Here is a 72,089-nt window from a genome sequence, read left to right on the forward strand (position 1 = left end):
GTTGTGTTCGTATTACTTCGAATAGTTTTGACGTGTGTTTTCCAACCATCATATGAACAGACAATCAGGGCAAATCATAGCATACAATACATTTAAGCAAGTATTTTTGTCGCGAAATTATTACACACATTACCCAAAGACACTTAATATATGAATCCAAACATTTATTTATATAGGTAAAGCAAAGAGTGGAAATTACCTATCGAAAGAATAAATGAACAGCACGATCATAATGAAAAGCATGCCTCGTAATATAACAGACTTCTTTCGCGTAAGAAATAGAAACTCGGTTGGTCAGAGCAACTAGTCTGTACGAATTAGGTTGTTAGTTGGAGCCTAATACGAGTAAGAGTTTTTTTACTATTTTTTTCTCTTTTTTATGTGAGGAAAAATCAAATTGTAACATCGCGATATCAAATGTATTTGGTTAGGTAACTTTGTCTTAGCTAAACTTTAAATATCAGTAACCGTCGAAATTATTTTACTAACCCATTAGTTACTGAACATTTCAAACACCAGTCGCATAACATGAAGGTTAACCTCACGCCGGCAGCAGCCCTTAGTTATGCGTCCATACTTTCAAGGTCGGACCTTGGGCGGGGCAACCCGGGCGACTGCCCGGGGCGCCAGAGTCAGAGGGACGCCAAAACGAGCCTCAAAAAATTAATTTTATAATGTGTTTCCTACTGACTTTTTTGGTTTATATTCTTGTAAAGTAGCGGCAATTACATAATCTTTTTCCATTTCACCATGGAAGAAGAGTTTCATAGCACTAAGGGGACTGTATCGACAAATGGAGAGATGGCATGTAGAATAAAGAGTGGAGGGGGAGTAAGTATTGTTTGTTTCTTTGCTTGAGTTTAGCGTTTTATGCCTTAATGGCCAAAGGAGATGTGGATACTGATTATAGTGAAATCCGAACCACGTTTATCGTTCAACAGTAACCCACCGGAAATTGGACCCGGGACCACAGAAGGCAGGCGTGCTAGCCACTAGACCAAGCTGGTGGCGGGGGGGCGGTGTTCGTATTGTTTATATATATGGACGGCAGGCCATATTGTTTGTGAAGTTTTCTTAGGTAATGAATGTCTTTTTGAAAAATGGGTTTAAATATTAAAAACACTAGGATAAAATGTAAAATATAGGCTAATACTAGGGGGGAGGGCGCCATAAAGTCACTTTGCCCAGGTGAAAATTTGGCCTGGTCCGTCCCTGCGTATTTTCTATATATTTTTTGACTTTGCAGCTTGTGCGGTCCAGTAGTATTCATAAAACCAGTTTGGGGCCACTTCCTCAAACCAGGCATTTTTATATATGAAATCCTCCAGCATAGAATCACATCGAAAATTACAAACCCGTCACTGACCATAGTACTTAAACAAAGTTACCCCAAACCCACCGCTGACCATAGTACTTAAACAAAGTTGAGCGCAAAGTATATTGAGTATTGTACCTTGTGCACTTGCTTTTATCACATTTAGAATCAAATCGTGGAAATCAATGTAATTATAACAAAGAATGAACTAAGTATTTTGAATATTTTATATTTAATAAATCATGAAAAAGTGTGTAATTTGTGGAGAATTAAAACAATACCAACAGTTCTCTAGAAATGGTAATACAAGACGAGATGAATGTAAAGCATGCCGGAATAAAATAAGCAAACAAAATGATGAAACAGAAAAAATAGGTGCGTTTGCTTATCATGTTGTAAATCCTGAACAATTATCTGAAAAAGAATTTATAGACTTACAAAACGAGCTGAATTATATCAAACTAATGTTTTTAGAATTTTACATCGACTATAGGAATGGAAAAGTTCAACTTGATGAAAGAGCAAAATATCATCTTAATAAAATACATGAACTGTGGAATAATGCATTACCCTATAAGAATTTAGACTACTACTTCAGTTTTAAAAACCATCATATCTTCATCAATCATATTAAAAATAACAAGTGGATTGATTATATAAATGCATTTTTAAAATGGAGGGTAAGGATGATGCCTTATTCAGATTGGAAGTAAAGCTAAATAAACATCTGTTTTATGACATTTAAAATCATAAAAACTTACATCTAAAACTTATAACTTATAGTGTTGTCTTTGATTGAAAAAATACTTTTTGTTTGATTAAAATCGGCCTACTAATAGCTGAGTAATAAGAAGATGAACTTAAAGTGTATATGAGTATTGAATAAACGCACAGCCACAGTATATATATATTTTTTCATTCATCCAACTCACTGATACATGCACACACAATCCAGTTTGCTTGGTAAGAATAAAAAAATAAGTTGTATTAAAGCGAAGGCTATCTACTTCCATTGTATATGAGGAAGATTTTTGCATGCAAGCTGCGTACGTGACTTCCATCTGAACATATGTAAAGGAGAACTTGTTTCTTTTTAAGTCACAAGTTGCATTCCCTCAAGCAGTATATGGAAGTCTAGTAATAACAACACCAAAACTGTCACGTTATCTAGCTAAACTAAGAAGTTTAAAACTTTTTCGATTGTGAAGAGAAGAAATTGTAGCTATATAACGTGACAATGTAACGTGATGATTTTTACCTTCACGTGACAAACAGGGTTGGAAACTAATTATTTTTATCATGTTTTTCCAGAATTGTTAAAATTACGAATTAAGCTCTGAAACTTACAAATGAACTAGTACTAAATAAGGTAAACATGATAATTTTTTGGAAACGATAATCAACCCTAACATCAATGGCGGCTCATGAGGGAAAATATCTTCAGATCTTTATAACTTTGTTGTTTATTAACCGATTTTCAAAATTCAAACGACAATCGATAAACAAAAAAAAATTGCTATTTTTTGATTGTATTGTGGATTGCATACTTCTAAGGATACTATTCCGAATTTGTTATATCTCCGTTGTTTATTAACCGATTTTCAAAATTCAAACGGCAATCAATAGACAAATTAATTTCCTATCTATTGAATGTCTTATAAATTGCATAACTCTAAGGATATAATTACAAAAAACTCAAATAAATCCCTTATTTATATATGTATCTTTAAAATTCAAATGACATTATGTTCTGTATATCCAAAGGTCTTAGTTTTTTATAGTATCAGACTATAAAAACACTTTTACACTTAAAATTACAAGTTCGGATATTGATAATGAAATCAAAAACACTTATACACTTAAAACATACTTAAAATTACAAATTCGGATACTGATAATGGAATCTTCTGCTAACCTCGTTCTCAATAGGAAACAATGACTTCTTAAACTCTGTCCACTGATCATAATTCAAGCTGAATAGACAGCCGTTAATATCAAAAACTACTTGAACTTCGGTCTGCACATTTTTCACAATTACATTGAAATTATTAGTAAGTATAAATTTCTTTTGAGGATCCATTCTATTCACTCCATTTTTTACTTCTGACAACATATTTTTGATCATTTTTTGGATTCACAAAACCAATCATCATTTGAAATTTACATACAGAACTCAACAGTTGGATAATTATCTTTTAAACCAGTGTATTTGATTTTTATTCCATCTTTAACGATCTCATCAATCATTTTATCTGTTAAGTGTTTTGTAAATCTAGGTGGAAGAAATACCTTAAACTCTTCACATTCAACTAAAATGCTCTTTCCAAACTTAGTTTTAATCTTTTCCATTTTCACAATCTTATATTCTGTATTTAATTCTAATTCTCTTAATCCAATAACCTGTTTTTGTTCAAGACTTCCAAGTTTATTTAAAAGTTCAATATGACTCGCCATCGTATTTATTATATTAAAACTTTTTAAAAATCAGTTTCTAATAGCCTCGAATTTCGTTAAGTATGTCATTGATTCTGTTAACAATATCTCTTACATTTTCATCTGTTAATTCACCATTCATGAGCTTAATTACATTAAGCTCATCTTTAAACAGCCGAATTCGATTCACCATATTTTTATAATATTCTTTCTTTGAAGCTATATTAAACCGTGTTGATAGGCCAGTGATAACAGCAGAAGCCGAAGCAAATGCAGTTGTAATAATTGAATACACTGTAACAGGAATAAATACATTGATGAACCCTGTAGAAGCTGATAATAGAATTGATAACGTAATAAGAGTAATATAAACACATTTTATTCTCTTAAACTTCCTTTTGTTTTTCATTAATAACTTCTCAAGATTTAATATAGTATCTTCAATTAACACAATTAAATTCTCACGTGGAATGTTATCTGGAATAGTCATTTTATTAAATAAGTTTTTATGATATTATCATAAAAACACTTACAAACTAAACAAATCTAATAAACATATAATTGATTTATATCTTCTCAATTATTTTTTCTTTCTCAACATCATACTCTAAATTTTTCTTACCAATCATAAAAACATAGCAAATTGTTTTATCTGGTACATCGCTTTCAAAATTAACCGTCAGTTTTAAATTAGTTCTATCACTTACAGTTACTGATTTATGCTTGCTTGTGTTAATTACGAACATTGGTCTATTTTCTAAAAACTCTTTAGGATAATAAAACATCTCAGTATTTCCAATTGTAGCTCGCTTACATACCGTATACATTTCATAAACTTTCAAATACTTATGTTTTGCAAAATCTAAGTTTAAAGATTCTAATGGGAAAGATTCATTTCTAGAATTACGAAAATGGATATTCTGAACTTTACAATGATCAAAATAGCTTGAATCTCTTTATTGATTATCATTTCTATCAGTTTGGAAAAAGGCAATCACAAAATTAGGCATATCAAATTCACTTGAGTTAAATTGTGTGGTTAAATCGAATTCTAAATACTTCCCACTAACAGTCTTCTGCAAACATTGATACGTGTTGAATGAAATAGGAATCTTACCTTCTTTTAACATATTAGATCTTAACAAGGTGGCATAGTTAGGTTCATAATTAACAATAGGCATTCTTAACTCCATATTTGTAATCTTAATTTTACCTGGATGCAGTTGATCATTCTCATATGTTCCATCCTGCTTTTTTGTTTTCCAAATAGCAAATGCATTATCATCAGAACCACTTCTTTTAAATGTATATTTCAAACCTCCTTTCCACATAATATCTTTAAAATCTGAACAAAATCCTGGCAAAAGTCTTAACAAAAACACTATTTCTTCATCTGTTCTTGCCCACGTAATTCCTTCCCATCCACATTCATCATAGTGATTAGCCTCTGGTTTTGAAATCGTACATGTGTTTACAGCTGTTGAAGTTAAACCAGGATAATCTATAATATCTAATATCTGTCCATGCTTACTAACTTGAATTTGAGAAAACAAATGTGGGAAGAAATTATTAATAAGTCTAATATTTTGACCAGTAGTATATTCTCCATCACCATCTCTACCTCTAATTTCAAAAGTTACATAAATATCAGCATAATAAGGATGTATGAAGCCATCACCCACGTCAATATCAAATTCAATAGACCAGTTTGGCTTATTTAAATTCTCGATTGTTTTTTGATTAGGTTTAAAGGATTGTAATTCATATGATTCTATCTTATCCATATTTATTATAAAAAATATTTATAATCGTTTTATGAATTAAGCCCATAAATTAAACCCATAAAACTTAAATATAACTTCTCCAAATATCCTTATTCCTATTCAACTGACTAATAATTTCTAAAAAACTATACCCATCTGTAAACATTTTTAACACTGTAATGCATAAATGTCCACAAATTACCTCGTTAAAATGTTGTATACGGCTGCTATTGTATTCTATATTATGACCAAGATATTTTACGAGTGTTTTTGGTGGATTACCTCCAAATGAATCAAACACATACTTTCTATTTCCTTTTTTCCAATAACAAATCCAATGCGTTCCTATATTTTTAGACGTATCAAAATTAACAATACCACACTCATTCTTCCTTGGTTGTTTAGGCAATTCATCACTCATAAATACACCTCTAAAGTTTTTTATCTGAAGTTTTTTAACAAGTTGTATTAGGTCTAAATTACTTAAAGGTTTAATTTCTTCTTTTTCTTTACTGTTTTGGAGTTTACGTTTTTTGAAAGCTTACCACCTTGTTTTTCTTCCATTGCTAAGTTATGTCGCTTTTGTTCTTCTAATTCCATTTTATTCTTTTTTGCATCATCTACAGTCTTAGCAATAGCAGCCGCACCTCCAGCAACAGAACCTAGAGCACCTATTAAAGCTAAAATCGTTGGAATAGTAAATATAAAACCACCATAATGAACTTTATTATCATTTGCTTTCATTTCTTTGTTTATTTTCTTAAGTTGTGGTATAGAAAGAGATAGAGACATACATTGTCCTTTACTTAGTTTTGCTTCCTTTTGTTTGAGTTGTTTGTTAGTTAAAATGTGATCTATATTTAATTGTTTAAGTTCCTGATTAGGAATCGTAAATGTAAAACCTTTTAACTGCATATTTATTATATAATTAAAAGCTTTTTATGAAAAATTTCCATAAAAAGTACATATAAACCTAAATCTAAAAAATACCTATAAACCTAAATCAAATCTTACTTTCATTACTTATAAACCTAAACCAAATCTTACTTTTGTATTCATCACTAAAGCAGTTCCAGGTAGTTTTTCAGTTATTAAATTAGCATCTTTAGCAAAAACTCTTTCCCAAGCTTTATTTTCTAATTCCTTATCTGCAATATGTCTTGATTCTGTATCTTTATTATCCCTATAGTATATATCATGTTCTTTACAAGCCTCATCTAATGGGTTAATACCTTCATCACCTCTTTCTAACCTTTCTTGAAGCTTCGTAAAAGGTCCGCAAAATTCATAACCTGGTATATGTAACTCTGGAATTCCTTTCATGTTTAAAATCTTATTCATTAGTCCTTTCCCATACTTTTCACTATTCCAAAATTTTGGTGGCAGCGTATTCAATATCTTTATCAAATAACCTATACCTTTTGGATCATTAGGTATAAATTGTATGAGTTTAGAATTAATCATATCCATAATACCTACTTTCTCATTATAAAAGTTATCATTTCCAGATTTTTCTTCCCCATCAATAACAATCAAGCGATCAATCAGTTTTCTCACATCATCCATCCATATGTATTCTTTTGATAATTCGTTATATACCTTTATTCCTTCTCCAGATTTCGGTGTCTTTTTTGAAGGTGTTGTTGGTTTTATATATTCATCCCAAATAGGTTTGATAATTTCTTTATATTTTTTACCTTTACTAGATTTTTGTTTTCTTGTACTTGGATCATTATTATGAAATGCAACACTAGAATCAATTACTATTTGTTTATATTTTTCTAGATCATCATCATTATAATTAGTTGGATTATGTTTTGTCAATAATTCCCATAAACCTTCTGTTCCTGTATAATGTCAATTATTAATAACTAAATCATCACCATGAATTTTAACTTCCGCATTTCCTATCATATGTATAATTTTCCCATCTTCATCATATGGTTGTATTCCAAAACTTTTATCATCTCTAGTTGCATAATATCTTGAGGCAATCTTACCAAAATGAGTTGTTGCTAAAGATTCTATTCCTTCTACTTTATATTTAATTTGCTTTTTCATGTGTTTTATTTCTTCTGTTATAGGCGTATCACTTTCATTTATAGAACTATCATACATAGGCGGTGTTTCTAATAAGCTTGAATCCACTCTAGCACTTTTATACACAACTGGAACTAACTCTTGAATTAGATTTTTTTCTTCTGCTACTTTTGATATATCTTGCCCTAAATCTTTAATTGCATCAATAACAGGTTGATCTTGTTCTTTAAATTTTTCATACTTACTTCGATTACTTTGTTTAATTTCCTTAAATCTTTTAACAAGTTCTTCTTTTAACTTAATATACTTCTTAGCTTTATTAACATCCATTTATTATATAAAGAAAAAAATAAAAACATAACATAACATAACATAACATAACATAACATATACGTTCACCTGCGTTCATATACGTTTTGTTTACACTTTTAGAAATTCTTTAATTTTATTTCTATATTTACCATTATTCACCTTCCTAGTCATATCTATTGTTAAGAAACCATGTTCTTCACTCCAACACTTGCTACATAATGATTGTAATTTTTCAAACGACATATCAGATGCAACAAATTCATCATATATATGTTTTAAATTTACATTGTCCTGTCTAAATATAAAAAGAAAGTTTAAGTTGTCCCTAATTAATTGTTTTGGTACTTTAGAATATGTTTGTCCAAGATAGAAACAGTTCAAACCCTTATAACGACCTCGAGTAAAATATTATCTAACGTGATTTTGTTCTTCTAATATGAAATCATCAAATACTACCACAGAATAGTCCTCACATTCATCTAATGGAATAATCTCTTCATTGTTTCCTTTTATTATTGCTACTGTGTCTTTAATATTACGTTCTATATCTCGAAAAAGTTGAATTAAGTGTTGGTATTTAGGTTGATTTAAACTTTTAGAATATATATATACATTTGCATAATTTAACCATTTAGGTGCTAACAAGAAATTATCAATCATTAACGTCGTTTTACCACAACCACTAGGCCCAACTATTAAACATCTTATATCATCAGGTAACAACTCACCATTCCTCTTTCTCTTCGCCGTTTCTTCTGTTAACCTTACTTTAATATCCCAATTATCCATATTAGTTATTTATTATATAATAAATGAAGGTATTTAATTTAAATGGTTATTCATCTGTATTAAACATGTCATTGCATTACCCATTTGAAAACGATTTAGAAGTAGCAGTTGCAGGATTTTACACAACATACTTAACTCCAAACATTACAGAAAAAAATAATAAATTAACGTTTTGCACTGAAGAACCTTAAGTTACAAGACAAGCCATAGTTCAACCTGGTCAATATAGTTTAAAAGAATTAGAAGAATATATTAAATCAAACCTTCCATTCTACACTGATGAATTCAAAGATACTTTTGAAATTACGGAAGACAGGAAGAGAAATAGAGTTAAAATATTTAGTGAGGTTTGTGATATAACCTTAGATACCATTAATACTGTATTAGGTTTTAGTGAGAAAAAGTTAACTAATTACATAGAACATGTTGGAGATAAGCCACCAAAGTTTCATCCGTTTGATACTATAAATATTCACTGTGATTTAGCAGAAGGTATGATTTTAAAACACAATGACACAACACACAACGAAACAGATTTAATCGCAACATTTAGAACAAATGCAGAGTTTAGAGAACCAATTATATATGAACCTAATGAAAAGATATTTTTCCCAATACATCACAATAAATTTATTAATTTGAAAGTTTCAATTAAAGATGAGAATGGTGATTTGATTGATTTTGGTGGAGCTCGTATAACTGTTTTACTTGCTGTTAAATAATTTGAATTGTTATATAATAAATATGGACATCTTTGGTAATACTAAAAGGAGGACTACAAACCTCAATCATGTAAGTGAAGATTTTACATCAAATATGACATGGGTTGATTTCAAAAACAAAAGACTTGTTAATGTAAGTGATGCAATTGACCAACAAGATGTAGTAACTTTACAACAGCTAGATTTAATAAATAGTAATGTTAATAGTCAATTGGAAGGTGATAGAAACAAATTTGAAGATGTATTAAAAACATTACAAGACACATATATAAAGAAAGAAGATTTTCAAAAGGTTAGGATGGATACTACTAAATTGATTATGCAGAAGGAAACTATACTCTTAATATGTCGATTGAGAGCTAAAAATGTTAAGGAACCAATCTTTAGAATATTTAATCTCTCTAATGGTTACAAATTTCTATATAATGGGAAAATAATGCACATGGAATTAAGTTTGGATAAATACTTTCTAGAGATATATTTAGGTGATACTTTGATTGAAAATTTACCTGTAAACATTAAAAAGGGTGATATAATTACGTTTCAAGCAAATAAGAATTCAGCTATGGAAGAAGGGCAACCATTGCAAGTTATTATGTATATAGAAAGAGAACTTAAATGATTTTCTATACAATAAATAGGATGTATTGTGTTAAGTGTAAGAAATCAACGGATACAGAGAAAGATACCATTAGAATAGAACAGACAAAGAATGGGAGATATGTTAAGAAAGGTATATGTGTTGTATGTGGCACTATTAAATCCCAATTCATTAAAAACCCCGATTGACTATATGAAGGTGAAGGTATTAGAGAAGACATTATAGAAGAAATTCATAAACCATCTAGAAAAAATTATCCTAGGTTAAGTGTTATTGTTAAAGGTATAGATGATTTATGGCAAGCAGATCTTGTGGAAATGGATAGTGGTGTGTTAAAAGGTATTTCCAAAATCAATAAAGGTTATAAGTATTTGCTAACGATTATAGATGTGTTTTCAAAATATGCGTTTGCTGTTCCTGTTAAAGATAAGAGTGGTAAGAATGTTACAGAAGCATTTGAATCAGTGTTAAAAGTAAGAAAACCTAATAATTTACAAACAGATCAAGGGAAAGAGTTTTACAATAAAGAATTTGAAGATTTGATGGGAAAAAACAATATCAATCATTACTCAACATATAGTGGTAAAAAAGCTTCTGTTGTTGAAATGTTTAACAAAACACTTAAACAAAATATGTGGAAAAAATTTACTGTTCAAGGTAATTATAAATGGTTAAAAATATTGCAAGGTTTGGTTGATGAATATAATAACAAAGTACATAGAACAATTGGCATGAAACCTGTAGAAGTGAATAAGAAAAATGAGCATGTGATATTGAAAAAAGTATATAAGAAAGAATATAAGTCTGTTAAGTTAAAGTATAAGATTGGTGATCATGTTCGTATAAGTAAGTCGAAAGGGTTATTTGAGAAAGGATATACACCTAATTGGTCAACAGAAGTATTTGTTATTAGTGAAGTTATTCCATCTAATCCACCTACATATAGAATTAAAGATTTAGAAGAAGAGGATGTACAAGGTAGATTTTACGAACCAGAACTATTAAAGACGAAACATAAGGATGAATACTTGGTGGAGAAAGTGTTGAGAAAGAAAGGTGACAAAGTATATGTTAAATGGCTAGGTTTTGATGAATCACATAATGGTTGGATAGATAAAAGTAATGTTGTAGTGTAAATATATAATGTCTTTTATGGTTATTATTACATAAAAGGTTAGTATGAATAGTGAATCATTCCACTTGTAAATGATGATTGTTTTAGTTGTAAGGGAGACTCAATCAACCTTCTAAATAAAGTAAAAGAAAAAGTATGATTATCATGTGGATGGAGATATTTATAAAGGTAAGGGTTATGTAAATATAACTTTTATGATCAATAATCATAAAAGTTTAACATTAATCTACACTAACCTAATTCTTCATAAAAACGTGCTATCAATATCTAGAATAAACCGGGTTATCAATTGCTATTATTATATATAACCGTTCTACACAAAGGACAAGTGTTATTATTTCCTAACCAGGTAACCATACACTCAACACAGAACACATGTTTGCATGCTGTTTTACACAATTGAGTTTTTGTTTCTTTGAATATTGGACATTCTTCTGAGTTTTCTATTAAGCGTAAACCTGATGAAAGTAACATTAGTTTGTTTCTAAGGCTATCGCTAACATGTCTATTTAATCTTAAGAATTCAACTATATTGATCTTGTCTTTGATTCTCATTATAAAGCTTTCAGAAAAACTCCTATTCCAACAAGTATATACTATCTCACTTAAATCTAAACCTTTGCTTTCAAACTCGAGAATGAATTTTTTGCTTTTATCATCTAAACTAACATTTGGCCAATAAACTTTATTCTGGTATTTTCTCACATGTGTTTCATCTAGTTTCGGTGTAATAGCTCGCCAATTGATAAGAGAATTAAATTCGCTCAAGAAGGCTGTTTGTTCTTTTCTTTCAATATGACACTTTTTAGAAACTACATCCCAACAGAGTTTATCTTTAAAGGTTCTTAGGAATGCAAGTGTGAGCAAATTTGAATGATAAGAGATTATATCCCATTGTAAGTATTCTCTGAATTGTGTACAAAAATTAATAGCCTGTTTCTCTGTATACTTTGTCCAGTTATTTATTTCAGTGAATGCAAGCCAATCAATCTCTTCTTTAAACTCATTAAGAAAATCTTCCGTCATTTGTCGAGCATATTCATCAGTGTAGTAATACCATCTTATATGTTGTCTTACATGTTCTTTATGTTTTAATACGAATTCTGGTTTTAGATGAGAATATCGCCCATACGTTGAATCAAACTTTGGCTCACACAATTCATCCCAGAAAATCATATCGCCATACTTACTAATAATGCATTCGTGTTTAGGCAGATCTTTTCTTCTTGATAATCTAACCCAATCAATATGTTCTTTGTGATTTTCAATAAAAGAAAGTGATAGATTATGTTTAAATGTAACTGAATACCAATTTATCTTGTTTCTGAAAGTATGTAGAAAGTTATCGGATAAATCCTTTATTTCTGAAATTTGTCTCCATTCTTCGACATTTCGATTATTAAGCACATCTATAACTATATTTTTACAAAGTGGATTTTCAAAGTAGTTTATGATATGTTCAGGATTTAATTTTTGAACCATGTCTTTTATAAGTTCAGTTAGTTGTTGTGAATTTGTGGTAGTTGTTCTGTGTTCGTTGATTAAGGTTATTAGTTCTGCTTTTGTAAGCTTTGAATAACCTCGTATACCCTTTTCTTTACATAAGTTTTTCAATTCAGCAACAGTATGTTTAATTAAACTCATAATTACTCTATCGTATATATATAAATTTTAAAAAATAATGATCATTTTTGCTAATTTTCTATATAATAAATATGAAGACATATTTTGATTTATTACATGATAGACTTAAATTAATTCATCATGATCTTAAACTCATAACAGCACTACTAGAGAAGCAAATACTGTTAAAGGAAAAAGAATTATCAATAATACAACAAAAAACATCTGATTTGGATAGTGATGATGAATATAAATATGATAGTGATGATTATGACGATGATGAATAAGTTTACAAGAATGATGTAATTTTAATATGTGTATATGTAACTTTGATGGGTTATTCCCATAAAAGTCGTGTTCTAATACAACGCGTAATATGTAGACAATGGCAGGAGTGTACAAAGTTAAGCGTTGTATTAGGATATATGGAAGTAAAATAATACAAAAAATGACTAGTAATAATTTGGCGAAGATAAAAAATTGAGTAATAGTAAGATTTTCTATATAAAACGTTAGAGTAATTATGAATTTAATTAAACATACTGTTGTTGAATTAAAAAAAACTTATGTAAAGAAAAGGGAATCAAAAGATATTCCGGATTAAGAAAAGCAGAACTAATAAACCTTCTTAAACAATATGATGATGAACAGATTGGAAATATATTCCCATTTAAAGAAGAAGTATTTGAAAGACCGAAACCGAAAAGACCTGAGCTAAAAGTTGAATTGAAAGAAACATCATTGAAATATAGATTACAGACATTTAGAATAGAAAACATTGATGGATATAAAGATCCTTTGAAATTCTTAAATGCAAGTAGTAGGATTGTTAAAAATAAAATCAAGGAGAGTTTTAAACTTTTCAATGCGCTTAAAGTTAATATGTCATTTATTTGTAAATTTAAAAAAGAAAATACGATACAAGAACATAATTTTAAAACTTGAAATGAAATAATACTCGAATTTACAGATTTAGATGACTTTTGTAAAAAAGCTTCATACAAACTCATAAGAGAAATGGAAGAGTTTCAAAGTAAAGGATCTGGATGGATGTTATATTCTATAGACTTTTTAGAATTAAGAATTAATAAGTATGTATCAATGAGAGGTTCCTCTTACATAGAACTTCCATACATGATTAAGAAGAGAAGAGCATGTGTTAATATAAAGAATAATGATCAAAAGTGCTTCCTATATTCAGTCGTATCTGCATTATATCCAGTTAAACATGGACAACATGGAGACAGGGTATCTACATATAAAAAACATGAAGATAAGTTTAGAGATGTTTTTAAAGATATCCCATTTCCTGTACAAATCACTGATATAGCCAAGTTTGAAAAAATAACTGATATTTCCATTAGTGTATTTAGTTTTGATAATAACTATTCAATTTTTCCACTTCGAATCGCACAAGAAAAGAAAGAAAAACATATTCATCTGTTATATCTTAAAAGTGAAAAGAAAACTCATTATTGTTGGATTAAAGACTTGTGGAAGCTTGTAGGCAATCAAATAACTAAAGATGGTCATAAAAGATTCCTATGTGAAACATGTTTAGCTAAGCATTTTAAATCAGAAGAGTTATTAAAAGAGCATGAAAAATACTGTGGATTATATTCAGCTGCAAAAATCGTTTTACCAAAAGAATGGAATAAGGTACTTGAATTTATTAATTATAAACGATCTTTGAGAATTCCATTTACAATTATTGCTGACTTTGAATCACTATTAAAGGAAATTATTACATGCCAACCTGATCCAGAAAGATCTTATTCAAACGCATATCAAGAACATAAACCAAATAGTTTTACATACTATGTCAAAAGCACTTTAGATTCTTATAAAAGTAAACCAGTATAATATATAGGAGATAATGTATCAGATGTATTTGTAGAAAAATTAAAAGAAGAAGCTATTAAAATTGCAAAGATTTATGATACTTATAAACCTATGAATCACCTTACAGAAGAAGAAAGAAATACATATGAATCATCTGAAAAATGTCATATTTGTGAAAGAACTTTTGAAGAACTTCCACGTTTATTAGAAAAGAAAATAGAGAGGTTAAATATTTTAACTAGTTATTTATAAAGAAAATCGAAGAAGGTTATAAACATTTAGAAGAGGAATTGTATATGAAAATAGATGATGATGATGATATTGATGATATAGATGACATATTAATAGATATAAAAGAGCAAAAGGAGGATATAGAAGTTATACTTGATGAATGTACTAAAGAATTGAAAAAGACTATAAACAATATAAAATCATGTATAACCAAAGTTGCTGATCATGATCATTTAACTGGAAAATTTAAAGGAGCTGCTCATTCTTATTGTAACATAAAATATACAAACCCAAGATTTATTCCTGTGTTCATTCATAACTTATCTGGATACGATACACATCTATTTATAAAAAGTTTAGGAGGCGGAGAATTAGAAGAAAAGATAACTATAATACCTAACACAGAAGAAAAGTATATTACATTCTCAAAAACTATAGAATACAAGAATAAAGAAAATAAAGAACGATCAATCCAATTAAGATTTGTAGATTCGTTTAGATTTTTATCAAGAAGTCTAGCTGAATTAGCAAAAAATTTAAAACCAGAACAATTTAGAGAAACATTAAAATTCTTTCCTAAAAATGTAATTGATTTAGTAAAAAGAAAAGGTATCTATCCATATGATTATGCTGATTCACCTGAAAAACTAGATGAACCTGTTCCACTATCTAGAGACAAGTTTAAGAATAGATTAACAGGAGAAGATATAAGTGACGAGGATTATAACCATCATCTATTAATCTGTAAAATATTCAATTTAAAAACCTTAAGAGAATATACTCAATTCTACAACAAAACAGATGTACTTCAATTAACAGACATTATTGAAAACTTCAGAGATACAGCTCTTAATACATATAAATTAGATCCTGCATGGTATTTCACAAGTCCAGGCTTCTTCTGGGATGCAATGTTAAAGATGACACAACAAAAATTAGAATTGTTAACTGATTATGATAAACTGCTCTTTATAGAAAAAGGTATAAGAGGTGGAATTTCTCAATGTTCAAATAGATATGCAGTAGCTAATAATAAGTATCTAGAAAATTATAATCCTAAAGAGAAAAGTTCTTACATAATGTACATGGATGCAAATAACGAATATGGATGGGCTATGAATCATCATATGCTTTATGGAGAATTCAAATGGAAAAAGATTATTAATGGTGTAAATGATAAATACTGGATAAATAAAATATTAGAGACAGACGATGAGTCTAATACTGGATATATACTAGAAGTCGATTTATAGTATCCAAAAGAACTTCATAATAAACATTCAGATTTGCCATTAGCTCCTGAAAATTATATAATCAACAAGAAACTTCCAAAATTATTAACAACACTTTACGATAAAGAAAACTATATATTGCATTATCAAAATTTAAAATTCTATGTGTCACAAGGTCTCAAAATTAAAAAGATACATCAAATATTAGAATTTAAACAATCAGGCTGGTTAAAGAAATATATAGAATTAAATACGGAACTTAGATCGCATGCAAGGAATGATTTTGAAAAAGACTTCTATAAACTAGCGAATAATGCAGTATTTGGAAAGACTATGGAAAACATAAGAAAGAGAGTAGATATAAGACTAGCACATAATGTAGAATTAGCAGAGAAACTAATAGCTAAACCTACTTTTAAAGATAGAACTATATTTTCTGAAGATCTAGCTGCTATTCATATGTATAAGACGAAAATTACTTTTAACAAGCCTATGTATGTTGGGATGTCTGTTCTGGATATATCTAAAATTTGTCTATATGATTTCTATTAAAATGTGTTGAAGAATAAATATGGAGATAAAGTCAAACTATTGATGAGTGACACAGACTCGGTTATAGCACATATAGAAACAGAAGATGTATATGAGGATATGAAAGCTATGTATGAGCATCTAGATACATCTGATTACAAAGATAATAACAAATATGGGATAAAACAAGTTAACAAGAAAGTACTAGGAAAATTCAAAGATGAACTGAAAGGTGAAATCATAGGAAAAGTTGTAGGTCTCAAATCAAAGATGTATTCAATACAAGCACCTCAAATAGACCTCGAAGATAAAGACTTTAAAAGTAAATTTGATAAAGACAAATGTTGTAAAAAGGCAAAAGGAATAAAATCGAATATTGTTAAATCAGAAATAACTTTCAAAGATTACGAAGATTGTGTCTTAAAAGATTATGAATTATATAAAATGCAAAATACTATTAGGAGTAAAAGACATAATGTATATTCAGTAGAAGAAAACAAGCTAGCATTAAGCTCTTACGATGATAAAAGATACATATTAGAAGATGGGATACATACTCTAGCTTGGGGTCATTATTCGATAGATTTAAGGAAAGAAGATTTACTAACAAAGTTAAAAGAACTAATGGATAGCTATATCAAAGGGAGACAAGAAAAAGAAAACCGAAGAATAGAAAGTTTAAGAAATGTTTAGATATAAGTTTTAGATGTAAGTTTAGGTGTAAAATTCTTTTATGGTTATATATCATAAAAGTAAATTGAAGATGTATGGGGGGAAGATGTAATTCTATGCTGGAGGATTTCATATATAAAAAAGCCTGGTTTGAGGAAGTGGCCTCAAACTGGTTTTATGAATACTACTCGGTCCCCACGCCACAGGGTTGTGGGGGCGCTATTTACGCCAATGTTTCGAACGTAATTCAATAACAGTTTCAGAAATTCTACCATCAGCGTGGAAACGGGAATATATATTTTTCTAATAGTCCCATAGAACTTTCACCCATAAAACCAGATGCAATATTTGAGAATGGGCTCTGGCTAAGTATAAGGAGGATCTGATATTTCCTAAGTAAGTTCCTTTAAGAAAGTTTGATATTTCTTTAACGGTGTTGTAAATAAACATACTCATCGTTATTAGCCCGTCACCAAACTATCCTGGACAAATCCCTCTAGAGCAACGATCGGCAAAAGTTTATTCTGGCTAATCTATAAGCGACTCAAGGGTGAAACACTTGTTAACGAAAGCAATGCTGTGCATACACTGCCATGCTTCTGACAAAATATAAAGTGTTTTATAATCTTTAGACACTTTTCCTATTCTTTCTGTCACCCTTGGTTGTGTAGGGCGCCTTCGAACAAATAAAGAAGCGGTAATATTACAGCCAAAGGGCGCTATAAATATATTACGTATTTCTTTTGTTAACTAATCATAACCGCCTAGAGTCATCTTCGGTAGAATAAAAAAATGCTACGTGATATTCCACTCACGGAGGAAAGGATGCTCTAAATATATTTCTTCTTCATTTTGTCTGCCCTGCTTGTCAGAAATTAAATACTTTCTTTTGGGAGGGTGCTGAAAATAGAGGGGCAAAATACAACGTCGTGCCCCTCCTACAGTTTAAATTTTGTTACGTGGTTGCTAAAATTATTACTAAAGAAAGCACTTTAAACTAAGATGTCTAGGGTTACTACATTATGTAAGGGTGGCATATTCAGGAATAATAATAATAATAATAATAATAATAATAATAATAATAATAATAATAATAATAATAATAATAATAATAATAATAATAATTATTATTATTATTATTATTATTATTATTATTATTATTATTATTATTATTATTATTATTATTATTATTATTATTATTATTATTATATGAATATCTTTGGAGAGACGAAATAATGTGACACGAATCATTACATGTAGAGCTTTAAGATGAGTGGTCAAAGGGGAGGAAAAAAAAGGATTTTTCTCTCTGACTCTCTAACGTAAAGATTATGTGCTGAAGGTAAGAAGTGTCATCAATCTAAAATTGGTTGCTTTTACGTAGAATATCAGCTACTTCAGTTCTCCTCCTTCGGGCTACTTACCTCATGGGGTACATTCAAAATAATTTCAATTCAAGACAAATACACTCTAAAACTTTTCCGTAATAAAATATCTACGGAAAATTAAACATTTAATAGGGAAATCTGGTATCAAAGTGTCCAAAAAAGTAGATAGAAGACTATTTAATGATAAACATTGTGAAATTTTATAAAAATCTCCAAATTAGAATTAGCGTTTACTGGGAAACATTCATTATGCACCAGCGAGCATATTGTGAGCAGTGAGCACAGGGAAAATAATTACGAAACTCTTTACAAACAAAATTAGGGACACTAATGCAAGTGCGACATTTTTTTCTTTTTTTGGTATCGTCATGAGTTTTACACATATGTTACAATTTGATTCTTTCCCACATAAAAAATAAATAAAATAACCACAGTAATAAAAATGACAGTTGCACCTCTGTGGGGGTTCGAACCAGCATTCTTCGGCATACAGAGTCGTTACTTTAAATAACTGAGCTACTTGTTTTCTTACGCAAACTGAACATGTTCTACGGTAAAGATGAGTTTTCATTACGATCGTGCTACCAATTCGTCCTTTTCCGTAGGCAATTTCAACTATTTGCTCTATCTAAACGCTAATACTTAGTATAGATTCATATATTTGGAGTTTGCAGATAATGCACGTAATAAGACATATTAGAAATGTTTCGTTAAAAGTTTCGTTTGTAGATTTAATCCACATTTCTCTCAATGACATAGATGTCGCTGCTTCGTGTTGAATTACAAAATTCCCTCGCGTTCTTGAAAATTTCCCACTTTAGCAGAGTTGGTAACGAGTTTGTTATTAACGTTTCCTGCTGGGAAAACCTTCCAAAATTTCGAACATATAAAGAAAACGGAGATATTTTGAAAAAACTTCAAAATAAAGAGACGCGTCATTTATTTTGCTCATAGTAGTACATATAGCTTTGATTTTTATTTTAGGAGGCCATATTGGATTCAAGATGTCGATTTTTTCATACTTCATTGCGTGATCACATATTGATAATCAATATTTGTATCACATTTTACAACGGTACGTTGTATATTTGTGGGCCATAAGGTATTCTAAATATTTACTAGGCTGGCTGATTCTACTATTAGAAGAAGAGAAAGAAAAAGAAATAGTGTATAGTTATAATGTTAATATATAAACATATTTAATGTTTTAAATAATGAGATTTTGGAACGTCGTTGTCAGGACAACCAAAAATAAATAGAGCTATTCAGATTTAAAGAGGTAGACATATTGAAGAATAGGTGTGTAAACGTAATGTACACTTCTCAGTTTTGATTATTAAAATAAGTGTGAAAACAGAAAAATAAAGATGTTTTAGTGGCTCAATACTAAGAACAAAGAACCAGGAATCGTTATAAATTGGTGCCGGAACACCGAAAGTGAGAAACGAACTGCGTCGTTTAGAAGATATAGAAAAACGAGCACCATTGAGCCACACATCAATTTCACTATTTGAAGAAGTGGAAAAGTAGTACCCAGGAATATAATGAGTACGACGAATAGTGAAGCGACTGATACCCAAATTATCCAGACCGATTCTCCAGAGAACTTAATGGATGTTTTAAGACAGATTTCACAACAAATTAAGGACCAAGCTCAGGAGTTGGAAAAAAAATGAGTCTACAAGTACAGAAGATAGACCAAAAGATGGAACATCTTGATGAAAAACTGGAGCAACTGCAGCAACGCAACGACGGCAAATGGGACCAGATACAGGAACAATTAAATCAGGTGAACCAACAAATTGCTGCCAAATTTGGACGTTAGGATGACGATAGGGAAAAGATAGTACAGAGATGCACTGAAGTTCAGGACTCTGCAGATATTATAGAGACTGTGGTAAATGAACACGCCAATCAAATTAAGCAGTTGCCGGATGAAGTAAATTTCAGTAAAGAAAAGTGTATTCTCGAGAGTGCAATGCGAAATGGTGGGCACATTACATTAGTGAAATGTACGGAGTTTTCACAAAAGCATACTGCCGTATTGGTTGGATCGGATTATCCCGACTTCTGTCTTCGTTGGAATGTTTTTCACTGCTTTGCTGATACTGTGTGTAATGAAGATTCTGGTATGTATCAGTGTGCGAAAAGTTATCATTATCTTTATCTAGAGAATGCTATTGACTGTCTGTGTTCCCCGTATATTCAACATATTAATCCTGTGGTTCATGTAGCAGGAGGTAAGTTGATTCCAATATTCGTGAAATGCAGAAAGAAAACGTGTGTTCATATTAGTGTTTGTGTTGATTGGTCGATTGAATTGAATCTGTTGAATTGTTCATTCAACGAAAAGATCAAAATGATGTTAGTAAACAATCCGATGATGTTTTCACAGAACGTGATGCAGTGCATTGACTTTAATAGTCTAAGCATGATATTGCAATGTTTTGAAAATCCATCAATAGTGCAATACAGTGATGAATTGCACTATTGCAATCAGCAATGCTTGAATCAAACTAACCTTCGAAACCAAGTTCGGAGTGTCCATGTGAGACTAAGGTGTGATCCCAATGTAAAAGGTGATGTTAAATCCATATGTACCGGTAATGTAACCGAGCCTAACTACAAAAGAAACAGAAACCATGGCAGGACAGACTACCGTGGATGTCATGTAAAGGACAAATACAGATCCATTAGGAGGCACGATATATCACCTCCAGTGAAACGAAGAAGAACTGAACCTAATTTGGCTGATAATACAACTCAATCTAATCACAGCAGAAATAATACAATTTTTCAGAAACGCTGCGCAGATGGCAGGAGTTACGATAATAAAAGTAAGAAACTAAGAACCGTAGAAGTAAAGAACACGGAAAACCGTATTCCGATTTACGATTTTTAATGTAACTTATATGAAGCCGTTGGACATGTAACTTAAAGTTACGGCGTCTGAGAAGACCGTACTCAATTGATTTTGCTTTAAATATCATTATGATTTCGTTTGTTATTCGTACCTTATTTGAGTTCTGTGATGTTAAGAAGACGTTAATTATTATCTTATGTTCTGATTATTATCGATATAGCAATCTTAATCTATATTTTGTTTAACTATATCTTATATCCGATCATTTTACGTTCAAAGGACAACTATATGAATATCACTTACATCTTTTTCAAAACCTTCTTCATGATGCCTAAGTAAATAATTATTAACTTGTAAGAAGCATTTAATGGACCCAAAAAATGACTTAAAAATCAAATAACTTGCAAATTAAATTTCGAATGTACCTTATCGTTGTAGAAACGTATAAATAAATGAAGATGATGATAAAGTTTAAAATAAACGTGATAATAAATATGATAATAATATTGTTATAAAATTAAATATGATATATATGTATAATTATATGAATTGTAATTTTCAAATATACGAGGTGCATTAAAAAACTCGAATGATTAACATGTAAAAGTAAAGGGTCCAGAATTCTTTTTCTTTTTATTGAGTAAATGAATAAAAAGAAAAGTCCGTCGAGCGCCATAATATACAACGGTACGTTGTATATTTGTGGGCCATAAGATATTCTAAATATTTACTAGGCTGGCTGATTCTACTATTAGAAGAAGAGAAAGAAAAAGAAATAGTGTATAGTTATAATGTTAATATATAAAGATATTCAAATGTTTTAAATAATGAGATTTTGGAACGTCGTTGTCAGGACAACCAAAAGTAAATAGAGCTGTTCAGATTTAAAGAGGTAGACATATTGAAGAAGAAGTGTGTAAACGTAATGTACACTTCTCAGTTTTGATTATTAAAATAAGTATGAAAATAGAAAAATAAAGATGTTTTAGTGGCTCAATACTAAGAACAAAGAATCAGGAATCTTTATAAATTGGTGCCGGAACAACGGGAATAATAAGGTATCGTTGTAATTTGGTGTTTCTATCCCCAGCGACTGTCAAATATATTCTCATCCGCCATATTGGATTCAAGATGGCGACTTCTTGAACATTTTTATTATTCTTTTAATGCACGTTTGATAAAAGGGTTTTATACCAAATTTCGTATTTTTAGGTTCAGTAGTTCGGGCTGTGCATATAACTGTGCTTATATTTTAGGAGTCATAGTGGATTCAGGATGGAGAACTTTCCCAAATTTATTTTCTTTTTGTAACCTCCTCGTGATGGTCATTATTTATACCACATTTGGTGTCTCTAGCCTCAGCGTCTAGGCTCTGTATTTTTATGACAAATGCTTCCGGCCACCATATTGGATCCAAGACTGGGAGGTGATAGGGGAGGTCATTCAAAGCAAAAATGTTTATATGAACATATAGGGTTTCGAAGATAGAGGTGGAGATAACTTTTTGCATATTGCACTTGCCCATTTTTGTTTCAAACATTATAGCACACCCTGTAGTTGGTCTTACATTGCATATTATAGCTTGTTTTAAAGCTAATGAAACAGGCTTTTAGGAGGTCTGCAATTTGTGTCAATACTGCATACAATAGGGAAGTAACGGAGGGATTTTTTTAAAATTCTCTTTTGTAACACAATTTTTCACTGTTCTTGAGTAGAAACTCTGTCAGTAGAGAAACTGTTTCTGATTTGGGGAAAACTATACACAGGTGTCAAGTTGTTATCTTCTTTAGAAGCCACAAACACTTCTTACTAATCGGTTTATTTGTTAAATAATGATTTCCACTGGAAACAAACAATTTTGCTTGTTTAATAATAATAATTATTATTATTTCTTCTCTTATTTTAATTGTTGCTGTTATTATTGTCACCATTTTTATTGTAACTTGTGTTCCTGAAATGTAGATCTTTCGTATGTTTGGGAATAGTATTGTATTTCCAGTTTTGTAGAAAAACGGCTTATTAACCAACTCTGTATGTTCCACATCTCCTCCTAGACGGTTGAACCGATTTTGACCAAACTTGGCACCGATTTAAACGAAACTTGGCCCACATATAGCTTATAGTCTGTCGAATAATAATGTTGGAGTAGAACACCCCTAGCGGGTCCAGGGGCGGAGGTGGAGGGAGTGAAATATAAATAATGGTATAAATGGTTTTAATGAAATATCTTAAGAACGACTACACCGATTTGAACGAAACTTGGCATACGTATAGCTTATAGTCTGGCGAATAATAATGTTGGAGTAGCACATCCCTAGCGCGTCCAGGGGCGGAGATGGAAAGGGTGAAATATATATATAAATAATGGCATAAATGGTTTTAATAAAATATCTTAAGAACGACTACACCAATTTGAACGAAACTTGGTACACGCATAGCTTATAGACTGGCAGATAATAATATTGGAGTAGAACATCCCTCGCGCGTCCAGGAGCGGAGGTGGAGGGGTTGAAATATAAATAATGGCATAAATGCTGTTAATGAAATATCTTAAGAACGACTAAACCGATTTGAACGAAACTTGGCATACAATATACATATACCTTATACTGTAGTCTGGTGGATAATAATGTTGGAGTGGAACATCCCTAGCGCGTCCAGAGGCGGAGGTGGAGGGGCTCAAATGTAAAATTTGTCGAAAACGACCTATATTAGTGTCGTTTATATAGGTTTTGAGGTCACTTAGATCAATGTTAAAACTCCAAACGCCGTAGTAGTAGTAGTTGCTGTTGTTGTTGGGTGAGTAGTAAGTAGTAGTAGTAGTAGGTAGTAGTAGTAGTATTTGCAGGTAGGTGTAGTAGTAGTATTAGTAGTAGTAGTAGGTGTAGTAATAGTAGTAGTAGTAGTAGTACTAAGTTGTAGTGTTAGTAGCAGTAGGTAGTTTCAGTAGTAGTAGTGGTAATATTAGTATTAGTAGTAGTAGGTAGTTGTAGTAGTGGGTAGTAGTGGTAGCAGTAGTAGTAGTAGTAGGTAATTGTAGTAGTAGTGGTGGTAGTAGTAGTAGTAGATAGTTGTAGTAGTAGTGTGGTAGTATTAATATTATTATTATTATTAGTAGTAGTAGTAGTAGTAATAGTAGTAGTAGTAGTATAATGTAGTAGAAATAGGTAATAGTATTCTTTAAAAAAACAGATCTCCCCGTACGAAGTCGGGCGTTAAGGCTAGTAACCTTTAAAAAATAAGAAAATACTGGGATAAACTGCATGTAACGTAAGGCCAACTACTGAGTGGGCTATAATGTTTCAAATGAAAATCGGCAAGTGCACCACGGAAAACGTTACCCCCACCCATATCTCCGAAACGAAAGGGAATAGACCCTATGTTTACATAAGCATTTTTGCTTAGCATGACCTTCCCGATCCCCCCTCCCCATCACATCCCAAAATCTTTGCATTTCCTCACCGGACACCGTGTATACATTATAATATACTTATTGGAAATATCAGTATAATATTTCGAAAAAGGGTGATGTTCGTATCAGAAGTGATATTCGAAAAATCTGCATAGAAATTTTCTAGAATTTCTGGCATGAGGATCTCTAATAGTGGATTATCATCTGTTCTCACTTTGTGTGGGATAGGATACATAAAAAAGACTGTTTATGTTGTTCCACTGCGAACTACCGTGGATGAAATGGGGAATCAGTATTTTGCATATCGATAATACTCGGGAAGAAGGAAAAGACTAGATCCACAGATTCTACTTTATAGCGTCTCACCGTGCCCCCTACACTATCTATCTTCTTGCGTAAACCGAATTTGAAAATTGTTCTTCGTTCCAAAGATATTTTGATTTGTCAAATTAAATGTACATAAAAACCCTGTATATAAAAAGTGTATACCTTTTTTTAACTTTATGAAAGTAATTTTTAATGCTGAAATTGTATTCAAACCGCATTCTATGTGGTTATTACTTTTAACAAACATTAAGAAAACACCAATAGCTCAATACCCGCGAACTTGTACCTTTTCATACACACGCACAAATATATTCATTTTCACAAAATTTATATTTGGATCGAAATATTATTGGTAAGAAAGAACAAAGCAACTTTATGGAGCCTGCGGTGCTACTTTCCGGGGTATTTATCATCTCCCGAACCTGGAAACGAAACGAAACTTTTCTGGTGGAAATTCACGCAATGCTGCTCATTCAGTGCTAAACGAACTTATTGCTACGTGCTTTGAATGCACCAAATCGGCCCATTGGAATGTGTCCAGGCTTGTCGTCGTCCAACCTTGTCGTCAGCGACTCAAAATTAGACGTGTCCAGGTTTGTCGGGGTCGACCCCGACAAATCTGGACATCATTAGGAATGTGTCCAGGCTTGTCGTCGTCCAACCTTGTCGTCAGCGACTCAAAATTAGACGTGTCCAGGTTTGTCGGGGTCGACCCCGACAAACCTGGACATCATTAGGAATGTGTCCAGGCTTGTCGGGATCGATCACGACAAGCTTGGACATCTCAGGAATTCGTTCGAGTCTGGTGCAAGAGGATAAATTGAGAAGTGTCCAAGCTTGTCGTTGTCCAAGCTTGTCGTCGTCCAACCTTGTCGTTGTCCAACCTTGTCGGGAGCGACCAAAATTAAGTGTCCAGGCTTGTCGTCGTCCAACCTTGTCTGCGTCCTATTTCATTATGCTATGGGAAAGTTTTGGTTTACTTTTCTACAAAAGCGGTGCTGTTTTTCTGATAATATTGGAGATAAATACCTGCTCGTTATGTCTAGTATTGGTTCATATCAAAGAAAATTAAATCGAGGAATTTGAATGGAGATTAATTATTTATTACAAATAAATATTCTAATTATGAGGTGGGTTAAAGACTATCTCAGGACGCTATTCCGCCCCTATATGCATCCAAATCTCCTGCCTGCCTTTACCCAATAACTAATGGAGAAGGAAAAATTCAAGCTAACTTCCAATTTTCCTAATTTCATTAATTATTCAATATCTCTCTAATTTAGAAGGGACCTGTGGAAATACGGTTTACAGGAAACAATTAATCCTGGCCCGTACTCCTTACATTTCAGAGATTAAACCTTGACTCACAGGACACAGTCTGGCCTACTCTGATTCTGATACTCCAAATTAAGTCTACAATAAAGAATCTATCTAAATTATATATGTAGGATAGGTTGGTCTTTGAATAGCTTGTCAGCTTCACTCCTCGGTTCTGACTAAAGATCCTTGCACTCAAGGAATGAGGAATTTGGTCAACACTAACTTTTACACTTTCCTGCTTGAAAGTTGTAGTGAGAAATCTCTAATCACTCACTGCACCTAACTGTGCTAATAAATACACAGGGGATCGAAGCCAAACACCTTAGCATCCAAATAAAAAGTTGCTCCACCACTAGGACGGAACCAATTCCTAATACTATTCGAGCTTCACTCACCTCCCTTATAGAATCCATAGGATGCTTATATATTTCCATTTTGATGATGCAATAAATGTCCCAAGTAGCCTCTATTATAAGGCTTATGATCAAATTTCTAAGAGACAAACTCAATTCTTAATTCCCTAGCATGGTTTAAGCTGTCTTATGGCCAAAACTCAATTGCTTTAGGGGACATCTGTATTGTAGTAGATGTCTAACTTGACTACATACGGAGGGGCGCGGTGGCTCAGTGGTAGAGCGTTCACCTCCGGTGCTTGGGGTCCCTGGTTCGATCCCAGCTCGCGCCGTGTGGACTTTGTGGTGGACAAACACCGTGCTCGTGGGTTTTCCCGGGGTTCTCCCGTTTCCTCCCACTTTCTTCATTCCACCATTTCACTCATCTCCCATTATCACCGTCTCCTTTAGCCTCACCGGCATATCCGTGGGACAATAAACTTAAAGATTTCATTTCATTTTTGACTACATACAGTAACTAACTAGATGGGATTCTCTGCAAACTGTACTACTCATTTCCAGTTAAGCGAACTGGCTGGCCTAGATCCCTTACTCAAAGACTCCTACAACGCACAGCGACGAAATATGAGGGAGGCTGCCTTTCTATGTTTTCGCCTCCTGAACAAAGCTAGAAAAAAAAACATTTAAAAATTTTTACCGCCATCTACTCGGATGGAAAATTTAAAGCAAGGGAAACTGAACACAATGGAATTTTCCGCTGGCCTCAATCGACCGGCATCTAAAAGGCAAAAATCTAGCATGTAAATGTCAACGATATCGGCTACCTAACTGTAAAAAACAATATGATTAAATCTTAAATAGGGAATAATTCTCTATATATATATATATATATATATATATATATATATATATATATATATATATATATATATCCTTTCGGCATTGTCAAGGCTCTATATTTGTATTTTACAATTATTATTGCAACCGGGTGTTTCTGGCTGCCGTATGCGATCGTCCGATCATCACCCTTGTTCTTCCTGCTCACAGTCAGTCGAAGACCTAAAAACGTACTCTGGTCACAAACAGTTTATGGTTGTGAACTCGGAAACCCTGGTACTTCTGCTTTACAAGGTAAAAAGTGGGAGAAAAAAGCAAATGTAGAATGTAAAGAGGGTGCAACAGTGACTGATACTTGTGAGAAACATATTCATTTGTAGTTCGTGCACATTCCGCCTTTAGCGCTAGTGTGGAGCAACGTATATTGTAACGGTATAATTCTTGTATTCAGCTTGTAGCTCTTGCGTTGTAAGTGACGACCGAAACTATGTTGTCAGCACTGACTGCGATAAGAGAGTATTGTGCTGCTTTTGCGTTTCTTTTTTCTCCTTTGTCATTTCTGAGACGCCTAACCTGTTGTTTTTGCTTGTTACAAAGCGCTGAATCTGTTCCTGCGGAGCGAAGTGTTTAAGAAGTTGACTATATATTCTTATTTACGATAGAAATATGATAAGTACTTTGAATTATAATACAATTTTAAATTGGTTAACTGTTGAAGAAAATACGAAAATAAAGCTGTACTTGCAAATGTACATTAGTCGAGGACGTAGCTACTGACAGTGTTGATTACAGGTTTTCTCGTGGAAGTATTTCATTACACTAGAGTAGTCTTAGTGCTATATCTATCCAAGCTTCGCAGGCAGGGGGTCTTTCCCAGACAATGGGTAGAGAACTTAGATCTATAGAAATATACTATTGTTTAAATGACATATGATGACAGGTAATGGGTGAGGTACTATTGTATGTATAGGAGTTACACAAAAGAGAATAATGAAATATGTCAAAGTTAAAAAGATAAATGATTAGTAAAAAAAATAATAGAAAAGAAAAAAGCATTGGAAATTTATTGAACAATGGTAGATTGTTATAAAGAATAATAGAAGTATACAATACATTGTAAGAAGAATTTTGAATAAAAGAAAAAGAATAATAAAAGTGAAACATCGCATCTGTATGCTTTAAAGAATAATAATTTAGTTGCTGAACAATACTAGATTGTTATAAAGAAAAGAAAGGAATAATACCAGATGTTGATGTCGTGGGAAGTTGAAGAGAATATTGCACAATAGACGAATTGTTTATGAAAACATTTGTTAGCCGGCGGCGGATGCTGGAAACGCGCACACGGCGCGGGAATGCACGGGGCGCGAACGGAAAATATTAACGTGCGCGGCCGCGAGCGCATGACGTCATTTGAATTTTTTATTTAAATATTGGTTTTAAAAAATAGACATGTATAGTTTTGTTAGCGATGGAGAACCGTCAGTTTGTAGAAAACGTTGATGTGAAACATAAGTTAGACGTTGAGAATGAAAGTTGTTGTAAAAATATAAAAGAATATCCAGATTCCCCGATTCTACAATTAATGAAAATGAATTAAAAAGATATGAAAATGATAATATAAAAGTTTATACATGTGATAGTGAAGAGGGATCAGATAATGAAGTGTACGAATTTTTGTAGAATAACTCTGATTTTGAGGCGGAATCAGATGACGAAGTGGTATCAAATGTGGGTACGCCGCCATGTTCACCTGCTTTATCGGAATTAAGTTGGAACTGTGAATGTGGTGTTAACTATGTTGATGTGAACTGTGTTAGAGAATGCATTGTGAAATGGAATCCAAATGATTATTTGATATGTTATGCATGTTATTCTCATGATACATGTGAATGGTTTCATGAGTGATTTTATTGTAATGAAGACATTTTAGACATTCGTGTTTGGTCTGTGTTGGTGAATCCTCGTGTACAGAAAAAATTGTTTGAGATTTATACAGAAAAACATACAGTTATTACACCATTAACAAGAGATTATTTTAATATTACATTTGGTGAACTATCAGCGGATGTGAATGTGCGAAAAGAACTTCTAAGTATTTTTCTTGAAAATGACAGATCGAACGAGTATAGTGAAGTGTGTTAAGAAAAAGAAAACGTACTGTACATAATGTGTTTCGAAAATAATTTTTGTGTATCATATAGTGAAGAACATATTAGTGAAGTTTGTGTTTTAAAAACTATAAGTGCATACTTACGTTTTAATAATATTTGTTGTGAACAATGTTTGCTACATCTTGAACATCAATGTTTATTTCTTCATGATATTGGAACTTTTCCTGTGGAACATTTATCCAACGACATAACTTTTATTGATTTGTTTGAAGTGTTTGAAGAACATCATAGTGAAATTTCAAGTATAAACTTTATACGCAAAGCGCGTGATTGTTTAAAGAACACTGAATTTGTTGGACAAATTATACCGTTTTTCTTAGAACGTAAACATTAAATTTCAGCATGTGTTAATGAATACATTATTGACTTACAAGTTTTAAGATTTCAAATCATGTATTTATTATACCCGAATTTTGTTTAACTGCATGTGATGATACAGTAAATTTGCACTGTTTAATAAAATCACCAGTAGAACACAATGTACTTCCGTTAGGTTGTCAAAAACCAATAGAATGGTTAACATTAAACTTACATGGATTAACTTGGAATGATAAATGCGGTTATACTGTATCACACATACGTAACCTTATATATCAACTTTGTAAACAAGATGCAACCTTTTTGTGTAAAGGTGCAGAAAAAAACACTTTGGATTAAAAATATTTTTGCACTAGTTAATGTTATTGATTTGGAAAGTAAACAGTGTCCACCATTAAACACATTGCATGCAAACGTATTTAATGATTATTGTACATTTCATGAACAAAATATTAAACTTGACAAAAAATCAGGTTGTACATTTCGTAATGCACAACAATTATGTTATTGGTGGGGCATTTTGCAAAGTTGTAAAAAAGAATATGATATGTTCTTGTAAATAAAAATACAAGATTTTAAATTGTAAATAAAAAGTTTATTAAACTAATCTAGTTGGTTTTCTTTTTCATTATATTGGTTACGTGATTGAATACAATTTTATCATTTTGTTTATGGTTATTTTTTCTGAATAAATTTAAACATTCTTGAAAGCTTTTCTTTCGTACAATATGATGCAAAAAGTATAACAGAAATTGTCCACACAAGATATAATTATCATCCTTATATGCGGAACTATTTGTAAAATATATTTTACAATTTTTATTTTAAAAAGTTTTTATTTCTTTTGGAAATGGTAATGCTAGGCTATCGAAGTAATAGCCTATTTGATTTTCATCAATGAATACACACACCCAATGTGTGCCACCTGAAGATGAATTGCTTAAATTTATAAGTCCAGCCGGTGGTTGCACAGTTTTTGGTATTTTATCAATAGGATAAATGCCATGCACATTTGCACCAGTAAGTTTATCACGAAGTAACACTTTTACTATATCATCTCTGTACATAACTTTTGTTTTTTTAAATTCACTTCACTTCACTTCACTTTACATCACTTTATACGCGTATATGTTGGAAGACCTAGTGGAGTGTATGGAATATTCTCATAAAACGAAATAACATGTTTAAAATATTAATGACAGATTTTTTTATAACTTTTCCAATAACGATGAAGGGTGCTAACGCATGGAAAATACTTTTGACAAACTTCATAGTATGATACCTTGCAACTCTGAATAATCAAGCGTAATTGTATTTAATGTAATTGATAAGCTTAGAAGTGAACAGTTATACCTCTTTTATTAAAATGATACTTTTAAAAAGTATTATCAGTATATATATTTCTATCTTTATCAATTTGAATTAAAGAATCAAACTGCGCATATACAATACATGTTATAGGTTCAGTTAAATTTTCAGAAAAGGAGACTTTAACATTCACAGGTGCATCACGCACAAGGTCCTATGTAAAATCATCTAATGTTGCTGTAGGTGATAGAATACATGCATAAAGAGTATAGCCGTGTGGATATTCTTCAGGATTAATAGTATGTGGATCATCTTTATAATATAAACCAGAACCGGAAAACAAAGAATGGTAACTTAGAAGGTACAAATTGTTTTTAAAATCGGGAGTGAGGGGACTAGGAGGAAAAGATTTTGGTCCAACTTGTAACTGCAGTTTGTTAACGTTAAAGTGTTGAAAATGAAATCGATTTAGTTCAGATTTTCCTTCAAATGCCGAATTGGAAACAAATCCGATAACAACGCCTTTAGGTACGTTACCCAAGAAAATATTATCAAGATTGTATGAATTAACGTTTGCAGGAATAGTATACGATATTGTTTGTACTCTTGTAAGGGAATATTTTGTTGTTTCATGATTCATATTAGTATTGATTTCCATTGCCAAATGAGGTGCCACATCGATGCGACGTATATGCAGAATAACATCTTCAAGTTTTACTTTATAAGAAGATTTTGCAATAAACAAAAAGCATCTTTACTACGATGTAATTTTATACGAAGACCTACTTTATTTACAAGTGTTCTTGGTAATCCAGCAATATATTGTATACAGACGCCCATACATTTGAAACGATTCACTATTTTAATATAATTAGCATGTTGTTGAAAACCTACATTAGCATTACCTATGGTATCAAATTGTTTAGCAGTATCTTTATACCACATACCTAATTTCAAATGTGTATCAGAAGCATCACGGGAATAATTTAATAACGTTTCAAGGTATGCACGATAAGTATAAAATCCTGATGAAGAAGTAATTAATTTAACATTTAATGAAATGTCAATTTGACTAATAATGAATGTAGGAAATTATTTGTTGGTGCTACAACATCAGTGTCAGCTAATGGTGCGTCATCAGGTTTTGTAATTTTACAACGTACGTAAAGATACAGATATGCAGTATGAATAAATTCTCTTGTTTCACCGGGAAAAAAATTCAATATGTCCATCAGAACTTAATGTTGAAATTGTACGATATTCAGCATTAAAGGAAGATTCAATTGCAGTTTGTGTCAATGGAGTACTAAATAAATCGAAATCGTTGGTACAGCTTTCAACACTGCTTGAATTAAGTATTGTCATTATGAAAATATATCTGTAACACGACTTATTTTTCTTTTCACTTTCTTTTATGCTTTTGCTTTTGCTTTTGTTTGTATGCTTACGTTTTGCTGGACGTCCAAAACGAACAATTGCCGGAGCTCTTACCACTTCCAGTTAATAACTGACCAACTTTGTTAACAGCTTTTGTCTTTAATGTTTCACCAGCTCCTTTTACACGTGCATGAACAGATTCTTTAAATGGTTTATCTTCTAATACATCACCCGCTACTTGTATTCCCGTTTGTAATGCTTGTCGACCTAAAGTTTTTGCACCCTGTTTAAGAAATGATAATGCAAAACGAAATAATCCTTGGAAGAAACTACCTATACCATGTCCCCGTTGATATATAGGTCCTGAAACGTATGGGATACCATGTCCTTAATGTCGTCTAATTTTCATCTTTTAAAAATATAATTAATTAATTAATTTTTATTAGAAGAGCGCTTAAAATGAAGTGTAACACTTAGTGTCCCAGAACGAAATGGTAAATTTCGTCCTGCATGGTCTTTTAAGAGTATTTCAATACTATTAAACGAAAACTGCAAGTGGAAGATAATGAATATATTGAAATGTTAATGTTTGCACTTTGCCGTATTTTACATTTGATATTGTTGCAATACGTAACAAAGGTGTTTTTGTATCATCTAAAAACTGATATTGTATGATATCAGTATAAATAAAAATTTGATGTGGATATCCTATATAAACATATGCCTGTTTAAATCCGCGTTTATACAAAACAAGATATTTATGTTGACGAAGTCCTAATTGCAATGCTAATGTTGGTGCTAATAAGGCAGATTCAACACGATCACTACAATCTACATGTACAATATTTGATACAGAAAATTTTATGCCTTTTGATACTTTATTTAATTTATCAATGATATGATGTACGGAGTGATAATATCCACTTACAATTTTGCTTTTTTGTGCTTCTTCATTTTTTATTTTATACCGTATAACATTTTCTCCATCGTTAACATTATAACATGTTAAAAAACATTTAATTCACTTAATCCTACATACCAATCGGTTTCTGATAATTGAATATTATTTTTTAGTTGATTAATAAAATGTGTTGGACTATTTGTAGGGTATACATCAGTACTTGCGTTTGATACAAGTGTAATGTAAAAACTATCATCAATACTTTCAGAAATCGTTTTCGTTTAAAGTGAAGTGTATAGTTTGAAGTTCCAAATTAAAATGGCAATTTTAAACCATGCTCATCTTTTAAGTTTACTTCAATCGTGTTAAAATAATATTTTACGACTTTAACATATTGTGGTGTGTAAAATAGAAAACATTTTACATCTTCATGCTCAATATTATATGCAATAACTTCACGAAGTAGTGGTCCAATATTTTCTTGCTGTTTTACAATATTAACACAAACATTAAAAACGTTTGGTATATTATAATCTAAATTTCATGGAAATTTTGCACGTTACGGTTGCAACATCTTCATTAACAGGTTTTACAAAAACAGCATCTGTAAACTCGGTTGTATTTTCATTTATAAATCCAAGTAAATGTTGTAATCCACTTGTCATTGCAATAACAAAAATCTTTGAATTTTAAAGAATGTCTAATTCCAACTTGATTTTTATTTTTATAATATTTTCACATGCGTAATTCTTCAGGAATCATATCTAAAATGGATGGAAAAGAAGTATAGTATCCTGGAGTAATATCAACATGTACAATTTCAAGTTCATCATTAACGATGGTTTCAATTACATTTTTTTCATTTTGACGAATATTATAAAAACTAAAAGGAACATTAAGCTGTGTTAAGGCGACATACCATTCTCCTTCACTTAAGTGAATAGTTGTGCTGACTTTACGATAAATTAAGAAGTTGTATTATTAGTAGCTATCTGATTTTACTATGGGAGTAGAAATAAATTCCCGTGGTACATTAAGATCATCTAATAAACTTTTAAATTCGTGAATACCTATAGGATTTCTTGAATATTTTCGTGTACGAACAACATCATTTATTTAAAATATAATATAAGAACCTGGTATTATTTTTCCTTGAATACGTACTGTTCCTGATTGATCCCAGTGAATGTTATCAGAACTTGTTAACTGTTTTAATAATAGATCTGTTTTCCTTCGTTGTGTTTTTGGTACTGATTGTAAAATGTCCGATACAACGGGTAAAATAGAATTATTATTTTCTTCTTCAGATGATGTTTCACGAACATCTTTTTCAATAATAGGTAATGTAATTGGATTTTGTGAAACTGATGAACTATAATTTAAATATTGTTGTAATGCTTGCTGATACAATTTCCATTTTTCATCAATACTAAGATTACGACGTTGTAAAATACTATTCATTTCTTCATCTAAACGCGATTGATGTGAATCTATTGATTTTATATTTGAATGCATTTGTTGCATTGCATTTTCAGGAACTAATATCATTTTACGAAATTCAACATACTTATCTTCCAAACTACTTGCTACTGCACCAAGTAATGTTCCTAAGATTAATGGTAAAAATACACCACCTTTTTGTAATAAAATTTTCCTTTTCTTATTAAGTGCTGTACGTTGTACAGATAAAGCACGCAAGATCTTTTTATGTCACGTAATCGTTGCTTCTGACGCGAATTCAACGAAATGTTTCCTTTTATTGTGTTTTTAGCAACTTGTGAAATAGTACGTATTAAATCACCAGATGCATGTCGTATAATTTGTTTTCGCTTTGCGCTTTTGTACTTGCACAAAGCACGGAGAGTATCAAAGTGTTGTTTGACCTACAACATCTTGAACTAAACTAAACGTAAAAGACTAAATTACTGTCTTTTACATTTGCATATACATGCAGTATTTCATTAGGAAAAATATTTGTACGTAATCGTAATACATCATTTGTTTTTTGAATTAAGTCAAATAACAAATAAGTGTGAGATTCACGTGTTACATCTTCGAACACATTCACAACTTATTTACTATATCGTGGCATAATTTGTCTTGCTAAATATTGTATTTGTAATTTATCACGAGGATTTTTAAATACTATAATATAATGTGCATTTAAACTTATATCACGAGCATGGAAATAAATTTTTCTTTTGGAAATAAATTTTGAACAATAAATATTACTGTTAATTTTTTATGATGTGCATATTTTGTAAATAAGTTTGCAACATCACCATTGGTTTCAGACATTAAGTCGTCTAATATTAATAACGAATTTTCTTGTATTTCAAAATTATTCATATCTGGAATTCCTTCAATAAAACGAATTTCTGAACTTGCATCTAAATTTGGTATTACTGCATCGTAACACCAAACAATTTCATTAAATTCCATAGTAAACATTTGATCACGTTCATTTAATAATCGATTTACAAAACATGTTTCGCCTGCACGTGAAAGAGCGGCAATTAAAATGGTTGAAGGATGTTGAAACTTTAACATTGTGTATTAAACTACAATGCACACAATATATACTTTAATATATATACAAACATTCACACACCCACTCACAGAATTAACAAAATAATGACACTGTAAGTGTTCTTGCGACTTTTCAAAGAAAAAGAGAATATAAAAATAAATTAAAAATTAATTAAGAATAAATTAAAAATAAATATTAAAACTTCAAAAGACTAGAATCACAGCATAGCTGTTGTTGAGTATGCTTTGGCCTTCAATTTATTTACAAGTTCACAGCAATTTTTATATTTTCGGAATCAATTTTAACAAGGAGTTTGCACGGCAAACGATCGAACTAAAATTCCTATGGAAGCGAGCCATTAAAAGTTACGAGTTTGCACAGCAAACGATGGAATACATAAATTGAATAGTAACACTACGAATGTTCTGTTAAAAGTAAATAAATAAATAAATAAAACCAATCACTTATAAGCCAAGCTAAAATTATTATTGCACATAACCATGAGGTAAACTTCTTGTCTTTGGTACTGGTTCGTCACTATGTATATCGTCAATACGTTTACGTTTTTTGTTTACCTCTTGGTGTGTTTTTGTCTCTACGTGAAAAGATAGTGAAACCGTTTTCACACAATGCTATTTGGATTTTCTATAGTTGTACAATTAATATCTCCTGTCACTAATCCATAGAAACTCTCAAAGTTTATTCTTTGAGAGGTCCTATCATTTAGTGTAATTCCCCGAATTTTGAAAATATTCCGAAATTCACCTGAGGCATTTTTAAGCCGCATACTGTAGTTTTTTGGCTCTAAGCCTATAAACGTTACACACTCCCACCCTTCTTCAATTTCATCATTCAGATCACCCAAATAGTTTCCAAGCTTCAACGGAAGTTCCCTATCTTTTTTACACGTAAACATAATACTGTCTGTGTCACAATAAATTACGTCATTAGGTCCTACAGTCACAAGTAAGTCATATAATTGTAGCCTGGCCCACGAAGTAATAAAACAAGCAAGCACGATATTTTAAAATTGCAGACGTACATTTTCAGTTTCCAAGTCTTTATATGTGAGAATAAGATGTTCCTCACCAACTGGAATAACACTATGAACCTCATATCTCGGTGAAGTATGGTACCTACGGAACTCTGCCCTACTATCAATAATTACACACCGCGTCATATTTGTACGTTGACCCCATTTTCCGTATAAAAAATTGAGGTACAAATTCGCGCATTGTCTAAGTCCAGGGGTCGACCTAATATTACCTTTATTTAATTTAATGCCTTCGTAAACATAGTAATCGTCAATGTATTTATCTTTGTCTTCTTCACTTTTACACCTATCAGGATAGCCTGATGCTTCCTGCTTCATCTGAAGAAACGTATTCACATAGTCCGGGAATAAACTAGGTGAATTCCGATCTTCAGAACCAATGAGATCAAATTCCCATATTTCATAAATTTTGACGATTTTATAACCGTTTTCAAGAGCACGGTGAAGCTCTGGTGTACAAAAAGTTCCAGTTAATGCACGTTCAGTATTACTATGTGTGCAATTATCAATAGTTTCTCCTTCCATACATAGCCTACAAAGTCCAAATATTAATCGGCTTTGCGCTACATGCGGCAAGATGTGAAAAAGAGTTGTTTAGGAGCCAATACAGTACATTTTACAATCCCATGAATTTTTCCCACATCTGGAAAAACCGGCCCCTTATGCACTTTAGGTGCCCCCACCGGAAGAGGTTTCCTTGCCATTACGTTGGAGTATAACGATGTAATATCATAATAAAAAATGGATTCATCGTCCGCACAATTCACATATGAACGAAAAACTTCAGTACGGCCTCCGTTTTTGCAACTCTTAGGAATAACAAAGTCGACAGTAGTATCGCATTGTTCTTTAAGGAACTTTTACAAATCTACATCTGTGCGTACTTTATTATCCCAAGAGCACTCTCATATTTCATACAAATTCATTTTTAGAATTTCTGTGAAATATTTTCGCCGGATTTCCGTATGTTCATACCTTTTTTCAAATGTATTGTACGAACCATGTGCATTATCTATTATGGCATTACGGTTATTTGGAAAACACGTCTTACAAACATGCCAGTAGCATCCCATAAATTCGAACACTGCATTAAGCTCTACATTGTATCCGTCATCATTATATCTTCCAAAAGATTGTTCTCCGTTTCGTCCAGCATGCTGGATTTCTATACCCAATTGGTGTTCCATATATTTTAGCCATTTCATAGCTTTTTCACTAGTTTTAGTTTTATAATGGTACCCCAAAGGTGGAATAACAGAAATACTTTCTTCTGGAAGATATGATGTACGATATGTTTGCATGGCTAAACTTGCAATCGTAGACGAAATTAGAAAACATTGTAAACCACCCGTTTCCTCTTCTATAATGTTACTAAATTTAATAACAGCGTCTGTGAGAATTCTCACATCATTTTCATAATACTGCAGCAATTCCTTTTGCAAATTAATTTGCTTTCCAAATTGCACCCATTCTTCGTGCCATGCCTCCAACTGCTTTCTTTCTTCAGCAGATCGCGATTCCGGATCATAGTTCTCTACTCCCGGATATGGGCCTACATAATTTTGAGTCTCTAATGTATTAAATAAATATGGGATATGTCCCTTTTTTAAATTTTCTGAAAGGCCTAACGTCTTAGGTAATTTGGATAATTTTACACCAACAAACAAATAACTATCTCTAAAAATGATTTTATTATGAATAGAAATACTAAAAATCTTCTGACCCTGAATTAAAGCTTTTGGAATGATATGCTGGGACTCAATGAGAGATCTCAAACAGAAAATGTTATCAAAACGGCTACCATTGTGACTTATGACACATATTGTACTAAATAGGGGTCTATCTAATAAAGTATGTGTAATAAATTCATCAATGGTTTTAAAAGAAAACAAGCGGTTACCGTTTTCGTCACAACATGTACTGCAGGCTTCAATAATGTCTTTGTTCATACATTTATGGCACATGTCTAAGGCACACCAAGCAAAAAACATGTTTCCGCTCCCCACGCTCATTTTCCGGTTTGACCATGGTTTCTACGTCAAAGACAATATAAAGAAACCTCTTGATATGAGTAGATTTTATTTTCTTCACATAACATGTGTGACCTTCCTGTACATGTTCACGACACGTACTGCAAAAGTATTCACCACATGTATTATCGGATTTCCGTGTTCTTAAATCATAGAGTGCATTACAGTTGATGCAAACTTTAACATATTCACACACATCCTTGCCAATATTATTAACTTTAAGTGATTGTCAAAACATTCACCCGTAGTAAAATATTTATTGCATGCATTGCATTTCATTTTATACATCTACTTTGTTCATATGTTCGCAAGATGAACACCTTAACTCACATTTATGGAAACAATTAAAACCATTAAGCCCCTTTAAGCAATGTAAACAATACTTTTCCTTTCTTAAAAACGATGTTATTGTTCGAGTAGGGCGGAAATGTCCAATACTTTCCCTTTCATCATAATAAATATAGAACGGTTTTGCATCCTGCAACTCTGATCTTTGTACTTCTGTTTCTAGGTAACGCACTCTAAATTCACGTTGCTTTCGGGAACTTTTTCATAAATAATAATTTGGTAATTTTGACTTAAATGTTTTTGGAATAAATCCACATCATTAAAATCTCAACCATTCTTCCTTTAACGCTAACACCTGCATGAGTACAAAGTTTAATAGCTCTACCTTTTAATGTATTTTATTTCTAGTTGGATCCGTTTAATGACTCAAATTTTGATGGTTTTCAGTATGTTTTGCTATACCCCAAGCAATACTTTTAGGCAAACAAGGTTTGTCAATGTCGTTTCCCGGAAGCTCAACCAAATGTTGTACCAAAAATTCATTTAAAGGTAAATATTCGTTTAGTGTGGAATTATTATCTCGTGTTCTTCCAGCATCAAACATTGAATTTACTATATGAAATCTAAACAGAAGATGATTACCTAAAAGGATGACTTAGCAGAAATATCTTTGCGGCGTCTCCATGAAACCTACACTGCTTTCTTATCCTTACTATTGGAGGAATCAATGTACTTTCCAACAAAATCATTAGGTCTCGCACTGTTAAGTACATTATCCAATGCGAAATTCATTAGGTTTTCAATATAGGCCTCAGGACTTCTAATTTCTTCATTTCCCATTGGCCTTACCGGAATTTCATGTCCCACCAAGTTGAACTTAGTGAAACTTTTTCTGCTTTCATGTACTATTTCGAAATTTCCTTCCCCTGTATTTTGAACATCTGTATGTCCGCTACGTTCACTTGGAGGAACGTAACCGGATGTACTAGGTTGTGAACACATCATTCCGTAGCCACGAGTATCCCGTGAACATTGTACACTTGATAACTGTACTTCATTATTTACAACATCCACAGGATTTTGTCCATTTTCACATAACTCATTTAATAAGGCCTCCACATAATCAGATGTTCCAAACTCATCGCAATTTACTAAAACTTCGGAATTTTGAATTGTTTGTGTACCATCTGATGCTTCATTTTCTATTTGTTCATTAATAATTTCATCAATTAAATTAAAATATTCTTCTTGAAGTGTTTTCCAAGGGTTGACTTTCTTGGTGGACCGAGGTTACGGAATTTTCAACAACAGATGGTATCACATTATTATCAACCAAAAAATAACGCGATCCATAATTACAAAATTCGGCTACCTCTGCCGCAATTCCTCCTATCACCTTGTGCACAATTAAAATGATTAAAATGAACAAATTTATCATGTGCCCACTGGTACATGACTTGTTCACGGAAAAATCCGTGTGTGAACAGGTCAACGATGTCTGCACTCGACATAGTGTATTGTAATATAAGTGCTTGATTATCATGATAAAATTGAAAAAGAGCAGATAACAAGGTATCATATCTTTCACTACCACGCAATTTTTGGCAGTGCTTATCCATAATTTTCCACCAGGTCTCCAACACGCGTTCCTTCGTGTGCAGGCCTTCAATAACTGCAGCCAAGTAAATTTCGTCGATTTCGTTGAAATGTTGAACCATTGATGCACCAAGAAATTCCATCTGTAAATATAAAAACAAAAATTAGTTTACATTAAAATAAATACAACAATATATAAAATACAGTGTTATAATGTTAACAATATTATTTACTTTACCTCTACGAAGCTCTACTTATTTTTCTTTTAACAGAACACTCATAGAGTGTGATCGTATTTAAATTCTGCAATAACTTGGTTGTTAAAATAAAGTTTGATTCTATTAAAAGTTTTAAAAACACGTTTCTTGCATTAGAAAAATGTTAAAACAAATTTCCTTTCTTTAAAATGTATATTACTCTAGATGTTTATCAGTTTACAATTTCAAAAATAATGCTTTATATCCGTATATTTCCTCAAAGTATAAAAACATTGTCATTCAAATATGTATAATATAAATATACTTACGATGATCTAAGTAAATCTGGTATGTATCCTAAACTTAGTTAAAATCAGGATTCCTTGCTACTTTTGTTTTCAATTTCAACAACTGTAACAATACAGTTAATATTAATACTCTTCTCTAAAATATAATACTTTACTTTTTCTTTTAATATATGTTTGTATAAATCTAATCAACAAGTAAATATCGTGTTGAAGGTATGGTTACCAACAATCATGATAATATTTCCTCAGCAACAGGGTATATATACACAATGGGTAACAATAAACACTATGTCTAATATTGTAATTGCGTAACAATAACAATAAAACTAGTTTAAACCAGTTTCAACACCTGCAACAAGTTAAACAAAAGAAATTCCTAGCATTACTAAGAAAGGAATTTTTTAAACCACTGAGACACGAAAAAAAGCATACAAAAAACAAGCAACAATAATTCTCATACACTAAGATGCTTGCGTAACAAAGCAAAAAATTACAAAGTTTAATACTACAATTACAAATTGTTCGATTAAATTATGACACATTTTCTAATATTACTGTTACTAATTTAAACTAAATGCATTTGGGTACGAGATTGAATTTTGAAAATAGAAATTTTGCGCAACAAGCGGTACCACATCCTATACAACTGTTGGTGTTATACTCGGTGTTGTTACCGCAATTATTTTAAAAGATGAATTTCGTTACAAAATTACAATTATTGCAAAGTACACGTACATCTAATAATAAACTTTCAAGTATACCTTTGGTGATTTTTAAAGTTACAAGTCTTTCGAAGTTACATTTACCAAACGTGTACAGGAATTGTTGATAAACTCTTATGTTTATTTTCCGTAAACTTCGGCAATTTTTGGAAAACTTCGTGTGGTACATTTAGCAAACGTATATAGGAATTGTGGATAAACTCTTATGTTTATCTTCGGTAAAGTACGGCAATTTTCGGAAAACTTCAGCAAACTTCGGCAATCTTCGGAAACATTCGTGCAAAATTCTTAGAATTTTAAATTATTGGTGTTCAAAATAAGACAATAAAATATTTAAGAAACATTCCGTAGCTTAAATGCAAGTATGTAATGTTGTACATTTTGGTTAATATTATATGCTGAATACAGATATTATAAACCTTATCACTTATAGGGTATATTAGTGATGCAACGAAAACTCATTAAAATCCATTATAGTGACCGCTATGTTTGTTTCTTCAAACAACACCATCTGTGCACACGACATTGATATTAGTGTGTACAAGACTGTGCGTGTGTCTACATGTACCATAGGAAGTTACGGAGTGTTGTTTGTTTTTATAACCGGCAATACCCCGTGCCCTTTCCGAATGGAAATATTTTACGCGTCCCGCGTCGCGAAAACGATTTTCCGCGCGCAAATATTACGCGCCGCGCACCAGTAGCGGTAAAAAGGCGCAAAAATGGTGTATATTTAAGTAATATCATTCATTTTACCTATTCATGTAAAAATATATCCTTTAATAAGCATATTTCTAAAGTTTCAGAAAAATCAACGCCATATTGTTTATGCAAATTAATTAAAACCTTTTTTAAAGTTACAATGTTCTAGCTTTATGATTGTGTTCGTTATGCGATAAGCTTCAAGAAAATATCTTTCTTTTCTTCCTACGACCAATAGTTTGCCGTAAAAAAACAAAAAAAGTAATGTAACATCGCTCATTTTCTTCGCCGCCCATAACGCCCCCGAAACAATTGTTCAAGTTTATCCTGTAAGGTGTCATTCTATATAGTTTTCGTTCTGACAAATCGATTTCTGTAGTCCATTTTCTTCTAACTTGAATATCTTAGGAGTTACGCCCATTTAAATTCATCATATTTTTATTTTAAAATGTATTAATGTATAGCTACATTGTATACTAGCGTTCGTTTGGTTTTAAGCTTCAAGAAAATATCTTTCTTTTCTTTCTACGACCAATATTTTGCCGTAAAAAGCAAAAAATGTAATGTGATATCCCTCATTTTTCTGCCGCCCCGTAACACCACCCGCAAAAATTTTCCAAGTTTATCGTGTAAGGTGTCATTCTATATAGTTTTTCACATGACAAATCGATTTCTGTAGTCCATTTTCTCCTAACATGAATAGTTTAGAAATTACACTCATTTTAAAAAGATTATGGTCCAAAAAATCTTACTTTTTTCCATCAGCGCCATCTATTCAACCACCTTTGTCAGTACTGTGCTGGATTTTCTGCGTCTACCTTCCAAGGTTACCACATATTGTTATTCCTACAAACGGCAATGTCTCATACGTTTACCGACAAAAATATTTTGTCGCTTCCCGTGTTGCCTAAACAAGTTTTTTTATTTTTTCCCGCCATGTTCTATTTTTTCTATACAGTTTCCGTATGTGCTTCAAACATTCAAGAGGACAGTCTGTATTAGGTAAGTCACAACTTTTTTAAATTTGTATAATTTATAACGTCCATGTGCTTTGCAGTAGTACCCATAACCGTATAATGTAGCATTACATAGACATATATGATACTTAAAACCTAATAATCCCCCTTTCAAATGGTAAAAATATCTTTAAACTAACACTAAATAGCTAAAAAAATAATTACTCAAAAGCATTTACATATTCTTCAATCTTAGTTTACTCTCAGTAAGCCGCCCACATAATCACATTCTGCATACGCCACTGTTCTCAACAAGCAAATCATTCCTTTCATTAATAATAATTCAACTCAATCATTTGCTTTTTGTTTTAAAAAATATATTTTTAATTCATTCTTAGTTTACAAAAACTCCTGGACTATAGCCTGCAAAACAAGTTATTCCCCCTGCTATTTTTTTCTTCCTTGCATTGGAATGCCATAAAAGCGTCCATCCACTTTCACCTCCCATTGAACTCAGCTGAAAGCATGGGTAACAATCCTACCCATTCAATAATTTCGCTTTCTCTCTCTCTCTCTCTCTCTCTCTCTGTCTCTCTCTCACACACACACAAACACACTCCAATGCAGTTACACAGCCCTGCGGGCGTTCTCACACGCACAACAATACAAATATACAATGTCTCCCCACCGCTCTCTCTCTTTCTTTCAAAGTAACAACACAAGCTGTTCCACCTCTAGGCTCCTAGTGTAACCTCCAGCCAAACCAAACATTTTTTCCTTTTTTCCTCTCCCTCTCTTAGCTTCCATATTCGTTTCAAAACGAAGGTAATCCGACTCCCCCTTACAGCTTTTATTCACTCATTTTAAACCATCTTCTCCAGCTAGCAAACAAGTGTTATATATATATATATATATATATATATATATATATATATATATATATATATATATATATATACCTGTCTTTCTGTCTCTGTTACTGCTATATTCTGTGTTCGTTTCAAATCTTACGTAAGCCATTTCACCACTAGCCCCTTTTAAACCATAGTACTACAGCTAGCATACAATTGTATCTATCCCACTCTTTCTCTGTGTTAACTCACACACAAGTATTTGTATAAAACTCCAGGAAATAGTACAACCCATTTCCGCTTTTTCACATTTTTCATTCTTAAATTCTTGGCAGGCAAATCTCAGTGTCATTTTCGTTCACAACAATATTTACAAGCTACAGTTCTCCAACAAATAAAAGCAAAAAATCAATTCATTTTATTTCATGTAAATACATTAAAATCGCAGTTAAATATTTTTTATCATATTCGTTTATATAAACGGTAAATTTTAACTTACCTTTACTTCCAGTAATTCCAAATTTATTCGCCAAAGATCACACTTACACGAAAATACACAAGCCAACTTTCCACAAAACCAAAATTAGTATTTAATTTCATCTGATTTCAAGCACCGTTATATATAACTTGAGCTACGTGCTTCCATTCACACACAAACACATCTGTGTTTTTGCCTTCCGTTTTTTGTTCACAAAACAACTACAATAGGTTTTGTTCAAGTTTACAAGGTTCTTTCCAGATAAAAAGGGGTCTTTATTTCTTTCTTTGCTACCATCAGGGTAGGTGGGATGCTGAATGTCACATTTATCTATCTAACAAGTGAAAAGATCTCTTTTCATCTATTTCAAATGTTTTTTTCTAAAAAGGGGTGCATTCAAGTCAAAAATCGTAACATACAGGTGCTCACAAGCAAGAAATAAGATTCTCTCTACACAACAATAAATGTCACATACGTTTCCTCATTTTATTCTATTCGGCTGTATACACTAGTGTCCAGCAATGTCCACCAGTATGTGGTTCCCGGTCTCCATTCCAATAACTTTCACAAACTGACATCTAACATCTCCCAACTTTTTCTCTCATCTTATTCTTTTTAGTTGTATACAATGCTTTCCAGCAGTATAGGGTTCCGGTCTCCAAGATTGTTCCAATGGAATCTCAGCAAATACATGTTGCAATAACTTTGTCAAGCTGACATCTAACATCTGCCCAGGTGTTTGTAAAAATCTCAGTTCCTAAACTTGGCATCTTTTTGTTCTCTATTCATCCTCCACAAGGTGCAGGATTCTTTCATTCCATTTATCCATTTCACATGTGAATACCGTCTATTCTTTTACAAATACATTCATCTAAAATGTGTGATGCTCTCTTTTGAGTTCCTACAGCTAGAGTATTGTCCCAATTCAATCTGTCAATTTCAAGTGTCAATAACTTCAATTGTATTAAACATAGAAGGATCAAATTTATGTAACAGCAACATAATACTATATTGTTGCGAATACTAAGGTTCTTTTATCTCCCACCCCTATTTCTGGACCACACACGTTGGATAGATATACCAATAAGACTACTCACTAGAGGTGAAAACAGTACTCCAAAAATACTTGTAATTCATATTGAGCACGATAGGAGGCATTGTTCATTTCAGATTTTCCAGGGCGGGGGGATTGAATAAACGATGGGGGAATATAGTACTCCGAAAATTCTGGTAACTCAGATTAAGCACGCTCGGGGAAATGCCCTAGAGGAAATTTGGAAGCTTTAGTACCCCGAGCCAACTCTATAATCAACACTGACTGCCATTTCAATAATGTGTTTTATGATCTTATCTCCATGTTCCCATCCTTTCCCTCCCCTCCAACTGAACACTTGATACTTTTTCTGTGTTCTCATCGCTTTCGAGTTAGTTAATTATTTAAGTTAGGATTCCCTTTCTGCATCGAGGTTATATGAGACGTGAACTCAAAGATTAAGATGAAATTTGAGCACAATAATTGTTCAAATTTTGTAAGGGACTCCTGCAGGGAATCAAACGTGGGACCCCGTGCACGAAAGGAGCACGTGCTAGCTACTAGAACAACGGAAAGGGCGTCAGCATTTTCGAGTCTCTTGAAAGTTCAGTTGCATTTACATCTTACAAGTTGTGTGTACCTGCAATATAAGAAACAAACATAAATTAAAATTATACGAAAAACTTAAGAAAATGCTTATAAACATTTAAGAACATGTAGAAAAGGCCAGAAATTTCTCTCTCTCTCTCTCTCCCTCCTATGTCATAGTGCTATTTAAAAAGGATACTTTAAAAATAATAATATAAAAACTACAGTCGCACCTACAACTTTGGATGGCAAATAGTCTAGTTTTTTTTTAATTAGGGATGGTACCGAGACGAGCTTTTATATACCGAAACAAAACCGAGGCCAAGACAGGCCTCTATAATTCGAGACGAGACCGATCCGTGACTTAGGTCTGTCTCGAATGTCTCGGTCTCTTCTCGAATACTGATAAAAAATAAAATTGCCTTCACTCAAAATTTCTTTTGTCGCAGTGTTACATAATATGGGAACGGTTGACTGATGTACAGTCCTATATTTAGGGGGTGCATATCAGACTCAAGCCTCTCCCGAAATAAATTTGTGATGATTTTTTCGCACTGCACGTACAGCACAAATCTTTCTTACCCGTTCATCAAATCTCTTCCGAAACAAAATCCACTGCTGATGTAGCCTTCTCTCTCTCTCTCTCTCTCTCTCTCTCTCTCTATATATATATATATATATATATATATATATATATATATATATATATATATATATATATATATGTATATATATATGTTTCTTCAAAACAACACTGACAACGTTTGGGACGTGATTCCTGACACCAAAATAAGACATAAGGTATAGATCAACCCAAGGTCCGTCGACCCTACTGTTCCGCGCTTTTACAGGTCCCTTCATTACTCGCTGTTTCTGCGTAGCCACTTTCTCCAGCTGTAGTGTGACGTCACTGCGGTGAAGCAGGGACAAATATCGTGTGCTAAGCCTATATTCCGCCGTAGCGATTAGCAAAGGAAAACAAATTTTTAAATGCAATGAAAATAAAGACTACATACAGATACAATATGTACTCACTATACCATTGAGTAGCACTTGAAAAATAGCTTTGCATCCACTATCTTAAAGAACATTCCTCCTGCGGAGTTCCTGTGTTTTTCTATTCAAAAACCGAATTCTGTAGTATGTCTTAGCCGTGTCGAATAGTTTCAAGATCGAATTGTCTTTCTTAGGACATAAAACGGTCGGCCAATCACATTCTTTTCTCTTCTTCGATTCACAGTTTTTGGTGAAATGTTCGAAATATAACTTCATGCTATTTTATTGCTTCCATCCAACTGGAAGAAGGTGAAACGAGATCATCACGTAGCATCATATTGCCAACATTGAATTTCGAAAGAATCGTAACTATCTTGAATTCTGAGACTTCCACTTTCGATATGATTTCGAAGAGTATTTTTCTACTTTTCATAGTCTTTTCGAAATCATAATACACTGGGTGTTTCCACACATCTATTAAGTCTCGAATCATGCCACCTGGACACTTCTGTGTGGTCCTAAAAATAAATAAACTTCTTGGTCATAGCATACGCGCCTATTAACATTCAATTCATCAAATATAAGCACTGAAAATTTTTTCACACTCTTTAAGTAGCGCCCTTGCTAAGTCAAAATTTTCAGAACTGGGGTAAGAATACCAGAAAAAACGGTATTTTTTGCATACAACGTCGAAATGTTGACACATTGGGTACGGGGATTCGAACTTGTAAACGCAGATGATTGTATAATTTATCAATGAGGCGTGTTGTGTTAATGTACCAATGATATCTTAATCAATCCATCTTAGTTTTTTCTTGCCATTTATAAGCATATTTACTTGACCTAGTGTAAAACTTTTTCGTAATATATCCACCACCGGTTATTAACCACTTTATTGAAACGATCACAATATTATATTTTAGAACTGGCCTTTCAAATTAATTCTTTATTATATTTGCTTTCCAATTCTTTTAACTTCGTTTGTAAACACATTATTTGGCTTTGTACATCTTCACGCAAAAAGGAGAGCTCTTCTTTTGGTTTATGCTCCTCACTCTCCACAGAACAAACGGAAAATAACATAAATAAAGAGTTATTTTTTGTTTCAATCACAATAGTTATTTCATCTGGCTGCCCCAGTCTCTGATTTTTTCTTTAAAAACCTAACTGCCGTACATTTAATTCTTTCATTATTTACATCAACACGGTTCCGTATGGTAATGGTAAGTTTAGTGAAGGCACATGTTGTTTAAACTTTTTCTTGGGTAGAATATTTAGAAGCTCACATTTTAAATTATGTCCATAAGCTTCGGGAATAAAATGATCGGAATAGATGCTGGCATTTTCAACTTTAAAGATGTCTCTCCGACAGCATTTCTTTTGCCAAACTTTCCGCAAAAAATCCAAGGGAAATACGTGATAAATAACTTTGGAACCCGTAGTATTTCTACTATAATTGCGACAAGTACTTAGCGTAGAATTCGACATGTTTATAGGCTAACACGAGCACTACAGTAATTAATGGTTTCTGGTTTCTTAATACAGGAAAGCAAGAATCACTCACTTTCCTGCAAAATCAAAGAAACAAGCAAGGGTGAATGACAAGGACCTTGGGCGAAAGCTGTTTCTGTTCCCGCCGTGACGTCACAATTTTACTGCATCTTCGGTTTTCAAAGAAGGATAGTTATGACGCGACCTTAAAAGAGGAAAGGAACTGTAGGGTCGACGGACCTTGAGATAAACCTGGGTGGACAAATGCTTAGTTTCGGAGTTTTAACCTCTTAACTGGGTGAACCGCGTTTAAGCATCACGGAGAATCTAACGTTTGTTGGGGCAACCGCTTTTTGGCGTCGCGAAAAGATCTTATCTTTTTCTAGCTGTATATGCCGCTGTTTCTAGAGTTTATCACGAACTCGTTTTCTACTAGAGGAACTTGTAGAGGCAGCCAGTTTTCTCGACAAATGACTAACAAGTTGCCCACTGAAAATATGCTTAATAGGCGGCAGGAAAACTCAGAGAGAATATGGTAAATGCATGGCAAGAAGTTTCCCCAAAATGCAACGCTCATACCCGGCATAAACAGCTAGAAAAATATAAGATCTTTTCGCGACGCCAAAAAGCGGTTTCCCCAACAAAGGTTAGATTCCCCGTGGCGCTACGCAGAGCAACTACTGAAAATTGGCAACCTGACATGTTTGTGATTATGATGGTTGTAACTGTGAAATCTCTATTGGTTCATGTTGGTTGTATTAGAGTAGGTTATATAAAAATAATATATAGTTAGAATTTAGTGCTATTATTTGTTTCAAAGACTTTATAAAGCAATATTATAATATAAATCTTGCATCTTAAATTAAGCTTAAAAAATTCCCCAACAGGCTCTTCGCCTCAGGTGACAAATTACTCGCTTAACAGGTTAAGTTGCCGAAAACATGAAAAAATAAACTTTAATGGTCCATAGCTCCAATACTATGGGATCTACGGTAGTCGGGTCAAGACTTCACTTAGGAACTAATATATACCCTATTCAAAAATACATGTTTCAGAATCCTGCGGTACTCACGCAACAATTTCCTTTTTGGGAGTTTGGCTAAGGTCATATAATTTGAAGTACTCATCAACTACCTCTGTAAAAACTGTTTCAGAAGTACCGCAGGATACCGATATATGTATATTTGGATAGGGCACATACTAGTTCTTAGGTGAAGTGTTGAGCCGACTGTGGTAGATCCAATAGTTTTGGAGCTATGGACCATTAAAGTTAATTTTTTTCATGTTTTTGGCAGCCTGTAACTCCGAAAGGAAGCAATTGTGCACCCAGGATGGTTTATACCTTTTGTCTTATCTTGATGTCAGGAATCACTTCCCAAACGCTCTCGGTGTTGTTTTGAAAAACCCCCGTATATATATATATATATATATATATATATATATATATATATATATATATATATATAGATAGATAGATAGATAGATAGATAGATAGATAGATAGATAGATATAGATATACAGGCACGGATGCAAGGAGGGCCGTAGCCCCCCTTTGACGCTCAAGTATACATTGGATAAAATGGGCTTCAATCCTGCTTTACATTGGGTAAAGCGGCAAACTATGATTAAGCTTCTCCCTTGATCACATACTGGATCCGCCACTATATATACAGTATATATATATATACAGAGAGAGAGAGATAATATAAATAAAATAGAGTTTGTGTGTTTGTCTGTCCGTCTGTCTATGTGAGGCCTGGGGACCAGACGAGTGGACCGAGAGTTGTCAAATTTTGGTCACGGATACCTTGATCCAGTCCCCAGACCAAGACGAAGTGTTTTTTTTATTATTATTATTATTCAAACCAGAAAGTCTCAGGGGGTCACTTCCAAATTCATTCCATTCGGCTGCGGCCGGGGAATACCGAGACATGTAAAAATATTAAAAACTTACAGATATTAGTGTCATATCCATATTTTCGTGGTCACTGAGATCAATGGTGACACTTCCAGTAGCGGTGACTTCAAATTCATCTAGCATTGTATATGGGCCCGGGGTCAGCGGGGAGGATACTGAGAAAGGGGCGCGGTAATTTTGGCACCGAAAATTTTGGCACCAGTAGTTTTGACACGGTAATTTTGGCACCAAGAAACGAAGCAAACGGAAGTTTTGGCACCATTTATAATTGAAGTACAGAAAATGTGAGAAAATACTCTGAATGTAATAGATATTTAAATTCACATGTTATTAACTAGGACTGTTCCAGCGCGACAAATCTAACCAGTGACGAATGTAAAGTCAGCGACAAAATTTCTTTCTCTTCTGTAAAATTTATTTGCCTATAACTTTGGAATTGATGGACTGATTTGAGAAGTTTTCTGTAATTTATGGAAAACTGTATCTTCTTTGAGTTGCTGAAGACTGCACTATGTTCACTGCACTGGGTTTGTATTTTACTTGCAAGTGCAAACAGTAACAGCTGATTCGAACCATGGAAATTGAAATACAGAGTAAAAAAATAGAAAATACTCTGGATATAATAGATATTTACGTTCACATGTTAGTGACTAGAACTGTATCAGCACGAATACACAAACAAAAGTAAAAGGTAATATTGGTAGCTTCATTAGGTATTCAAAGCAAGTCAAAATGAAAATGTTTGAACTCTTAACTAAGAAAACTTAAATACACACTTACGCAAGAAAAATTAACAAATCAATAAATGAATTTCAACAACACATGATTTACAATAATATATGGTTTACAATAATCCCAATTGTAAAACATTGCACCTTTTCTTTACATCTTTAACTTTTGTTATGCACAACATTAAATGAAACAGCATGCAAAAATTCTTGCATGCTCTTTGTTCCAGCATTGTAGGCCAAGCACAAATTTTCATCTATTATATCCCGAGTATTTTCTAATTTTCTTTCTCTGTACTTCAATTTCCATGGTTCCAATTAGCTTTTACTGTTTGCACTTGAAAGTAAAATACAAACTCATTAGAGGGGAATTTTAACTTGCATTGAATATATAATGAAACTGCCAATAGTATCTTTACCGGTGTCTGTACTGTCAGTAACAAAAGTTCTTTTACTATGTTAATATTTCTTCCGCGAATATCTCTCGAATGGACGGACAGATTTGAGTGCAATATTCAGCAACTTAAAGCAGATATAGTTTTCGGTAAATTTCAGAAAACTACTCAAATCAGTCCATCAATTCCAAAGTTATAGGCAAATACATTTTACAGAAGAGAAAAAAAATTTGTCGCTGAATGTACGTTTGTCACTGGTTTGATTCATCGCGCTGGAGCAGTTCTAGTTAATAACATGTAAATTTAAATATCTATTACATTGAGAGTATTTTCTCACATTTTCGGTACTTCTATTATAAATGGTGCCAAAATTTCCGTTTGCTTCGTTTCTTGGTACCAAAATTACCGCTGCCAAAATTACCGCGTCAAACCTACTGGTGCCAAAATTTCCGCCTTTCACTGAGACATGTAAAAAATTCCAAAATGACGGAGATTTTTGTGTCAAATTCATAGTTTTCGCGGTCGCTGAAATAAATAGTGACACTTCCATTAGCGATGACTTTTAGATTTAGCTACCATGGTATGCGACCCGGTCGGCGCTTGTGGTGTGGTTACCGATAAGTACTAGAAAATGACCGATATTAGTGTCGAATTCATAGTTTTCTCGGTCGCTGAGATCAATGGTGACACTTCCATTAGCATTGACATTCAAACTCAGCTAGCACTCTATGCGACCCGGGAGGTCCCTACAGCACAATTACATAGCAGGCATATGTCTATCATGTTTCCTCATTAACATGGGAATGTGTCCTGTATCTGCCTTATGTACAGTCATGTTCAAAATTATTGTCGCATATCTATAACTGTCATCTTGTAAGAATATAATTTGATAATGATTTTGCGGGGCATTTTTAATACTGATACTATGTGTATAATTGGGAAATGTATATTTGTGGTAAATTTCATAGGAAAAGAATTATAAATAAGAAAATTATAATGAGTAAAATAAAATGTTGCTAAATGGACAAGAAGATTTTATTTTCGTTATATTGTCCTTATTTACTGCTTTTTTGACATAAAATATGCCACATACATGTTTTTGCTGATTATACATACTAACATTACAAGAAATACCGGACGAATTCGTTATCAAATTATATTCCTTGAACAATATATTTATAGACATGCGACAATAATTTTGGAAATGAGTGTACCTCTGAGAGAGAAATCACATGGGTGGCAAATGATAAACACAGTCCCTCTCACATGCCCGACATGTACCTGGGGAACGTGCCTATGTTCTAGGTATGTTCTCCATGCCTTAAGCGTCAATGAACCACAAAATTACTCCCCCAAAATATGTTATATCGCCTATATTCGTAATGTGTTTACATTAAGGAGAGTCTTAAAAAAATATGAAACAGGTAAAAAAATGTAGCACAGGGTGAGCGCAAAATACCAATCTTTGGATTACTACCCGCGTGCTCTTCCGAGTTTGCCACGGAATTGGTGAAGAGAACGTCACTTGTAGAGGGATAAATTGTTGAGGTCTTTTGAATTTGGCTAATCAGAGTGTTCCTTTAACCCCGTATATCGACGATAACCGTTTCGGATCAGATAAAATCTGCTCGCTATGTAATTTTATAACAAAATGACGAGTGTCTATTTACTTTATTTCATGGTTCTTACATATTCACTTTCAAATGATCGGCGACAGTTCCCATCTAATAAAGTTGATGCGTTTCTTGCTTAAAGGAAGAAGTAACAAATGCATTAAATATGGGAGATGAATTTAGAACACCTAAATGGCGCATGCCTAGCACATCTTGTGCTGTTAGGGTATCGAAAACAGAATGTACCTAAAGGACGTACCTAGAACATGACAGATATGTCTCAAGTGACGACATTGAAACAAATGACTGTTAGAGTGCGAAACTGAGCCAGGTATATAAATGCTATATTTGTGGTACATAATTGCAAATATCAATTAGGTGTAACAAATACCTAAAACTCGAAGTAAATTTAGCTGAAGTACATACTTAGCACATGAATATCATATGTGCCAAGTGTCAGGTATCTAAAAAAGCAGCTGGGATACCTAACTGGCACAAGCCTAGCAAATCTTGTTTTCTTTTAGGGGCACTTGCGGGGTGGTTACCGATATATGTAAAGATAGTAGAATGACCAATATTAGTGTCGAATTCATAGTTTTCTCGGTCGCTGAGATCAATGGTGATACTCCCACAAGCGTTCAGTTCCAAATACAGTCCCCATCGGCTGGGAACCAGGGTGTCTCAGGGGGCGTTTACAAGGACATGTAAAAGTAGTATTGACTGATATTAGTGTCAAATTCAGTTTTCGCGGTCGCTGAGGTTAATGGTGAATAGGGATGGTACCGAGACCGAGACGGACTTTTATATACCGAGACGACACCGAGACGGACTTTTACATACCGGGACGAGACCGAGACAGATCTTTATAAATCAAGACGAGACCGAGACGAGACTTCGGTCAGTCTCAAAAGTCTCGGTCTCGTCTCGAATATTGATAGTTATTATGCCTTTACTCAAAATTTGTTTCGTTGCTGTATGACATAATATGGGAATGATTGACTGATGTACAGTGGCGTATTTAGGGGGTAAGTATCGGACTAAAGCCCCTCCCGAAATAAATTTGTAATATATATACAGGCCTGTAATATATATACAGACGCGGATCCAGGATATGATCAAGGGAGGGACTAAACCATACTTTGCCTCTTTATCCAGTGTAAAGCAGGTTTGAAACTCATTTTATTCAATGTATACCTGAGCATTAAGGGGGGATATAGCCCCTATAGCCCTTCCCTTGGATCCGCGCGTATATATAAACAAGCAGTGTTACCAACGCAAAATAAAGTTGTATTTTCTCAAATTGCACTATGTAAGATATTACCTAGTTCTAATTTAGATATTAAATAAAACCACAATACCACATATATTATTCAATGAAATAAAGGAAAATACAGTATCACCAACATCAATATTTTGGAGATCTCTAATAATTCACATAGCATAGACCATGCAATGCGCATGATTTGTATCTTAGCGTCAAATACTATGATCATGTTTGATGTATTTAGAATGAATTTAGGAACAAAGTTACAAGAAATGAAAAATTTAACTTTTTCTAAAGACTTTACTTCGAAAACGTGCTGACATATCACGTCTCATCATGTAGATGCTTCCAAAAGACTTAAGTGATCATAATGTCATTAACAACAATTGTTATTTCAAACCGTTTCAGAGATACCAAATACATGGATAGTGATTGTTTTACTGCTTAAAATAACGCATTTGTGTTGCTTCTATAACATTACAACAATACTGTTTGGTGGTTTTAATTAAAACAAGTTGCAGTTGCATTGTTTTAAGCAGTGTTGCCAACTTAAATAAATTGATAAATATTATTCTAAATATAGTGCAAACAACGTAACTAACAGTAAGCTGCAAAATATTTTAATAACTAGTAATTTGTTTTATGGTGAAAGAATGTTTTCAAAAGACGACGTTTTTCACAGTCTTTGGCCTATTTATAATGTTAATATCAAAGTTTTCGTTCCAGCAATAGATGTAAATGCAAATTGTAACTGAAATTAAATGTAACTGATAATTTTTCAGTAACATTGGTTGTTCCACCTAAGCCCTAGGTCTACACTTTACATTAAAACCGTGCTTCATTAAAAGTTCTAAATACACTCTAGTTAGACTACATTTCACTTGTTTTAGTTTGATCACCGACCACCTCAAACTCGATCCATACATATAGCTATATGCAATAATTCGAGGACTACAGTTAGTAATACATATTGTGTTGATTTTTGGTTTGGTTTGTTTTAGTTTAACGTCCCATGATTATGCTAGGGTGTCTAAAGGAGACGTGGAGCTAATGATTATAATGGAATCCGAACCACTTCGGTCGTTCAAATGTACCCCCACCGGAAATCGAATTCGCTACCACGTGAACCGAAGTCCAGCGTGCTAGCCGCTAGAGCAAATGGAGGTCCTCACATTGTGTTGATTTAAATCATTGAGTCAGTGTTGATAGATTATGATAGATTAGAAGATCAAAAAGTAGAGTGTCTGTGCTCCAAAAGTAGCGGGTTTGAACTATTTGTAGGCCAAATATATACAGTAGAAATGAATTATTTGGCAACTAATGAGTGGTACTAACTGAATAATTTTTATCATGGGCTGGAAAATGTGCTGGACATACTGCGAGAAATTATGATTGATGGACAAAACCATTCTAGACAGGATACTACGAGATAAATACAGCCTAGGAAACGTTCTTATACAAGAAGGTTTGACGAAATCAAGAATAACTGGGGAGTAACCTAAAAAAGAATTGCTCAAGGAAGATAGTTGTGGAAAAGACTTGGAAAGATCTTCATCCAGCAGTGGATTGGCAATGATTGATTATGATTATGGCTATGGTTTTATTGTATCTGGATCTCAGAGGTAAACTAAAAGAGGTCATAATTTTGTAATTTTACAAGAGAAGTGAAAAACCAGTTCCTTAAGTAAGACCTATAGTTTTCAAACTATACTAAGTAGTTACAAAGTTATAGGATGCTTTTAGACTTACATTGTTACACCACTAGAAAGAACATAGTCTATTAATAATGTATTCTTTACTCAATTTCGACCAAAAAATTACTTAGCATAGTGTACCTCTAACTAACTAACTAACTAACTCTATGGCTTATGGAACCCGGAGGTTCAATGCCGCGTTCACAAAAGCTCTCCCCTGACTTCTATCCTTAGCTAACTGCAACCAGTTTCTACTTTGTATTCCAACCTCTGCGAGATTCATCTTAATATTGTCCTCCCATCTGCGCCTAGGTCTTCCTAATGGTTGTTTTCCGATTGGTCTTCCAGTGAAGACTTTGAATGCGTTTTTACTTTCTTCCATTCTAGCTACATGACCCGCCCACCTAAGCCTCCTAGACTTGACGACCCTAACAATGTTGAGTAAACCATATAAATTATGTAGTTCCTCGTTATGAAGTTTCCGCCATTCCCCATTCCCGTTCCTCTTAGGTCCGAATATTCGTCTTAGGATCTTGTTCTCAAATACTTTCAGTCTATGTTCTTCACTCAGAGTAAGTGACCATGTTTCGCAGCCATACAGAACAACAGGCATGATTATCGTTTTGTATATTTTAAGCTTAAAATTCCTCGACAGAATTCGCGACGACAAAAGATTTTGAACCGAATAGTAACACGAATTCCCTGCTTTTAGTCGACATTTAATTTCTTCATGAATATGATTTTCCTCTGTTAATATTTATCCTACATATTTGAAACTATCCACTTTATCAAAAGTATTATTTAATATTTTAACGCATCCATAATTAGCTGTATTCCGGTCCCGACGCACTTCCATGTATTTAGTTTTCTCTGCATTTACTTCTAAACCCATGTCCCTGCAAGCGTTTAATAAGATCTCTGCATTTCTTTCTATTGTTCTCCTATCATCCCCTATTAAATTTACATCATCAGCATATGCCATAACCTGGTGAATGCCGTTCAACTCTAGGCCCTGGTTGCTATTTTTGATTTTCCTTATGGCGTATTCCAGAACGAAGTTAAATAATAATGGCGACAACGCATCTCCTTGTTTCAGGCCATTTTCGACGTGAAAGCTCGTGGACAAAAATTTTCCTACCCGGACTTTACTTTGGGATTCATTTAAACATATCTTAATTAATCTAATTAGCTTTCTCGGTATTCCAAGTTCTGTAAGAACGTTGTATAATGTTTCTCTCCTAACCGAGTCGTACGCCTTTCTAAAATCAATAAATAGTTGATGTACCGGGGTATTGTATTCCCACTTTTTTTCGAGTATTTGGCGAATGGTAAATATTTGGTCGATGGTTGATCGATTTCGTCTAAATCCGCACTGATAATCTCCAATAATTTCATCTGCGTATGGGGTCAGTCTTGCTAATAGAATATTTGAAAGGATTTTATAGGATGTTGACAGAAGAGAAATGCCTCGATAATTATTACAATCAGTTTTGTCGCCTTTCTTGTGAATTGGAACAATGACTGATTCTTTCCACTCTTGTGGCAATTCTTCCTTGTTCCAGATAAGGAGAATGAGTTTGTGTATCTTGTTCCACAATTTTTCGCCTCCAGCTAAAATAAACTCAGCCGGAATTTCATCTACACCCGAGATTTGTGTTTCTTTAATTTCTTTATATCGGTTTCTACTTCTATTCGGTTGGGTTCTGGAATATACGGTTCTGCGGTGTGTATCTCCTTTTCTCCACGCACACTAGTTTTTGGTTGCGTGTTAAGCAAATCCTCAAAGAAATCTTTCCATCTATTTAAGATGCTATCCGTGTCAGTGAGAACTGTACCGTCAGATTTCTTTAATATATAAGCACGAGGTTGATAGCCTTTCTTAAATTCGTTGATTCCCTTATACATGTCCCGGATGTTCTTATTTTTACTATGATCTGCAAGTTCCTTTATTTTGGCTTTCAAAAAATCGCGTTTCTTTGTTCTAAAAGTTTTGAAAGTTTCCCGCCTGATATCTGCGAAATTTTGTGTAGTCATTTCATTCGGGTTTTGTAGCCAGCGTAATTTTGCTCGTTTTCTCTTCTCTGCTAGTTTTGTGCATTCCTGGTCGAACCATGGTTTGTTCCTACGTATTTCTGCGTGTCCCAATTTTTCTTTTGCTGAAGTTTTAATGCTATCTATAATTTCAATCCAAGTATCCTCAACACTAGTGCACTCCGAATCTTCTAAAGCCGAGAATCTATTCGAAACTTCAATCTGGTATTTCTCTCTTACCTGGTTCTCTTCTAATTTCTTTAAATTGAATCTCTCCGTTTTCGGACAATGAATATTACCTTTATTCAACGAAAACCTCTCTCGTATTATCGCTGCTACCAGGTAGTGGTCAGTGTCACAATCAGCCCCTCTAAACGACCGGACATCAATTATGCTAGATTGCCTTCTTCTATCTACTAAAACGTGATCAATTTGATTATGTGTTTTCCCGTCTGGTGATGTCCAAGTGTATTTATGAACGTCGCGATGTGGGAATTTTGTACTCTTCACGATCAGGTTTTTGGACGTTGCAAAGTTCACGAGTCTAACACCGTTGTCATTACTTTCCTTATGCAGACTTTCGTTCCCTATAATCGGTTTGAAAATATCCTCTCGTCCTACGTTCGCATTGAAATCCCCTAGTAGAATTTTCATATGGTATCGCGGGAGTTGGTCAAATATCCGTTCCACTTCTTTCGTAAAAACTGTCTTTTATATCGTCATCCTTATCTTCAGTTGGGGCATGTACATTTAAAACAATAATATCACACCACCGTCCCTTAAGAGTTATAAAAGAAAGTCTGTCAGTAACAAATTCAACCCGTTTAATTGCTAGTAATATACGTTTATGAACGTAAAACCCTGTTCCTAACTGGTGATTTTTATTTCCTTCCCCGTAAAAGAACGTAACATTTCCGGAATTCTCAGATCCATTTCCTTCCCACCAAACTTCCTGAACTCTTACTACGTCCATCCTGTACTTCTCTAACTCTCTCGTTACGGATTTTAACGCGCCTGCCCTATAAATACTCCTAATATTCCATGTTCCAAACCTCATGTCCATTTCCTTTTGCTGAGGTCGTGCCAATTTATTAGTCCTTGTCCGAGGCTTTTGTGAATATTTCTAAACAAGTGCTTTTTTTTTTTTTTTTTTTTTTTTACAGGATGAGGTACCTACCCAAACCCCCATGCTGGAGGACCACTCCTAGTCGGCTGTCCGCGACTGCTTATTCAGTATATTCGCAGCTAACCTCTATATCTAGAGGCCTTCTCCTCGATCCGCAACCTGAGGACGCGCCATGCCGTGGTGACAGGAACCCACGTTACACGGATAGTGTACCTCTAGAGTTTATATATAGCGGGTGCACCATTTATATTGTCCCACTTTTATAACAGAGCAACCAAGAGAGAGAGAGAAGCGAAACTTTGCACAAAGCAACTACACAAAGGGGGACATCTATCCATATATTGGGTAACATCATCAGGTGAACAGTGTTGCCAACCCAATATAAAGTTATGATTTTTTTTAAATGGGATGACCTAAATTTAATTTCATAATTGTAATCAGCAATGAAAACAAAGACGAAAGAGATGACACTCGCAAATCAGTGTTGCATACTTTTTGAGAAATATTGTTAAACATGTGTCAAATTTAAACGCCTTTAACACACAGAAGGAATGAAGTAGTAACTATTTGAGCACATTAAATGAAATACTGGGAAGAGCTCTTTAAAATGACTTCAAGTTTAGAAGGATCAGTTAAACAGTGTTGCCACAAGAGAAGAGAGAAAAATTGAATTTGGAAATAGTGCAATAACTTGGAAATGGTCCCTAGTACAGTATGGTTTAAAATTCATAGAGCAAATCAGTATGCCATAAGGAGCATTGTCACGTTTATTTGAGATCGATAAGTCAAGTACTTACCGAGAAATTCGGTACTCTGTAAAAGCTGATAATTTTGTGCTGTAGAAGATGGTAACGCTGTTTCTAAATTCCCTTTTTTCCCTCAGCCTTGGAGAAATCGTGAAAAAATGATTAAAAAGAAATAAAACTTTAATAAATGGACATACAATGAAATGAAAGCCATTTGAGATCTTGAAGGGACTAATTGAACGTAATGTGGATATAAATTGTTCTTGAGTTAGTAATACGAATTTACATTTCAACAAGATGGTAGAAATACGTTTACGAGAGTTACCGAATAGCTATTTCATTCGGTGAATATCATTCTCGTGCAATTTTAGGCCAGTAATATCGAAACAATTCAATATTATCTGTAAATATTACTGACTTGTTACCATTTCTTTTTTAAACACGAATGAATGAAATAAGTAACAGTTTGTTTCAATTGAAGCAATACAAAGGATGATTCGCAAACACAATTTCTTTGGCTGTGTTGTAGCTGGTGGGTTTAGCCAAGTGGTGTAAGCAAGATAATTACTCACTTTCTTCGTTTCCACGTCTAAGGAGATCATTCGGAAGCAATTTTTAAGAAATTGTAGATACAAAAAATGCAAGAAGTCATTATAACTGCTATGCTGATGAACACTAACAAAATGTTAAATACTGCTTTGCGTTGACGCAATCCATATCTGAATAGTTCCCCAAGTCTCTCGCATTACCCATCAGGTCACGAGACAGATTGATTTGTACAGATTAACTCACATTTAGGAACTTAAAATTTTAAAGTCATTTGCCCTAACTGAGTATTTCTTTTTATTTATTATTGTTTTGCTACCATATTATAAATCTCTGCAAAGATTAGCTATATGAGTTGTAGCCTATATGCACCAATCAAATAGGCATTTTTCTGGAAATTACCTAATTATATGTACCAAATTCGCGTATTTTTTAAAATTTCTACTTTGCCGCAAACATGTCAATCTGCACGTTATTTTCTGTATTTGTCAGCTCATGTATTGAATGTGTAGTTACAAATCATCGAATAAGTTCGAAACACGCTACTGCCTTTTTGTGAAGCTCGGCATAATGTTTTAAGCACATTTTTAGGAATATTTCTCGTGCAGCTTTACTTTTGCCGCACCACTCGAAATAATTGTTCAAAACTTACAATTCTTTCACAAATTCCTTCTTATTGTTTACTAAATGATTTCCGCTGACCATCTCGTCTTCAGCTTCACCTTCTCAGTAATGATTCTGTAAAGTGAAATGACAGACATTTTGGCCTCATATGCAATTTTCTCACATGTTTTCGTCGACCCTCTCTCAAAATGTCATCCAGAATAATCTCAGGAGCGTATTCTGTTGCAATTGATGGTCTTTCATTTGTTGGGGTGTCCGCAGTGCTTACACGACCTTCACGGAAACAAGCTGAGCATCGAAATACAGTGCTATGATCCACTACACTATTTATACAAACCTCCCGCAAAGCATTGTAAATTTCAGTTTGATTCTTTCCACATAGAGTTTCGATGTTGATATAGGAACGCTTATCATTCCTATAACACTTCATTCTGTTCAAATAGTGACCAACATGCAGAAGTTTGTACGAGTAGATAGATAATGGGGATTCTGCAGACAAATTCATTATTAGCCCATTTTAACTATATGTCACCCTATCATCTCTAATAACTTCTAATCTACCCCCTAATAATTTGCAGCGCACTCCCTATCCCAAATAACTTCTATCACATCTCAAATAACTTTCTATCTTACTCATAACTTCTAATGCATTCTATCACTAAATCTAGTTACAAAAAATCACTAAATCTGGTTACAAAAAATCACTAAATCAAGTTACAAAAAACAAAAAAATCACTAAATTTAGTTACAAAAGAGTCACTAAATCTAGTTTAAAAATAAAAAATCACTAAATCTAGCTATAAAAATCACTAAATCTAGTAAAATAAAATTACAAAAAACACTTTTATGATTTTACCATAAAAGTTAACTAAATTCTACATAATTAAATAATAGTTACAAATTAGTATATTGATAGTTACAAGTTCGGATATTGATAATGGAATCTTCTGCTAACCTCGTTCTCTATAGGAAACAATGACTTCTTAAACTCCGTCCACTGATCATAATTCAAGCTGAATAGACAGCCGTTAATATCAAAAACAACTTGAACTTCAGTTTGCACATTTTTCACAATTACATTAAAGTTATTAGTAAGTATAAATTTCTTTTGAGGATCCATTCTATTCACTCCATTTTTTACTTCTGACAACATATTTCTGATCATTTTTTGGATTCACAAAACCGATCATCATTTGAAATTTACATCCAGAACTCAACAGTTGGATAGTTATCTTTTAAACCAGTGTATTTGATTTTTATTCCATCTTTAACGATCTCATCAATCATTTTATCTGTTAAGTGTTTTGTAAATCTAGGTGGAAGAAATACCTTAAACTCTTCACATTCAACTAAAATGCTCTTTCCAAACTTAGTTTTAATCTTTTCCATTTTCACAATCTTATATTCTGTATTTAATTCTAATTCTCTTAATCCAATAACCTGTTTTTGTTCAAGACTTCCAAGTTTATTTAAAAGTTCAATATGACTCGCCATCGTATTTATTATATTAAAACTTTTTAAAAATCAGTTTCTAATAGTCTCGAATTTCGTTAAGTATATCATTGATTCTGTTAACAATATCTTTTACATTTTCATCTGTTAATTCACCATTCATGAGCTTAATTACATTAAGCTCATCTTTAAACAGCCCAATTCGATTCACCATATTTTTATAATATTCTTTCTTTGAAGCTATATTAAACCGTGTTGTTAGACCAGTGATAACAGCAGAAGCCGAAGCAAATGCAGTTGTAATAATTGAATACACTGTAACAGGAATAAATACATTGATGAACCCTGTAGAAGCTGATAATAGAATTGATAACGTAATAAGAGTAGTATAAACACATTTTATTCTCTTGAACTTCCTTTTGTTTTTCATTAATAACTTCTCAAGATTTAATATAGTATCTTCAATTAACACAATTAAATTCTCACGTGGAATGTTATCTGGAATAGTCATTTTATTAAATAAGTTTTTATGATATTATCATAAAAACACTTACAAACTAAACAAATCTAATAAACATATAATTGGTTTATATCTTCTCAATTATTTTTTTCTTTCTCAACATCATACTCTAATTTTTTTTTACCAATCATAACAACATAGCAAATTGTTTTATCTGGTACATTGCTTTCAAAATTAACAGTCAGTTTCAAATTAGTTCTATCATTTACAGTTACTGATTTATGCTTGCTTGTGTTAATTACGAACATTGGTCTATTTTCTAAAAACTCTTTAGGATAATAAAACATCTCAGTATTTCCAATTGTAGCTCGCTTATATACCGTATACATTTCATAAACTTTCAAATACTTATGTTTTGCAAAATCTAAGTTTAAAGATTCTAATGGGAAAGATTCATTTCTAGAATTACGAAAATGGATATTCTGAACTTTACAATGATCAAAATAGCTTGAATCTCTTTCTTGATTATCATTTCTATCAGTTTGGAAAAAGGCAATTACAAAATTAGGCATATCAAATTCACTTGAGTTAAATTGTGTGGTTAAATCGAATTCTAAATATTTACCACTAACAGTCTTCTGCAAACATTGATACGTGTTGAATGAAATAGGAATCTTACCTTCTTTTAACATATTAGATCTTAACAAGGTGGCATAGTTAGGTTCATAATTAACAATAGGCATTCTTAACTCCATATTTGTAATCTTAATTTTACCTGGATGTGGTTGATCATTCTCATATGTTCCATCCTGCTTTTTTGTTTTCCAAATAGCAAATGCATTATCATCAGAACCACTTCTTTTAAATGTATATTTCAAACCTCCTTTCCACATAATATCTTTAAAATCTGAACAAAATCCTGGCAAAAGTCTTAGCAAAAACACTATTTCTTCATCTGTTCTTGCCCACGTAATTCCTTCCCATCCACATTCATCATAGTGATTTACCTCTGGTTTTGAAATCGTACATGTGTTTACAGCTGTTGAAGGTAAACCAGGATAATCTATAATATCTAATATCTGTCCATGCTTACTAACTTGAATTTGAGAAAACAAATGTGGGAAGAAATTATTAATAAGTCTAATATTTTGACCAGTAGTATATTCTCCATCAGCATCTCTACCTCTAATTTCAAAAGTTACATAAATATCAGCATAATAAGGATGTATGAAGCCATCACCCACGTCAATATCAAATTCAATAGACCTGTTTGGCTTATTTAAATTCTCGATAGCTTTTTGATTAGGTTTAGAGGATTGTAATTCATATGATTCTATCTTATCCATATTTATTATAAAAATATTTGTAATCGTTTTATGAATTAAGCACATAAAATAAACCCATAAAAACTTAAATATAACTTCTCCAAATATCCTTATTCCTATTCACCTGACTAATAATTTCTGAAAAACTATACCCATCTGTAAACATTTTTAACACTGTAATGCATAAATGTCCACAAATTACCTCGTTAAAATGTTGTATACGGTTGCTATTGTATTCTGTATTATGAAGAAGATATTTTACGAGTGTTTTTGGCGGATTACCTCCAAATGAATCAAACACATACTTTCTATTTCCTTTTTTCCAATAACAAATCCAATGCGTTCCTATATTTTTAGACGTATCAAAATTATCAAAATACCACACTCATTCTTCCTTGGTTGTTTAGGCAATTCATCACTCATAAATACACCTCTAAAGTTTCTTATCTTAAGTTTTTTAACAAGTTGTATTAGACCTAAATTACTTAAAGGTTTAATTTCTTCTTTTTCTTTACTGTTTTGGAGTTTACGTTTTTTGAAAGCTTACCACCTTGTTTTTCTTCCATTGCTAAGTTATGTCGCTTTTGTTCTTCTAATTCCATTTTATTCTTTTTTGCATCATCTACAGTCTTAGCAATAGCAGCCGCACCTCCAGCAACAGAACCTAGAGTACCTATTAAAGCTAAAATCGTTGGAATAGTAAATATAAAACCACCATAATAAACTTTATTATCATTTGCCTTCATTTCTTTGTTTATTTTCTTAAGTTGTGGTATAGAAAGAGATAGAGACATACATTGTCCTTTACTTAGTTTTGCTTCCTTTTGTTTGAGTTGTTTGTTAGTTAAAATGTGATCTATATTTAATTGTTTAAGTGTCTGATTAGGAATCGTAAATGTAAAACCTTTTAACTGCATATTTATTATATAATTAAAAGCTTTTTATGAAAAATTTCCATAAAAAGTACATATAGACCTAAATCTAAAAAATACTTATAAACCTAAACCAAATCTTACTTTCATTACTTATAAACCTAAACCAAATCTTATTTTTGTATTCATCACTAAAGCAGTTCCAAGAGCAGGTAGTTTTTCAGTTATTAAATTAGCATCTTTAGCAGAAACTCTTTCCCAAGCTTTATTTTCTAATTCCTTATCTGCAATGTGTCTTGATTCTGTATCTTTATTATCCCTATAGTATATATCATGTTCTTTACAAGCCTCATCTAATTTGTTAATACCTTCATCACCTCTTTCTAATCTTTCTTGAAGTTTTGTACCCGGACCACAATATTGAAATCCTGGAATATGCAACTCAAATGGAAGTTTATTAATCAAATCATTTACTAATCCTTTTCCATACTTTTCACTATTCCAAAATTTTGGTGGTAACGTATTTAAGATCTTAATCAAATAACCTATACCTTTTGGATCATTAGGTATAAATTGTATGAGTTTAGAATTAATCATATCCATAATACCTACTTTCTCATTATAAAAGTTATCATTTCCAGATTTTTCTTCCCCATGAATAACAATCAAGCGATCAATCAGTTTTCTCACATCATCCATCCATACATATTCTTTTGATAATTCGTTATATACCTTTATTCTTTCTCCGGATTTTGGTGTCTTTTTTGAAGGTGTTGTTGGTTTTATATATTCATCCCAAATAGGTTTGATAATTTCTTTATATTTTTTACTTTTACTAGATTTTTGTTTTCTTGTACTTGGATCATTATTATGAAATGCAACACTAGAATCAATTACTATTTGTTTATATTTTTCTAGATCATCATCATTATAATTTGTTGGATTATGTTTTGTCAATAATTCCCATAAACCTTCTGTTCCTGTATAATGTCGATTATTAATAACTAAATCGTCACCATGAATTTTAACTTCTGCATTTCCTATCATATGTATAATTTTCCCATCTTTATCATATGGTTGTATTCCAAAACTTTTATCATCTCTAGTTGCATAATATCTTGAGGCAATATTACCAAAATGAGTTGTTGCTAAAGATTCTATTCCTTCTACTTTATATTTAATTTGTTTTTTCATGTTTTATTTCTTCTGTTATAGGCGTATCACTTTCATTTATAGAACTATCATACATAGGTGGTGTTTCTAATAAGCTTGAATCCACTCTAGCACTTTTATACACAACTGGAACTAACTCTTGAATTAGATTTTTATTTTCTTCTGCTACTTTTGATATATCTTGCCCTAAATCTTTAATTGCATCAATAACAGGCTGATCTTGTTCTTTAAATTTTTCATACTTACTTCGATTACTTTGTTTAATTTCCTTAAATCTTTTAATAAGTTCTTCTTTTAACTTAATATACTTCTTAGCTTTATTAACATCCATTTATTATATAAAGAAAAAATAAAAACATAACATAACATAACATAACATAACATATACGTTCACCTGCATTCCTATACGTTTTGTTTACACTTTTAGAAATTCTTTAATTTTATTTCTATATTTACCATTATTCACCTTCCTAGTCATATCTATTGTTAAGAAGCCATATTCTTCACTCCAACACTTGCTACATAATAATTGTAATTTTTCAAACGACATATCAGATGCAACAAATTCATCATATATATGTTTTAAATTTACATTGTTCTGTCTAAATATACAAAGAAAGTTTAAGTTGTCCCTAATTAATTGTTTTGGTACTTTAGAATATGTCTGTCCAAGATAGAAACAGTTCAAACCCTTATGACGACCTCGAGTAAAATATTCTCTAACGTGGTTTTGTTCTTCTAATATGAAATAATCAAATACTACCACAGAATAGTCCTCACATTCATCTAATGGAATAATCTCTTCATTGTTTCCTTTTATTATTGCTACTGTATCTTTAATATTATGTTCTATATCTCGAAAAAGTTGTATTAAGTATTGGTATTTAGGTTGATTTAAACTTTTAGAATAGATATAAACATTTGCATATTTTAACCATTTAGGTGCTAACAAAAAATTATCAATCATTAACGTCTTTTTACCACAACCACTAGGCCCAACTATTAAACATCTTATATCATCAGGTAACAACTCACCATCCCTCTTCCTCTTCGCCGTTTCTTCTGTTAACCTTACTTTAATATCCCAATTATCCATATTAGTTATTTATTATATAATAAATGAAGGTATTTAATTTAAATGGTTATTCATCTGTATTAAACATGTCATTGCATTACCCATTTGAAAACGATTTAGAAGTAGCTGTTGCAGGATTTTACACAACATACTTAACTCCAAACATTACAGAAAAAAATAATAAATTAACATTTTGCACTGAAGATCCTGAAGTTACAAGACAAGCCATAGTTCAACCTGGTCAATATAGTTTAAAAGAATTAGAAGAATATATTAAATCAAACCTCCCATTCTACACTGATGAATTCAAAGATACTTTTGAAATTACGGAAGACAGGAAGAGAAATAGAGTTAAAATATTTAGTGAGGTTTGTGATATAATCTTAGATACTATTAATACTGTATTAGGTTTTAGTGAGATAAAGTTAACTAATAATATAGAACATGTTGGAGATAAGCCACAAAAGTTTCATCCGTTTGATACTATAAATATTCACTGTGATTTAGCAGAAGGTATGATTTTAAAACACAATGACACAACACACAACGAAAGAGACTTAATTGCAACATTTAGAACAAATGCAGAGTTTAGAGAACCAATTATATATGAACCTAATGAGAAGATATTTTTCCCAATACGTCACAATAAATTTAATAATTTCAAAGTTTCAATTAAAGATGAGAATGGTGATTTGATTTATTTTGGTGGAGCTCATATAACTGTTCTCCTTGCTGTTAAATAATTTGAATTGTTATATAATAAATATGGATATCTTTGGTAATACTAAAACGAGGACTACAAACCTCAATCATGTAAGTGAAGTTTTTACATCAAATAATATAACATGGGTTGATTTCAAAAACAAAAGACTTGTTAATGTAGATGATGCAATTGACCAACATGATGTAGTAACTTTACAATAGCTAGATTTAATAAATAGTAATGTTAATACTCAATTGGAAGGTGATATAAACAAATTTGAAGATGTATTAAAAACATTACAAGACACATATATAAAGAAAGATGATTTTCAAAAGATTAGGATGGATACTACTAAATTGATTATGCAGAAAGAAACTATACCCCTAAATTGTCGATTGAGAGTTAAAAATGTTAAGGAACCAATCTTTAGAATATTTAATCTCTCTAATGGTTAAAAATTTCTCTATAATGGGAAAGTAATGCACATGGAATTAAGTTTGGATAAATACTTTCTAGAGATATATTTAGGTGATACTTTGATTGAGAATTTACCTGTAAACATTAAAATGGGTGATATAATTACGTTTCAAGCAAATAAGAATTCAGCTATGGAAGAAGGGCAACCATTGCAAGTTATTATGTATATAGAAAGAGAGCTTTCATAAAACCATTTGCTATATTCAATCTATATAACAACATTCTAATTCAATCTATATAACAACATTTTAATTCAATCTATATAACAACATTCTAAATTGAATTATACAGATGAATTATAAATTGTTATATAGATTGAATTATTGTTCGAATTATAGACTAAGTTATAGAATGTTATATTGATTAAATTATTTAGATGAACAGTGTTTGAATTGTAGAAGTTATTATATAGATTGATTATAGATTGAATTATAGATTGAAGTTCATGATCAATTATAGTATTAATCAACAAATACCAACAACAGCATTAATTATACTATTAATCATCAAATACCGATACCCGTTAATTATAGTATTAATCATCAAATACCGACACCCGTTAATTATAGTATTAATCATCAAATATCGACAACAGCATCAAACAAACATATGCTTGAATTATAGTTTGAATTAGGCCGATCTTTAGAATGATGTTGTTAGTTGATATAGTGTTTCAATTATAGATTGAGGCTAATAATTTTCCATATAATAAATAGTATAATGTATTGTGTTAAGTGTAAGAAATCAACATATACATAAATAGATAACAAGAATAGAACAAACAAAGAATGGAAGATATATTAAGAAAGGTATATGTGTTGTATGTGGTGTTAATAAATCTCAATTCATTAAAAAACTCGATTGACTATATGAAGGTGAAGGTATTAGAGAAGACATTATAGAAGAAATTCATAAACCATCTAGAAAAATTATCCTAGGTTAAGTGTTATTGTTAAAAGTATATATGATTTATGGCAAGCAGATCTTGTGGAAATGGATAGTGGTGTGTTAAAAGGTGTTTCAAAATTAAATAAAGGTTATAAGTATCTGCTAACGATTATAGATGTGTTTTCAAAATATGCATTTGCTGTTCCTATTAAAGATAAGAGTGGGAAGAATGTTACAGAAGCATTTGAATCAATGTTAAAAGTAAGAAAACCTAATAATTTACAAACTGATCAAGGTAAAGAGTTTTATAATAAAGAATTTGAAGATTTGATGGGGAAAAACAATATCAATCATTACTCAACATATAGTGGTAAAAAAGCTTCTGTTGTTGAAAGATTTAACAAAACACTTAAACAAAATATGTGGAAGAAATTCACTGTTCAAGGTAATTATATGTGGTTAAAAATATTGCAAGGTTTAGTTGATGAATATAATAACAAAGTACATAGAACATTTGGTGTGAAACCTGTAGAAGTGAATAAGAAAAATGAGCATGCGATATTGAAAAAAGTGTATAAGAAAGAATATAAGTCTGTTAAGTTAAAGTATAAGATTGGTGATTATGTTCGTATAAGTAAAATTAAAGGTTTGTTTGAAAAAGGATATACACCTAATTGGTCAACAGAAGTGTTTGTTATTAATGAGGTTATACCATCTAATCCACCAACATATAAAATTAAAGATTTAAACAATGAAGAAGTTAGAGGAAGATTTTATGAACCAGAATTATTGAAAACTAAATATAAGGATGAGTATTTGGTTGAAAAAATATTGAGAAAGAAAGGTAATAAAGTGTTTGTTAAATGGTTAGGGTTTGATGATTCACATAATAGTTGGATAGATAAGAGTAATGTAATATTATAAATGTTATATTTTATGATTATTTCATAAAAGGTATAAAATGTTTATTAAATGGTTAGGGTTTAATAATTTGCATAATAATTAAATAAATAAAAGTAATATAATATTATAAATGTTATATTTTATGATTATTTCATAAAAGGTATAAAATGTTTATTAAATGGTTAGGGTTTATTAAATAATTAGGGTTTAATAAATGCATAATAATTACATAAATAAAAGTAATATAATATTATAAATGTTATTTCATAAAAGGTAATAAAGTGTTTATTAAATGGTTATGGTTTAATAATTTGCATAATTATTAAATAAATAAAAGTAATATAATATTATAAATATTATTTCATAAAAGGTAATAAAGTGTTTGTTAAATAATTAGGGTTTATTAAATGGTTAGGGTTTAATAATTGCATAATAAT

This window comes from Thermobia domestica, chromosome 14, assembly GCF_964235325.1.
Source record: "Thermobia domestica chromosome 14, izTheDome1.hap1.1, whole genome shotgun sequence".
Lineage (NCBI taxonomy): Eukaryota > Metazoa > Arthropoda > Insecta > Zygentoma > Lepismatidae > Thermobia > Thermobia domestica.